This window comes from Hypanus sabinus, unplaced genomic scaffold (assembly GCF_030144855.1).
Source record: "Hypanus sabinus isolate sHypSab1 unplaced genomic scaffold, sHypSab1.hap1 scaffold_52, whole genome shotgun sequence".
NCBI classification, from domain to species: domain Eukaryota; kingdom Metazoa; phylum Chordata; class Chondrichthyes; order Myliobatiformes; family Dasyatidae; genus Hypanus; species Hypanus sabinus.
Window position 1 is genome coordinate 1,726,425 of NW_026781382.1, and position 72,089 is coordinate 1,798,513.

Here is a 72,089-nt window from a genome sequence, read left to right on the forward strand (position 1 = left end):
CAATGGCCGTGATACTTAATGTTATATTTGTAGAAATACAAGCCGAATTCTCAGAGACAGAGAATTCTCCATTTATTAAAAAAATCGTATGTCTTCTGCTTTATAAGTAAAATTGGTGACCAAGACAATGCCTGGGCAACACATTTGTTGGGAAGCACGCAATGTCGTTCTTAAAGCTTGTTTACAAAGTACGCCGATGTAAATGCCATTTATTCTTTAGACAATTTAAGGTGGCGGCTTATATGAGAGGCAGGGTTTAAGGGTTGACATGACTTTGTGGACCGAAGGGCCTGTACTGTGCTGTATTGTTCTCTGTTCTATATGGCGAGAACAGAAGGATCATTTCTTCCACAGTTTGAACGGGGCACGACTGCGCAGGCGCGTGGATATCGGCCTGGGAGACAGCGGAAGATTTTAAAAAGTGAGCGACGGAGTAGTGGGAGACAAAGTAAGAAGGCTTTGGGTCGGGAGGCTTCTGCGAGCAGAGGCGGAGGACGAGCTTGCACACAGTGAGGGAAGGCCGGGTAAGTTCTTTTAATTAATCTACAAAGTTTGCAATTAACAGGAGTAGGTAATGGAGGCAACAGTTAGGGCAGTCGAGTGCTCCATTTGCAGGATGTGGGAAGCCAGGGACAACACAATTGCCTCTGATGACTACACCTGCAAAAGGTACATCCAATTGCAGCTCATGACAAGATGAGCTAGAGAACTGGAGATGGAGTTGGATGAATTTCGAATCATTCCTGAGGCAGAGGCATAAATAGAAATGAGTTAGGGAGATAGTCACTCCTAATAGTCAGGAGGCAAACAGCTGGCTGACTGTCAAGAGAGGGAAGGGGAATAGACAGAAAGAGCAGAGCACACCTGTGGCCGTTGCAATCAAAAATAAGTAGACCGTTTTGGATACTGTTGGTGGGGATGACGTACCAGGGACAAGTTGCAATGGTCGCGACCCTGGCACCGAGACTGGACCCTCAGCTCAGAAGGGAACGATGGAACAGAGGAGAGCCGCAGTGATCGGGGATTCGATAGCTAGCGGGACATAAGAGGTTCTGTGGGAGAGATCGAGAATCCTAGATGGTCTGTTGCCTCCTGGTAACAGGGTCCGCGATATCTCGAGTCGAGTTCTCCGTATTCTCAAGAGGGACGGTCAGCAGCCAGATGTCGTGGTTCATGCAGGGACCAATGACGTGAATAGAAAAAAGGAGGAGGTCATGCAAAGACTGTTTAAGGAGTTATGTGCAAAGTGGAAGGGCAAGACCTCCAGGGTTGCAATCTCAGGACTGCTACGCGTGCCTCGTGCCAATGAGGTTAGAAATAGAAAGATAATGCAGCTTAAAACGTGGCTAAGGAGTGAGTGCAGGAGGGAGGGCTCCATGTGTCTGGACAATTGGGCCTTGTTCCAGGGAAGGTGGGACCTGTTCCGAAGGGACAGGTTGCGGCTCAACTGCAAGGGGGACTAAAGTGCTTGCGGGAAGGTTTGCTAGTGCTGCTAGATTTGCAGGAGAACCAGAGTGTTAGAGCAGATAGTGAGGTGGAGGAAGATAAAGGTCATGCGAGAACTGCAAGTGTAGTGCATTAAGTAAAGCCAGGTCTAACGTATAAAGAGGCTTTGAGAGAAGAGAAACAGAATAAAGGGTGTAAACGTAGTAATGTATAGGGGCTGAAGTGAGTGTGCTTCAATGCAAGAAACATCAGGAACAAAGGTGATAAACTGAGAGCTTGGATACTGACATGGAATTATGATGTAGTGCCCATCACAGAGACTTGGCTGGCACCAGGGCAGGAATGGATTCCCTATATTACTGGTTCAATGCTTTAAAAGGGATAGAGAAGGCGGGGAGGGGGAGGAGGGGTGGCATTACTGCTCGGGGATACTTTTACAGCGACAGAAATTGTCTGTAACGTAGCAGGATCCTGTTTTGACTCAGTATGGGTGGAAGCCAGGAACAGGAAGGGAGCAGCTACTTTATTGGGAGTGTTCTAAAGGCTCTCTGGTCGCAGCAGAGATACCGAGAAGCGGGTTTGGAGGGAGATTTTGGAAAGGTGCAAAAGTAACAGGGTTATTGTCATGGGTGACTTTAACTTCCTTAAATATTGATTTGCACCTAATTAGTTCCAATGCTTTAGACGGGCAGAGATTGTTAAGTGTGTCCAGTATGGATTCCTGTCACAGTATGTTGACAGCCCGACTGGGGGGAATGCCATACTAGGTCTAGTACCAGGTAAAGAAACCGCGTGAGGTCACTGATCTCTCAATGGGTGAGGGGTTGGGGGATAGTGACCACCGCTCCTTGGCCTTTAGAATTATTATAGAAAAAGAATAGGGTCAGATAGATGAGGATATACTTTTTTTTTAATTTGGGAAAGGTCATATCATGAGGCTACAAGGGTAGAACATGCGGGTGTGAATTGAGATGATATTTTTGCAGGGAAATGTACTATGGACATGTGGTCGATAATTAGGGATCTCTCATAAGCAATTATCGACAAAATTGCCCCGGTGAGGAAAATAAAGATATGTCTGTCGGGTGAGGGGACCATGGGTGACTAGTGAGGTGGAAAATCTAGTCAGGTAGAAGAAGGCAGCACACACGAGATTTAGTAAGCAATGACTAGATGGGTCTGTTGAGGAATATATGATAGCAAGAAAGGAGCTTACAGAGGAGAGCAGGAAGTGGGCATGAGAAGGCCTTGGCAATTGGGGTAAAGGAAAACCAATAGGCATTCTTCAACTATGTGAGGAACAAAAGGCTGACAGGAGTGGAGGTAGGACCGATTAGAGATAAAGGTGGGAAGATATGTCTGGAGGCTGTTGAAGTGAGCGAAGACCTCAATGAATACTTCTTTATGGTATTCACCAATGAGAGGTAAATTGATGACGGTGAGGGCAATAAGAGTGAGGTTGATGTTCTGGAGCACGTTGACATTAAGGGAAAGGAGGTGTTGGATTTGTTAAAATATATTAGGATGGTTAAGTCCCCGGGGCCTAATATAATATTCCCCAGACTGCTCCACCAAGGTAGGAAGAGATTGCTGAGCTTCTTGCTAGTATCTTTATGTCCTCGTTGTCCACGGGAATGGTACCGGAGGATTGGAGGGAGGCGAATGTTGTTCCCTTGTTCAAAAAAAGTTAGTAGGGATATTCCGCGTAATTATAGTCCAGTGAGCCTTAGTAAGTGGTGGTAAAGCTGTTGGAAACGATTCTTAGAGATTGGATCTATGGGCACATAGAGAATCATGGTCTGATCAGGGACAGACGGCATGGGTTTGTGAAGGGCAGAAAGCGTTTAACAAGCCTGAGAGAGTTATTTGAGGAGGTGACCAGGCACATAGCTGAGGGTAGTGCACTGGACGTGATCTACCTGGATGTTCGTAAGGCATTTGAAAAAGATCTAAACTGTAGGCTTATTCAGAAAGTCAGGAGGCATGAGAGCCTGGAAGTTTGGCCAGGTAGATTCCGAATTGGCTTGTCTGTAGAAAGCAGAGTGTCGTGGTGGAGGGAGTACTTTCGGATTGGAGAGTTGTGACTGGTGGTGTCCCACAAAGATCGGTCTGGGACCTCTTCTTTTCGTGATTTTAATTAACGACGGATGTAGAGGTACAAGCGTGGGTTGGCATTTTTCAGACGACACAAATGTTGGTGGTGTTGTGGATAGTGTAGAAGATTGTCGAAGATTGCAGGGAGACATTGATAGGATGCAGAAGTGGGCTGAGAAGTGGTAGATGGAGTTCAACCCTGAGAAGTGTGAGGCGGTACATATTGGAAGGACAAAATCCAAGGCAGAGTACAAAGTAAGTGGCACGATACCTGGTAGTGTGGAGGAGCAGAGGCATCTGGGGGTACATGTCTACAGATTCCTGAAAGTTGCCTCACAGGTAGATAGAGTAGTTAAGAAAGCTTATGGGGTGTTAGCTTTCATAAGTCGAGGGATAGAGTTTAAGAGTCGCAAGGTAACGATACAGCTCTCTAGTCAGGTCACACTTGGAGTACTGTGTCCATTTCGGGTCGCCTCACTATAGGAAGGATGTGGAAACATTGCAAAGGGTACAGAGAAGTTTTACCAGGACGCTGCCTGGTTTAGAGAGCATGCATTATGATCAGAGATTGAGGGAGCCAGGGCTTTACTCTTTGGAGAAAAGGAAGATGAGAGGAGACATGATAGAGGTATACAAGATATTAAGAGGAATAGATAGAGAGGACAGCCAGCGTCTCTTCCCCAGGGCACCACAGCGTTATACAGGGGCACATGTCCTTAAGGTAAGGGTTGGGAGGTTCAAGGGAGATATGAGAGGAAGTTGTTTTTTTTACTCAGAGAGTGGTTGGTGCGTGCAATGCAATGCCTGAGTCTGTAGTGGAGGCAGATACACGAGTGAAATTTAAGAGACTACTAGACAGGTATATGGAGGAATTGAATGTGGGGTGTTATGTGGGAGGCAGGGTTTAAGGCTAGGTTCAACATTGTGGGCCGAAGAGCCTATACTAAGTTCTATGCTCATGTAGTATCCTGATAATTCTGTCTGATCACTGCGTGTGGCTTATCTGTTAAGGCAGGAAATCAACTGAATACTTCAAAATCGCTTCAGCCATGAGCCCTACGCCTCATGATGATTGTTTTCCAATATTATAGCTACCAGAGGCAGAGATCCTAGATGAGGGAGATAAAGATGTAATTATGCAATAACCAGGAAAGCAAGTTGACACTGATAGTGATACACAGTTCTAAGCATTTATGTCGATTGAAACTCATCCAATAACAAAAAAAAAATCCCTGAAGGGTTTCGACATTTGAGACGTTTGAGATTATTAAAAAGTGTACGAAAATTAAGGAAGACCTCTTTGTTGATCCACGAATCAAACGGGTCATCAATGTCAGACGGGTTTTGCTTTCTTGAAAAACATGACTCTCCATTCACAGATTCCCCTGTGGCTGCCTGAATACTACCATCATTTCTGAACGTCTGCTTACTTCCCAGAAATTGAATTATATTTCACTTCTTTACCGAAAACGCACATGATGGCCTTACTTTGCAGATAGACAAGAAATAACATTAATTGATCAAACAGCACGCCATTCTATGATGACATCTCTTAGCGACAATGTAAACTTCTGATGCATTCCACCTCCGCATTCAGGCATCAGTACCTTTTGGAACGGATTGTGTCTATGCATCCTCATCAATTTGAAGCGTTAATTGCGGCGTATAACAGTGGAGTGAAACTGTTTTCAGAAGTGTTGCTTCATCAAGTAAGTAGGTGAAGAAACAAAATACGTTGGGTTTAATATTGGCTTATTTGCCACACCTGTGCCACACGCAGGAACCTATTGCTTATGGAGTAGCCAATCCTTTTTTTTAATACCATCAGGTTCTATGGATGGCTTCACCATTCAGAAAGTGAAATCTCTACAGTCGAACTTCTGTTTTCTGTTTTATGCTATTTGAAGTGTCCATCAGTTTGGGGCATTCCTTCAAGCGTGGTCAATGGAATTTGAATCCTTGCAGAATATCTAAGCTGGGTTAAACGGATTCGAGATAACTGGAAGACGTGGCGAGTGAAATATTAGAGGTTTTGTGGAGAGTTGGGAGGTTAAAATTACTGAAATAGTGAACAGTTCACATTTGCGTAAACAATGCACAAGCACATGAAAATGGAATTGATTTGTTTTCGCCACGTACTGAAGTCAAATGGTAAGCTTGTCTTGCGGACCGTTCATTCAGATTAAATAATGACCCAGTGCAATGAGGTGGTATCAGGTAAAACAATAACAGAACATAGGATAAAGGGTACCGGCTACAGAGAAAGTGAATTCAGTCAGAGAATGGGGAACCTTCATTATATACCCATTCATCTGCCTACGTAGACCTTATTAATGCCTCTAGAATACTTTTCCCACGCGTAACAGTGTATTACAGGTACCGGCCATCTATTGCTTAAGAAAAAACGTCCCCCGTACATCCCCTTTGAAGTTAGAACTTACCATTGTAAAAACATCTCTTTTGGTATTAAATGTTTGACCCCAAGCGATGGCTACCGGATGCACGCTGCTCCAATGCGACTCATAATTTAATAACCATCTGTGAAGTCCACACTCAGCTTCGGCCTTTCCAGAGAACACGGCCTGTCTTCGCTCTATCTCTGCCATTTAAATGCTGCATATTCTCCTGTCAGTAAGCCAATAGCGCATGAGGATGTATAGAACGATCGATTACGATAGTAGGATGGTTGAAGCACTTACTGTCTCAGTGAATGTTATAAACTTGTTTTGGCAAAATATATGTTAATTCAAACATGGAATACAGGGACGGGAAAAAAAGAAAATAAGATCGAATGTTTTCACTTCAGTCAACCGCCACGACGGTGTACACCACCTCTGATAAACAAGCACTTCAAATGAAGATAAGAACAATGTTCTCTCACCTGTGTTTGAACGGTGGGATTATCGACTTGGCAAAGTTTCAATGTTTCCCATAACTGAAAAGTTGCCCTTGTTTGCTTTGTGAAATAAGCGATGACAATTTAAACACAGCTGCTTTCCGATTGTGCCCTGTTAGCTTCTGCAAACATCAGCGATCGAACTCGGAGGTATTCATTATTCCAAAGGTCGGAGTCTCCACCCACGGCGCTCACAGTGCTCATGGCGTCGATTCTTCCAAGGTTATCCTGCGCCCTTGTCATCCGAGGCTGATCTCTGCTGGGGGGGTAGAACCATTATTCGCGTAATCAAAAAAAAAGCATCAAAAGAAACCTTGAACAAGAAGGAATCCGACTCCTAGGTGTTTCCTGTAATTCAGGCAGATGGTCCAAACAAAAAGTAGTATTTTCTGCTGTAGTATCAATAAAAGGTTTATGAACACCAGTTTTAAACAACACATGACCTTGGGACCACTGTTATAGTCGCTTTGCTGATGAGATTACAGTTTAACATTACGATTGTGCTACGAAGTAATCATTGCACAGGGCGCACTCAATATCGGAAATATTGACTTTCTCGAGAGAATAAAGTTTGCATTTATGATGGGGATATAGAGTAAGCTTTACACAGTGCACTTTTACACCTTTACACCTTTTAGAGGGTGCGTTCGGCATCCAAGATAACCAGGCGACTGACTTGCTCGCGTCTTTTAGACATGACGTTTTAATGGTTTGGAAAATAACACTGTCATTGTGAAGTTTCGGTTGGGTCGTTTATTGATGTTGAGCAATATATTTGGATAAATACATACCACAGCACAGAACGTTAGGGGAATTCAGCAGGCCAGGCGGCATCTATGGAAATGAATAAACAGTCGGCATTTCGGGCCTAACGTAACAGGAAGGAGCCTTAAACAAGTATCGGCTGAGCATATACAGGATATATTGAAGAAAAGTCATAGAGGTAGAACTTCGTATGCACGAGATTAAAAATAAGAAGACACGGATTTAAGAAGGCAGCTTGGACTTTGAAAGGAAATATGAGAGGAAAATATTTAGACAGAATGTTTTTGAAATCTGGGTCGAGATGACAGTGAGCGTCCTAAACCCAGATCTAACAATTAATTTTAAGAGAGATTTAGACAAAAAATCGCTGGGGTATCAGCAATTCTGGATTGGGTGTTCTGTACTTAATCGCATATGATTATGGATGTTAAGGTAAAAATGAACAATGAGAAATCCGGGACCATAATATGACATAAATCACCCTCTAATTAGACGGAGTGAAGCTGAAGTCAGATATATCAGTTTGATACCGGATTAAAGGAAATTGCAGAATTGTGAGAGAAGAACTGGACAAAGTGGACTGGCTGGGTATACGATCACGGACGACGACAGAACAGCAATAGCTGGAGCTTCTGGAAGCAATTTGATATTCCCAGCTTGGGTATATCCAAAGTCCAGATGACGCCACCATGGCTGACAGGCAAAATCAAAGACAGCACAAAAGGCAAACAAAATGAAGGCAAGCTAACCAATAATATAGAAATGATACCAAGGTTTTCGTTAGGTATCTAAAGCGTAAATAAGAGGCGAAAGTAGTATTTTGTCATCAAATGATGTTGGAGAAATAATAGTAAAAGGGTACAAGGAAATGGCAGGTGAACTGAATCAGTGTCTTGCGTCAGTCCTCACTGTCGGAAGCACTAGTAGTATGCCCGCAGTTCGTCAGTGTCGGGGGCGGGGGGTGGGGTAGTGAGTTTATTTGCTGTTATTAGGAAGAGCTTGGGAAACTGAAACATCTGAAGATAGATAAGTCAACTAGACCTCATGGACTACCCCTCACGGTTCTAAAATAGTTGGTTGAAGAGATTAATGATCCATCCAGCATCAATCGAGTCTGGCATGGTTCCGGGGGACCGCAAAATTGCAAGTTCCATCCCAGTCTTCAGGAAGGGAAGGAGGTAGAAGAACGGAGAAGAAATAAAAATATAGACCTGCTCACCTGACCTCGGCAGTTGGGACGATGATGGAGTCGATTGTTCAGGATGTGGCATCCTGGTACTTGGAGGTAAATGATAAAATAGGCCAAAGACATCAAGTAGAGCGAAAAGCTGCCGACAAATTTAGACTGTCAAATAACAAATGTGCAAAATCAGACAGTACAGATAAAAAGAATTATATTATAAATACATAGTAAATAAATCTTACTATATTTTCTTTCAGTTAGTCCTGACGAAGCGCCTCGGCCCGAAACGTCGACAGTGCTTCTCAATATAGATGCTGCCTGGCCTGTATTTTGAGTGAGTTGTAGTAAATAAATAGCTCTATTATGAAACGAGTTAGGACAAGTGACGGAAGTCTGTGTAGGAGAACTCCTTAGTTCAAGTGATCATACCGCCATTAGCTTCAACTTGATCGTGGATAAAGATCTGGTCCTCCGGTTGAGTTTCTAAACAGGAAAAAGGCCAAATTTCAAGAAATGAGGAAGGATCTATAAACCGTGTATTTTGAAAGTTTGTTCCCCGGCAAGCATGTCGTTGTTAAGTGGGAGGCCTTCAAAGGAGAAATTTTGAGATTGCAGAGTTCGTGTTCTTGTCAGCATTAAAGGCAATGTGAATAAGAATAAAGATATAGGGATATTTGAAACTCATACAAAGAAGAAGAGAGAGATGTATGACATCTATAAGAAACAGGGAGAAAATAAGGTGCTTGAGGAGTATAAAGCTGCAAAAGTAAAGAAATCAGGAGGGCTAAAAGAAGACATGAGGTAGATTTGGCAATCAAGGTGAAGGATAATCTACTGGTATATTAAGAGCAAAAGGATAAGAAGGGATAAAATTGACCCTCTTGAGGATCAGAGTGGTCGGCTATGTATGGGATCAAAATAAATGGGGGAGATCTTAAATGGCTTTTTGAGTCTGTATTTTCCAAGGAACCTGACAAGGAGTCAATGACGATAAGGCAAACAAGTAGTGTGGTCATGGAACCTGTACATCTTGAAGAGGAGGAGGTGATTATTATCTTGCGGCAAATCAGAGTACATAAATCCCCAGGACCTGGCAGGACATTCCCTCGGACCTCGAAGGAGACTAGTGTTGAATTTGCAGGGGCCCTAGCAGAAATATTTGAAATGTTGGTATCTACGGCTGAAGTGCCGGAGGATTGGAGGATAGCTCAAGTTGTTCCGTTGTTTAAAAAAGGCTCAGAAGGTAATCCGGGAAATTATGGGCCTGTAAGTTTGACGTCGGCAGTAGGTAGATTATTGGATGGAATACTAAGAGATGGGATCTACCAGTATTTAGATAGACAGGGACTTATTAGCGAGAGTCAACACGGCTTTGTGTGTTGTAGGTAGAGTTATTCGAGGAGGAGTGAATGAAAGGGAAGGCAATGATGTTGTCTGCCTTTGAAAAGGTCCCGCATGGGAGGTTAGTTAGGAAGATTCAGTCCTAGGTATACATGGTGAAGTAGTAAATTGGATTAGACATTGACTCAATGGGAGAAGTCAGGGAGTGGTAGTGGAGGTTTGCTACTCTGAGTGGAGGCCTGTGACTAGTGGTGTGCCACAGGGATCAGTGCTCGGTCCATTGTTATTTGTCATCTATATCAATGATCTGGAAGGTAATGTGGTACATTGGATCAGCAAATTTGCTGATGATACGAAGAATGGAGGTTTAGCGGACAGTGAGGAAGGTTTTCAAAGCTTGCAGACGGATATGGACCAGCTGAAAAAAATGGGCTGAAAAATGTCAAATGAAGTTTAATACAGACAAGTGTGAGGTATTGAACTTTGGAAGGAAAAAACAAGGAAGAATATACAAGGTAAATGATAGGGGACTGAGGAGAGCAATAGAACAGAGCAGATACAATATTCCCTAAAAATGGCGTCACAGGTAGATAGGGTAGTAAAGAGATCTTTTGTTCCTTGGTCTTTATAAATGAAAGTATTGAGTATAGTGTTGGAATGTTATGGTGACGTTGTATAAGGCGTTGGTGAGGCCGAATTTGGAGTATTGTGTGCTGTTTTGGTCACCGAATTACAGGAAGAATATTAATACGATTGAAAGAGAGCAGAACAGATTTACAAAGGATGTTGCCGGGACTTAAGAAAAACTGGGTTACAGAGAGGGGTTGAGTAGATTAGGACTTTACTTCCTGGAGCAGAAGAATGTGGGGAGATTTGATAGAGGTGTATAAAATTATGATGGGTATAGATAGAGTGAATGCAAGCAGGCTTTTTCCACTGAGGCTAGGGGAGAAAAAAAAAGCAGAAGACGTGGGTTCTGGGTGAAGGAGGAATGGTCTATAGGGAATATTGAGGGGCTGTGCTTCTTCACACAGAGAGTGGTGGGAGTGTGGAATGAGCTGCCAGATGAAATGGTAAATGCGGGCTCACTTTTAAAATTTAAGAAAAACCTGGACAGGTACATGGATGAGAGGTGTACGGAGGGATATGGTCCAGGTGCAGGTCAGTGGGACTAGGCAGAAAAAACGGTTCGGCGCAGCCAAGAAGGGCCAAAAGGCCTGTTTCTGTGCTGTAATGTTCTGTGGTTCTACGGTACTGAGCACGAGCTGTAGGGTTCCTCAGAATAAGGCCTTTATTAGTCTCTGCCTGCGGTTTCCTCTGCGATGTTTTTAGCTCACAGCTATCCAATATTTCAGATGGGAAGAGTTTATTTAAGACCAGAAGACGAAGAACCAGAATTAGGCCATCCATCGCATCCTATCTGTTCTACCATTTCATCGTGGCTCACTCAACCTGATTCTCCTGCGATCTCCCGTAAACCTTTAATGTTGCAACTAATCACGTTCCTATCATCCTCTGCGCAAATGCATCGCCGAAAAAGGGCTGTACTGAGGAGTTACGAGTTGCAAGTTGATGCCAGAGGCACACCGGCAGAAGTTCCGGAATTTGAAGAAGCCCTGGAACAACACGCATTTAGAGTTTGCCCGTGAGATAGAGATGTGTTATGAGCGTTGGTGCGCCTCAAAAGGGGTTGTTGGAGATTATGATAAACTGGTGCAGCTAATGTTGATGGAACAATTTAAAAGTTGTAACCCTGAAAATAGGAAGACGTACTTGGATGAGAAGGAGACAGAGACTCTGTCTGTGACTGCCAAATTAGCAGACGATTACGCCCTAACCCACAAGGCAAAGTTTTCCTCAAGTAAGATTTACCAGAAAGACTGGAGGGACGGTAGAGAAAGCCCGCCGGCTAAGGCAGAGAATAAGCCGGGAGCTAGTGGAAAAGGTAAGGAGGAGGAAAAGCAGGCTGGCAGGAAGGTTCCTAGCTTTACCTGTTATAATTTTGGGAAAGTTGGTCATATGGCATCTAAGTATTTTGCTCCGAAGGAGACAGGAAAAGGGAAAACGGCAGTCCCGACAGGTTGCATTGAGTCGGTCAGCAGATCGATGGGGAAGGCAAAGGTAGATAGAGACCAAGAGGGGCGTGAGAAATTTATTTCGGTAGTGACGGTGTCTGTGAAATTAGAAGAAACCCCAGTTCCTGTGAGAATCTGGAGATATACTGGGGCTGACCAGTTATTGATCCTAAGTGCTAGATTTTGGCCCTGAAACTGGAGACGTTGTGTTAAGAGGCATAGGAAAGGAGACAAAAGCTGTACCTTTGCACAAGATCATTTTAAAATGTGACCTGCTGTCTGGACCAGTCGAAATAGGGATGCGGTCGGAATTACCGAGAGACGGCGTGGACGTCCTTCTTGGTAACGATTTCGCGGGTGGTGACGTGTATTCAGCAGTGAAACTGACAAGCAAGCCTGTGAGTGCTGAGGACCCGCCCACAGAGTCTAAGATTTAGCCCGCATGCGCAATCACTCGCAGCATGTCCAGAAAGGCGGCTGAGAAAGGAGCCAGTTTAAAGGAGTCCAGTGTTGATTTGGCTGAGACATTTTTACCGACCCTGTACCAAGAGGGGTTAGGGGATGGTAAAACGGAGAATAGGGAGGTGAAAGAGAGTAAAGGAGAGGAGGTAGATCCACCCTTAGTCAAGAGGGAATTTATAAAGGCACAGAGTAAAGATGAGAAACAGATATGGCAGTTAGAAGGTCCAGGTTTGGACACGGATGATCTGTCTGACTTGACAGAACTGTTTGAAGAAGTTGAAGAATTTAAATGTGTTCCTGATAATGATATAAGGGCAGTCCTAGATGAAAAGGATGCCATTACCTTGAAGGGGTCTGCTGGGTTAACAGATGACGTTGTTTTAACCCGCAGTGTTGAGTTTACTCCGGATGGGAGTTGCCCAGAGAGTAACTGGAAGGATCAGGGGAACAGACTTTAATAAAGGGACTGGTATTGAAAGCCTGGGAGAGGTAGATGTCCCGTTTGCGTCTGCTCAGGGTGTGAAGGATATGGATGCACAGGGTACTGAAGCTAGTATTGAAACTCAGGAAAAGTCTGAGATATATGATTTAGTTGAAAAGGAATGCAGTTCTTTTGGGTCAGATGGACTTGGTTCAGGGAAGAAAGGGTTAACCTTGGTACCAGTGTAAAGTGAGTTCTCAGTTGTTTGTGTTAGAAGGTGTGTTACAAGTTATTGAGGAGATGAAAGCCGGTAATGTAAATACTATTGAAGGAGAAGGGAAAGGTGTTGTTCCTAAATTAAATATTTAAAATCTGAATTCGTTTTAGAAGGATTGACAAAAGGGAAGGGACCGTTAACTGAACAATGGCTTGTTGACAAGGTGCCTGTGAATCAATTACAGTTTGTTTTGGAATTTAAAGGTAAACAACTCGCTGATGTTATTCAAAGAGGTGATTTGGAGAGGCAAAACTTGAAATGTTGTTTTGACCAAGAGGGATCATCTGCCGCTGTTAAACTGAAAACAAATAGAATGAAAGATCCTGAAGATAAAATTAATGACTTGCTTAAAGTTAAAGAATTGTGTGGAAGTTCAGCAAATGGGCTTAGTTTGGAAAACGTTGGTGATGAGCGAGCCCCTGTGAAAGGAGTCTGTGATGGCCTATTCCACACTGGTGAGCAAGCTAACCACGTGAGAGTTAAATGGAAAAGGAACAAAGGTTGACCAAATACCGCTTTAAATAACAGGATCCGGTTTTGGGGGAATTCGACAAAGCATGTGAAAGATAAAAACATCATGGAAGATTGAATGTTAAGTTTAAAAGTAAAATAGAGATTAGTATTTGCACAAACTTTTATAATGTACCACAGTATAATCACACATGTATTGGTTCACACTTTGTAATAGACACCTAAGCTACGAGCACAACCCATTAGTATTTTTTTTTTGCTAAAATGAAATAAAAATAGGCGGTTATTAAATTGGAGTCTGTTGTTCCAGGAATTTGATAAGATACAACATATTAAAGGGAGTGACAATGTAATTGCTGATTGTTTATGTAGATGTTAATTAAACTTGTATCTGTATTATTTTAGTAGTTAAGACAACTACTGTATTTATTAAACTCTGTAATTCAGTCATGTGCTTTATTAGTTAGTTTTCCCCCGGTGAAAAATCCCAGAAGGATGGAGGTGTTACGAATGATGTATAGACCTGATGGACAATGGGGTACAGAGTTAACCATTCCCCTCCTGAGAACCACGAACTATTACTGTTGCTACGCTGACCATGAGAAAGAGAGACGGGAAAACAAGCAAGAACATCGGCGACAGATAAGAGAGAGGGGGAAATTGCTGATAAACCGTATTGTGACTCATTTTTGAATTATTTACTGTTTCGCTGCAAGGACAATAGTTTGCTCATAAACATTCCTCAGTGGACTGAAGGAGTGGCCTTAATTGAAGGACACTGTCATTCAGGAGTGATGGATAGCTGAGTAGGGATTAAAGACAGGTCTGGAGAAACACCCTTCAGAAACGCCAGTGGACATTGATTGACTGTTGGAGCCCACAAGAAAGGTGGGGGCATCGAAGACCGAATCAGGAAGTCGGTCATTAAGGCAATCAGTGTTAAATCAAGGCCGGTGGGGACGTGTGTGTGTCCACTCATGCCATATAAGAACGGTCTGGCAGAAGGACGGAGAGGTCATAACTGAATGACCACACCGATAAGACGGATTAAGAAAGCAAAGGAAGATTTGCCTGACTGTAGCTGTTACATCTTGCTCGCTCTCTCTCTCTCTCTCTCTCTCTCTGTCTCTCTCTCTCTCTCTCTTTCTCTCTCTCTCTCTCTCTCTCTCTCCAACGATTACAATACAACAACTATATCGACATCAGCCCTCATGAACTGTACTGAACTTTTAAATTTTCTGTGACAATTTATTTACCCCTGGACTTCGATAGAGTTTGTTTATTATTGATTATTATTATTCCTACACTTTTAGATTTGTTAATGCTAACTGGTTTTATTTGTATATTTGCATTATTGATAAGGTTTTGCTTATTTTTATTAATAAACACCTTTAGTATAGTACCGCCAGACTTCAACGAATTCTTCTTTCTCTGCTGGTTAGACGCCATTTTTTTTTACTATACTTATTTTGTTACGCACCCCGTAATTCTCCCCTCGAAATAAATGCTCACGAAGCATTTGCCATGCTCACGACTCGTTCAACCAACATGTGGATCCCCAATAAACATACACTGCCGAACACTATATTGGATCTGTCAACTCTTTGTCCATACTCATAATCTAAGTCCCTCGGCAACCTCTCCACTTCATCAACACTCCCTGCCGCTCCACCTGCTCCGTTCGCAAGCCTGCCCACAATGCATCAATTGCATCATCCAAGTTATTATAATACGATGTAAAAATTACCCGGTCCCTGCACAGGCTCTTGTGGAAAACCAATAAACGCCGGCAGGCAATGCAAAGCAGATCCCTTTATTCTCACTCTTTGCCTCTGAGTGGAGATATGGGAGTTTCTCCCTCAACCGTCTATCGTGGTTTACAAGAAGAAAAACAAAACAAGATTCAAGATTCAAGTACATTGATTATCAAAGAAAGTATAACTCATGGAACTTTGAGATTTGTTTGCTTCCAGACAGCCACGAGGGAAGAAAGCGGAAAGACCCAATTCAATTATAAAATGAATATAAAAGCCCAACACACAATGTGCAAGGGAATGAAAAGTAAATCGCAAACTTGCAAATTATGGAAGTGAACAACACAATTCCAAACCTAATCGGAGTCTCCAAACCCGAACCCGGGAGCAGCATAGTTATCAGTCATAGTGGACACAGACTACAGCAGCTGGGGCAGTCGTAAACTCGGCGTCATGGACAGAGTAGTAAGCATCGCGTAGGACGAGCGACACCGGCTTTCGTCTCGGATGCCTACACCCTGTCTTTGCCCAATTGCCACTAAAGTTGCAGATTTGGGATCCGAATATGTCAGGCAGAATATAAAGGAAAGACCAGCAAACATTTGTTGTGCAGTATGGTCATGAATGTCCTTGACTAAAATAAGTGTACGATGCTATCCGTACGGTAGATGTCTTTCATTTGGGATCTTCTAGTGGCAAATGAAGGTAAGAAAGTTCATCCCACTCCAAAGAATGATTGGCAGCAGCAGCTTCAAAAAATTGCCGTGCATCCCTCTGTAGGCTTGTATTGTACAGGATAAATAAATATCTAACTGGCGACAATCCTGTCTCTTTTGGAGCCGGTTGTACTCATTCGGTCAGATCGCCGACAGATGGTAAGACTGCGATCCCTCACCTCTTCCCCTCTAAACGTCAATACAGTTGACCCTCCGGGATGTGTCCTAAACCTCCTTTACTCTCTCCTTACCTGTGAATGTGTCGCCAATTACAGTTCCCATCTGCTAATTACATTTGCTTAAGATACTGCATTTATTGTCCTAATCTCAAATAATAATGATGTAGCCTGCAGAGAAGTCATCACCCTGACACAGTGGTGTCAGTAAAACAACCTCTCCCTCAAAGCTGGCTGTTCACTACAGGTGGAATCGAGATAGGCTTACCCCTATAGACATCAATAGATCTGGGGATGAGAGGGTCAACAGCTTTAAGTTTCGCGGGATACATATCTCCCGAGGATCTCACGTGCTATCTACATACTAGCTGTGTGGTGAAAAATGCACAACAGGGCCTCTTTCACATCAGGCGTATGAAGAAGTTTAGTATGGGCCCCCAAATCCAAAGAACTTTCCACAGAGGCATAATTGAGAGCATCCTGACTGGCTGCATCACTGCCCAGTATGAGAACGCTATTTCCCTCAATCGCAGGACTCTGCAGAGAGTTGTGCGGATAGCCCAGTGCATCTGCAGATGTGAACCTTCCTCTATTCAAAATATTTACAGAGACGGGTGCGTATGAAGGGCCCGAAGGATCACTGGGGACCCGAGTCACACCAACCACAAACTGTTCCAGCTGCTACCATCCAGGAAACGGTACCGCAGCATAAAAGCCAGGACCAACAGGCTCCGGGACAGCTTCTTCCACCAGGCCTTCAGACTGATTAACTCACTCTGATACAACTGTATATTTACATCATATTGAGTGTCCTGTTGTACATAATATTTATTACAAATTACACATTCCACGTTTAGACAGAGACGTAAAGATTTTTACTCCCCGTGTCTGTGAAGGATGCAAGAAATAAAGTCAATTCAATTCAATTTCATCACCCATCTCTCCCCTTCATCCAAACCTTATTTCCGTCCATCCCTTTCCCCTCCCTTCAAACCCTCCTCGGTCCTTTTCTCCTCACCTCCCCACCTTTCCTCCATCACTCCCCTCCACCCTCTCTCACTCCCACCCCACACGCCTCTCATCCTCCCCCCACTCCACGCTCCGTCGTGCCTCGCCTCCCACTGTACGCCTGAGTCCCCTTCCCCCTCCCGCCACTTCCGTCCCGCCGCTCGTCCTGAAGGTCGATCCGCCACGTTCCTGGTACGGCCCCTCCCTTTGCTATTCTCTCTTTCCGTCTACCACGCCCCCCCCCGGCCCCAACTTCTCACACCTCATCGGCCACAAGGATCAAGTCCCTGACCCATCCGTGACCACAACGGACTGGAGAACGCTTGCTGGGGAGGGAAGCGGAGACCACAGTGCTGTCTGGGGGAGGTGGTGAGATTGGGAGAAGGGAGATCCAGGCACGGCAGGAGGGTCATGGCTGAGGTCAGGATCGAACTGGCGTCTCTGAGGCTTCCTGGCCCGCCGGCACAGTGGAGGGGGGGGGGGGAATTTTCTGAGGTAGGCAGATACTATGGCAGCAGAAAGAGTGCAGGTGGAGGGGAAGGTCCGGGGTTGGTGAAGCTGCAGGGGAGGGGTTGAGTGTGATGGGGTGAATGGGAGAGAGAGAGAGAGAGAGAGAGAGAGAGAGATTGAGGGAGGGGGTAGGTGATCAGGAGGAGAGGAGGGACGGAATTGGAGAAAGGGAGGGGATTGTAGAGAAGTGAGGGGGTTTGGGTAATTATGGCGGAGTCGCTCCGTACTTCCTTTTGCACACCGTACCCCTCCCTCCCTCCTTCACCATACCTCCTTCTCCCTCCTCCCTTCCCAACATTTCCCACCCTCCCGTGCTGCCCCTCCCACTCGCCGTCCGTCCCTATCTACCTCACGGTTCACCCCTGCCCTCAAACCTCTGCCCCTCGTACATTCCCCTCAACCCCCTCGCCCCTCTTACCATCTTCTACCCCCTCCTACTCCCCCGCCTCCGTCTCCTCCTCCCTGATCCTCAACCACCTCCCTTCACTTTCTCCCTCCCTCCTTTCCCACTCCCATTCCTCCATCCCCTACCCTCACATTTTTGCCCCGCTCCCACCACCCCCTGCCCACTTACACCCCGTCACGCTCCATCTGCCAATTCCCCTTTCCTCCATTCGTCAACCTCCCCTTCCTCTCTCTCCCCCTCTAGATCTGGGGTTGAGAGGGTGAACAGGATTAAATTCCTCGGCATAAACATCACCGAGGATCTCACGTGGTCTGTACATACCAACTATGTGGTGAAAAAGGTACAAAAGCGTCTCGTTCATCTCAGACAGTTGAAGAAGTTTGGTTTGGGCCCCCAAGTCCTAAGAACTTTCTACAGGGGCACAATTGGTTGTATCACTAACCTAACTGGTTGTATCACTGCCTGGTCTGAGAACTCTACTTCCCTCAATCGCAGGACTCTGCAGAGAGTGGTGCGGACAGCCCAGCGCATCTACAGATGTGAACCTTCCACTATTCTGGACATTTACAAAGACAAGTGTGCAAAACGAGCCTGAAAAAAAACATTGGGTACCTTGTTACCCCGGCCACAAACCGTTCCATCTACCACCATCCAGGAAACGGTACCGCAGCATAAAATCCTGGACCAAGAGGCTCCGGGAAAGCTTCTGCCACCAGGCCATCAGATTGATCAATTTATACGGATACATTTGCATTTCTATGTTATATTGACTGTCCTGCTGTACATATTGTTTATTATAAATTACTATAAATTGCAAATTGCATGTTTCAATGGAGACGTAACGTAAAGCTGTTCACCCCTCATATATAGGAAGGATGAAATAAATAAAGTCAATTTAATATAATTCAATTATGTCCTGTTACTGGTGTTCCCACAACCAATGATATCAGTTTAAGGACTTGTTATATTGAAATGCCATTCACTTCTTATTTATTGCTATTGAATTATATTTGCACTTGCACCTCTTGGAGGCCATTGATCCAGTTTAAAGTTACTCTTCATGAGATTTGTTGAGTATGCCCGAAGGAAAAGGAATCTTAGGCTTCTTTGTGGTCGCATGCATGTACTCTAATATCAGATTTTACTTTGAACCCTTTGAACTTATGTTCTGTTACTGAATTATATGCGCCAGCAGCACTTGACCACAAAATATGGTTTCAAAAAGCTCTTCACTAATTTTCCCCCCATCTTTGTCTAATTTCGCCCATTATTCCACATAGGCCTTGGGAGATTACGTTTCTTGCTGCTAGCTTTTCCATTGTTGACGTTGTGGTTCGCGCTGACAGACTGTAAACGAGTCATCATCTTGATTGCAGATATATCCACTGGCTGATTGGTGGTGGTCCGGCCACTAAGTACATCGGGTCAGCTTGAGAAATCTTGTGCAAATTCTCAGAACAAGATATAAAAAGGGAACCGTTGGGATTAAAATTTAACTCCAAATCAAAAGTGAATACAGTGCCGTCTTTGATACTCTTAACAGTTTTTTTTTAAATGTCTTCATAGTCCCATTCCATAGCCTCAGTTTTGTTTCAAGGAATGGTTACACAAGAATCTTTATGCTCCTGTTAGGTTGAAAGGAAAGGTTAAAAGTTTGAGCGAGCCATGGGATATTGGGATATTGGAAACTTGGTTCGGAAAAAGAGAGATATTTACGATAAATATAGGCAGGATGGAGTAAATGAGGTGCTCGAGGAAGATAAAGAATGTAAGAAGAATTTTAAGAAAGAAATTAGAAAAAGCTATAATAAGATACGAGGTTGTTTGGCAAGGAAGGTGAAAATAAATCTGAAAGGTTTCTACAGTTATATTAATAGCAAAAGGATAGTGAGGGATAAAACTGGCCCCTTGGAGAATTAGAGTGGAAGCTATGTATGAAGCCAAAAGAGATGGGGGAGATTTTGAACAATTTATTTTCTTCTGTATTCACTAAGGAGAAGGATATTGAATTGTGTAAAGGAAGGGAAACAAGTAGGGTAGTTATAGAAATTATGACGAATAAAGAGGAGGAAGTACTGGCGCTTTTAAGAAATATCAAAGTGGATAATTCTCCGGATCCTGACAGGGTATTCCCTAGGACCTTGCGGGAAGTTAGTGTAGAAATAGCAGAGACTCTGACAGAAATATTTCAAAAGTCATTAGAAACGGTGATGGTGCCGGAGGATTGGCATATTGCTCATGTGGTTCCATTGTTTAAAAAGGGATATAAGAGTAAACCTAGCAATTATGGGCATGTCAGTTTGACGGATGTGGTGGGTAAATTATTGGAAAGTATTCTTAGAGATGGTGTATATAATTATCTGGATAGACAGGGTCTAATTAGGGACAGTCAGCATGGATTTGTGCGTTGAAGATCATGTTTGACAAATCTTATTGAATTTTTTGAAAAGCTTACCAGGAAAGTTGACGAGGGTAAAGCAGTTGATGTTGTCTATATGGACTTCAGTAAGGGCTTTGACAAGGTTCCATATGGAAGGTTAGTTAGGAAGGTTCAATCATTAGGTATTAATATTGAAGTAGTAAAATGGATTCAACTGTGGCTGGATGGTAGGTGCCAGGGAGTAGTGGTGGATAACTGTTTGTCAGGTTGGAGGCCAGTGAATAATAATGTGCCTCAGGGATCTGCACTTGGTCCAATGATTGTTTTTTTTTTCATGTACATTAGTGATCTGGATGATGGGGTGGAAAATTGGATTAGTAAGTTTGCAGATGATACTAAGGTAGGTAGAGTTGCCGATAAAGAAGTAGGTTTTCAAAGCTTGCAAAGAGGTTTAGGCCAGTTAGAAGAATGGGCTGAACGATGGGAGATGGAGTTTAATGCTGAGAAGTGTGAAGTGGTACATTTTGGTAGGAATAATCCAAATAGGACATACATGGTAAATGATAGGGCACTGAAGAATGCAGTAGAACAGTGTGATCTAGGGATAATGGTGCATTGTTCCCTGAAGGTGGAATCTCATGTGGATAGGGTGGTGAATAAAGCTTTTGGCATGCTGGCGTTTATAAATCAGAGCATTGAGTTTTGGAGTTGGGATGTAGTTGGAAGTTACAGGGAAAGGTTGAACAAGTTAGGTTTTTTCTTTCTTTCGAGCGTAGAACGTTGAGAGGGGCTGGACAGAGGTATTTAAACATGAGGGGGATAGATAGAGTTGACGTGGATAGGCGTTTTTCCATTGAGAGTAGGGTAGATTCAAACAAGAGGACATGAGTTGAGAGTTAGGGGGCAAAATTTTAAGGGTAACACAAGGGGGATTTCTTTACTCAGAGAGTGGCAGCTGTGTGGAACGAGCTTCCAGTAGAAGTGGTAAAGGCAGGTTCCATATTGTCATTTAAAGTAAATTTGGATAGGTGTTTGGACAGGAAAGGAATGGAGGGTTATGGGTTGAGTGCGGGTCAGTGGGACTAGGTGAGAGTAAACGTTCGTCACGGACTAGAAGGTCTGTGATGGCCTATTTCTGTGCTGTAATTGTTTAATGGTTATATGGCAAAAACACCGTGGAAATAGAGGTGTTTCCCTGTCTTTGGGAATGATAAGATTTGAAAGATTCATTCAGTAAGAGACACCGCATTCCAGTCGTTTGATTCTGATTGATCAAGTAACCAGCTCATTTAAGCTCAAAAATAACAATCTTAATCATTTTAAAACGTCTCTTCTGCAATTTAATATTTGAACTTTATACATTTCAACAGATAAAGATTCGTGGCGGAAACATTAACTCCATTGTCTTGATTCTCCCTACCCCCACCACAGCAGCTCACGAGGGTTAAAAAAAATGCAGCTTAGGACTTAGATGGTAAACAATCTAATTTCTGTTAAACATTAATCAGGGTGTGTTACAAGTAGATTGCGTCCCAGCAGTATTGTAGATCAACTTTTTTAAAAGTTTGAACAGCAATTGAGAGAAACTAATTCAAGACATCAAAAGAGCGAAATGTTCAAGCTAATGTGATATGCGATACTTGCAGACAGAAACATGAAAGTACATATTTCAGATTGAAGAAATATTCATCGATTTAACTTCCATCTACCGATAGAAAAGTATTTTGGCCATCATTGTGTAATTTGGTCGTAATACAATCACCGTAATATTTCCTTATCTCATAACAAGCAGTTTCCAGTAAATATTACGCAACCAATTCAATCTCACTCTGCGTAACAACACAGCGTTATTGAACGCTGGGGACGCTGACGTTCCGAAAGCAGACACAGAAAAAAAATAATAACTATTGGTTTACCGACTCCAGATGATTTGTCTTATACTGAAAATCTTACTGAAACGATTTTATCACCAACGATGCAGTGTTGGATTAACCATAAGACCACAAGATATAAGAGAACTGTTCAGCCCCTCGGCCCATCGAGCCTTTCCACAATTTCATCATGGCTAATCCAAAATCTCTCTCCAGCCCAATCTCCTACCTTCTCCCTGTAATCCCGTCCAATCAATAATCGGCCACCCGCTGCCTTATATATAGCTCGTGAAAACCAATTTCACAGAATGACCACCCTCTTGGGGGGGGGGGTGAGGTGGTTTACAGCAATTACTCCTCATCTTCATCCGAAATGTACGTCCCTTTATTTTGAGGCTGTGCAGCAGCCATAAGCTGTTCTAAAGAGCCATCTTGACGATTGGACTCAAATTGCCCTTCTTGTTACCCAGTACGAAACCATATGTTCTCCATCAACCTGCAAGTTTAAATCCACCGTGGCAATCATAGTATTGCTCTTTTGACATGTCCTTTCTATATCATGTAGTAATTTGTAGCCCAAGTCTTTGCTACTGTTCACAGCCCCGATCAAGGTCTATTGATCCATGCAGTATATTTTCAGCACTCACAAGGACTGTGCACTGCTTGATCCTATATTACCTCTTTCGACGGACTTGACATTATCATTATCAAAGAACGACCCCATCAATTTTGTTTAACTACTTGCCCTTTCGATACACTGTGTATCATTGGATGTTAAGCTTCTTTTTTTAGCAGCGTGCTAAGGTTCGGAAGAAGATAAACAGAACTAGCATACACACAGATGCGCATACAATGAAGAGTAAAGCTGCAAGTATCACTGGGGGACGCATGTGTCTTTGGCCATAAAGTCCAGTAATCCCAGAAAGATGGTTTCATTAGACGCACAAAATGATGACATCATATAAAATGGCAGCGGAACAAAGAGTCAGTGGAATTTCAAGTTCCTGTGGGGTTTTTGCAAAGTTAGCAGACGATAAGAAGTGGAGGGGTAAGACGTTTTCACGCTGCAGAGAGTTTATATTAGGAGCTGGCAGGTTAGGAGAATGGACATAGAAGTGGCTGATGAAATACAATATCGGGAAGTGTATGGTTATGCACTATCGTGAAGGAAATGCTAGGGCTGATGATTATTTCTAAATGGGGAGAAAATACAATGAAAAGATAACAGTGTTTCAACGGGATTTGCTTGTGTAGGATTCTCTAAAGGTTAGTTTGCAGCTTGACTCTCTGGTGCGGAGCAAATACGGTGATAGCATCCATTTCCAGAGAACAAGAATATAGAAGCAAGGAGGTAGTGTTGAGATTTTAAAAGCACTGGTGAGGCCTCACGGATTATATAGAGCAGATTTGAGCCCCTTACTTTGAAAAGATGTGTTGAAAGTAGTGATAGTAAAAGGTGATTCACAGAAATGATTCCAGGTTTCTACGGCTTGTCATGTGAAGAGCGTTTAATGACTCTGCGCGTACTTTTACTGGAATTCAAAAGAATGGGGTGTGACCTCATTCGAATAGTGAACGGCTTGATCGAGTGGACGTAGAGAGGGCATTCCCTACGGCGGGAGAGTCCAGGACCAGTGCACGCAGCCTCGGAATAGAAGGAAGTCATTTTAGAAGGGAGATGAGCAGGAATTTCTTGAGACAAAGAGTGGCGAAATTGTGGAATTCCTTGCCACAGGAAGCTGTGGAAGTCACGTCTGTATGAACATTTAGTCAAAAGTTTTATATACTTTCTGAATAAGGCATGAAGGGATATGAGATAATGCTAGGAGAATGCATGAGAGGAAAAATGGATCCGCCATGATGAAATGTGCGAGCAGCCTTTGATTCCCGTGACCTACTTTTGCTCTGATGTCTTATGCCCTGATCAGGATCTTCATCATTAACTGAGAATGATGCGCTGCAGGACCACAAGACCGCAAGGCGATAGGAGGCGGGAGCAGAGTTAGGCCATTCAAGTTTGCTCCACAATTCCGTCAAGGCTGATCGCCGATCCCACTGAACTTATTAGACCTGCTTCCTCGCCATTTGCTTTGATGCCTTGTCGATTTGGTAACAATCAGGTAGCGCCTTAAATGCGCACACGGTCGAGCTGACACAGCAATCCATAGCAGAGCATTCCACAGATTTACTGCTCTCTGGCTAAAGCAATTTCCCATTACTGCTGTTCCAAAGGGCGGCCTCTCAGTTTTGATCCTCTAAACATCCATCTAGTCACTTCAGGTGAATTTTAATGAGATCCCACCCATTCCTTTAATTTCCAGTGTGTGCAGGCCGAAAGCTGGCAAACATTCTTCATATTTTTAAACTCTTCAGTCCTGGAACCATCCTTGTGAACCTCCTCTGGACTCTGTCCAATGACAGCATATTACATCTGCTATATTCGGTCCTAAACTGTTGACAATATTCCAAGTGCAATCAGGGCTATAAATGTTCTGGATTATCCCTGATCACATAGAAATATTTGCCAACACTGAATTTCACCTCTTTACCGAGGAGTCAAACTGTGAATTAACCATCAGAGAGTCTTGCACGAGGCTTCCTAAATCTCCCTGAACATCTGATGTTTGAGTCTTCTTGGCATTTAGATAATAGGCTGCACTAATGTTTCTATGACCAAAATGCATTGTCATACATTTCCTAGCACTGCATTCCACCTTCTACTTTTTGTCCTTTTTTTTCAGTTTGCCTAAGTCCTCCTGTAATTGTATTGTTTCCTCAGCATCAGCTCCACCCCCGTCGTATGTTCCGGAAGTGTTGTCACGAAACCTCCACTTCCATCATCTAAATCTGTGACAAACAATGTAAACGGTAGCAGTCTCAATGCAGGCACCTGAGGAGCACTAGTAGTTACAACGGCCAATCAGAAAAAGACCTCCCCCCCCCCATTTATTCGCTGCCTCCTGCCTGTCAGCGATTCTGCAATCCGTGGCACTGCCTTTCTTGTAGTGCCATAAGATTTTACCTTATGAAGCTGCCTCATGTGTGGCACGTTAACAGATGCCTTCTGAAGCTCCAAGTATATGACATCTACTACCTCTCCTTTATCAACCCTGAGTGACACATCCTCGAAGAACTCTAATAGGTTTATCAAACAACATTCCCCTTCGGAGAATCCAAGCTGGATTTGACTTATTGCACCTTTAGTCTCTAGGTATCTCGAAACTTCCTTCTTCGTAATAGACCTCAGCACTTCCTCACCCACTGAGGTTAGACGAATTATGGCCTATAATTACTATTTTGCCTTCATCCCTTCCTAAAGAGTGGTAAGACTATGACAGCATCATCTGATTCTTGAAGCATCGTGACCAATGCATCCTTTACCTCTTCAGCAAATTCGCTTTGGACGCTGATATATACTCCATCTGTTCCAGCTGACGTACCCACCTTAAGATCTTTGAGTTTGCCTCGCACATTTTACTTTGTCACAGCGATCTCACTGACTCCTGCTCCCGGACCACTCACAGGCCTGAGGCAGACTGCTAGTGTCTCTTATAGGGAACAGGGACACAAAATACCCATTAGGTTTATCTGCTATTTCAGTGTTCCCTCTACTACACCATCAACATCATTTTCCAGTGGAGCAATAATACTCAATTCCTTGTTACTCTTTTTATAACTGAAAGATAAAACTTTTGATATTCTACATTATATGATTGAGTTGTCTGCCCTCATATTTCATGTGTTCCCTTCTAAACTCTCTTCAGTTGGCTTCAGTGTTGGATTTTAAAAGCTTACCGTTCGTCCAAATTCACGTTCGCTTTTATTACCTTATATACACTTTCCTGGGCTGTTATGCGGTCCTTAACTTCCATCGTCAGCCATGGTTGCTTACCCTTGCCATTTGACAGCTTCTTCCTCTGTGGGACATATCTAACCTGCGTTTTTTGAAATCTTCGCAGAATCTTCAGCCATCTTAGCTCTACCTTCTTCCCGCCATTACCCTTCCCCAATCTACCTGGGCAAGCTCCGCTCTCATGCCTTAGTCATTCTATTCATGCCATTGCGATTCTGATACATGTGAGTTATGCTTCTGCGTCTGAAATTGCATGATGAATCCAGTCATATTGTGATGACTGCCCCCTAAGGTTTCCTTTCCCTCAGACTCCCTGATAAGATCGGGGTTACTAAACAACCGCGAATCTAAGATAGCCTTTCCCGGAGTAAGCTCAAGCACAGGTTGCTCTGAGAAAACATCTCGCATGCATTCAAAAAACGTCCTCGCTTGAGACCGGCACCAAACTCACTTTCACAATCCACTTGCATATGAAGTCCTCCATTACAGTTGGCATGACCCTCACTACATCCCTTTGCCAACTCCCTCTGCACTCTCAATCCAGCAGCCTGGCTACTACTTGGCGGCCTTTATATGTTGTTTTTACCCTTGCAACCTATCAACACCACCCACAAATCTTCAACATGCCATCTCTTTATAAAGATATAATTCCATATCTTATCAACAGACCCACGGCGCCGCCATGCGCCCCTTTCGATAAAAGTAAGTAGATCCTGTAATGTTAAGCTGCCAACTATGGGCTTCTTTCAGCCACTGCTCTGTGTTGCCCGCAGTGTCATATTGACCAATCTCTAATTGCGTCACGAGTTGGCCCACCTTCGTGCGAATGCAACGTCCATTAACATACGACTTCTTCAATCCTGCATTCTTTGCCCTTTTGATTATCTGGTACGCTTCTAACTCCTACATAACGTCCACAAGCCTGCTTGTCCAGGTAGACCCATTGTTTCAGCTTGTCCCTGTCCCACATCTACATACCTCGATACTGCTTTATCTCGCCTCGTTTAGTCCTGTCCTACCTACATCGGTGACATCTCACACGGTCTGGTTCTTTTCAAAGATTTCAGTTTCCCTGGCTCGCTTCTATTTTTTGTACAATCCGTATACACCTCCACGCCACTTCCACCCACCAGATTCCCGCCCCCCTCAAGATGGCCTCAAAACTCTCCGTTTCTTTCTAGACACCAGACCCAACCAGTTCGACTCGGCCGCCAGTCTCCTCCGCCTAGGAGTAAGTAATGTCCCCTTTGGCTCTTCCCATTTCCATCAAACTAAAGCTGCAGACTCGAGCACTCACATAGGTGTCAGCTGTGCCTGCCTCTTTATCGGCTACGTGGAACAATCTATGTTCCAAGTTTACACCAGAGACGTTCTCGAATAGTTCCCACCCTACATCAAACGTCTGCATTCGTGTTGCGTTCTGTACCCATGCAGAAATCGTCCACTTCATCCACTTTGCCTCCAAATGCCACCCATCCCTCAAATTTTCCTTTTCCGATACGTCCCTCACCATTCTCGATCTCTCTGTCTCTGCCTCTGGAGTCAGCTTATCTAATAAAGTCTATTACACACACAAGGACTCTCATACCTATTTGGACTATACCTTCTCCCTGTTAGTAGTTATAACAAGAAGAGGGCTTCCCTTCCTTCAGCATAAATGCTGCCATCCACCGCATATGTTCCATTTCACGCATATTTGTCTTCAACCCATCTCCCCGCATCCTACCAGAGATATGATTCCTCATGTCTTCACCCACCAGCCTCCTCGCTCAGCACATTTTTCTTAGAAAGTCCAACGGGATCCTACAACAAATCACATTTTTCTCTCTCCCTGTCCCACTTTCTGTTCTCCTGAGGTCAGGTACCTCTCCCCACGTGACTCCCTTGCCAATTCGTCCTTCCGCACTGATTTCCCTTCTGGTATTTATCCTTGCAAGCGAAACAAGTGCTATAGCTGCCCCTACACCTCCTCCCTCACTACCATTCGGCCACAATCAGTCCTTTACATGTGAGTCTGCTGGGATCATATACTCTGTCTGGTGTTCCTGGTGTAGCCTCCGTTATATCTGTGACGCCCGACGTAGACTAGATCTTCACCGATCACCAATGCTAGGCCCGCCACAAAAAGTGGGAACTCCCAGTAACCACGTATTTTTAATTCTACTTCCCAATCTCATTTTGATATGTCTATATATGTCCTCTCTCTCTGTCTTGATGAGGTCGCACTCCGGTTGGAGGAACGACACCATCCATGCCGTCTGTGTAGCCTGGAAACAAAGGGCATGAACAAAGAGGTTTCGAACCCGGTAATGCCCCATCCCTATCGTTCAGCATTCTCATTCCCATTCTCTTTTCTTCGCCTTATCTTCTTATCGACCCTTTTCCTCCCTCCGGTCCTCTTCCACCCCCCCCCCACCCATTTACTTTCTGCCATGCCCCTTTTCCCTATTCAGTCTGACTCCCCCTTCTCCAGCCCTGCATTTCTTTCACCAGTCAACTTCCCAGCTGTATACTTCGTCCCTCCGCTTCGGGTTTCACCTATCCTGTTCTGTTTCTCTCTCTCTCCTTCCCCTATCCGAGAACAGAGTTGGAAACGGGATTAAATGTTATAGACAAACAAGATAAAATCTGCAGATGTTGGATATTTCTCCTCGTCATGCTGAAGGGTCTCGGCCCGAAAAGTCAACTGTACACTTTTCCAAAGATGCTAAAGATGCTGCCTGCTCTGCCGAGATCCGCCAGCATTTTGAGTCCGGCGGTCGTGCAGCACACGGATCCCTTTTCTGCAGAAATCGGCGTCTTGGATCTCCGGAAGTGGTCCACACCAGGGGCGATTGTTAAGTTGTCATGAGGTAGAAGGAGATGAATTATTAAATTCAAACTTTCTGCAGTTTCACTCAGAGTTTTGAACTGCAGGCGCATGTAGCGAGAACTGTATAACGCATATCCTTCTACCTTAGGACACGAACGTGTCAATCACCCCGCTGTGGTCACTTTCTGGAGGTCGAAGATCCGTAAGCTCCACGACCGCTGGACTGAGTGTATCAATGTAGGAGGGGGCTATGTTTAAAAATTGAATGACGCTCTCCTTATATGCACGTGCAGTTCAACTCTTTGAGTGATTATGCAGAAAGTTTGAAGGTAATAACTCATCTCCTTCTGCCTTAGGCCACGAAGTTATCAATCACCCCTGCTGTGGACCACTCCCACAAAGAAGGTCTGCTCCACAATCGCAGGACTAAGTGTGTCAATGTAGGAGGGGACTATGTTGAAAGATGAATGTGCTAGGTTTTCTAAAATTGACTCCTTCAACCTAAGGCCACGAACTTATCAATCACCCCTGGTATGTTTGATAAATAACCTCAGAATTGCATATCTGTGCAACATCAGTCCCCGTTTATGAATTACCTCTGGTTACAACAGTCATAAATTGAGATCCAGCTCTTCAATCACTTCAGAATAAATTAAAGCTGAGGATAAAACTGTGCAGTCGGGAGATACGAGAAGAAATTGATTAATTTAATTGTTGTAAAGTGCGGCAGTGCTTCCTTCGTGATTATGTTGTCTCCAAATTCAAGCAAGCTGTGCAGTGTGTGTAAGAACATGCTTTTTACATAGTTCCCGTTCCATGTTCGCCAGGCATCTTTTGACACTTTCCGTGAGCCATTCAAAGATGCACAGAGTAACGCAGAAGGGTCTGCAGCCAGTTGCGTCTTTCGGCAATCTGTGTTATTCTGGCGAACGTTGTGACCATTCTACGTTTACATCAGAATATGTGGCGCCACTTACAATCTCTCATACCCTCGTTTGTGGTGGTTATTGGTTGGGGCATCGGTCATTTCGAATCCACTGTTCTAAATTGCTCAGATGATAGGAAAAACAATCGGCAACGATATGGCTTAAGAAACTCCAAAAGTTCAAATAAGTATTTCATTGAAACTTATGTTATATTACTGCAAAGCCACAATGAGCCATGCAACTAAATTACCCCTAACTGGTTTTAATGCCAACTGGTGCGAACTGGTGTCTATGTATATTGTATACAAATTCAAATTCTGAGTATTCGCAGACATACACAAAACATAATAAAAACAAATAGTGAATGGCAGAAAGCTTTAGAACCCCAAAACTCCATTCTCCTGCAACCCTACACCCTCCACCCCTCCCCCCACTTACTCCAGCAAAAACATCGACTTCCGAGCATCCACCGTGCAAGCAAAAGGTAATCTATTATCGCTTCCTTTAAGAATCAGAAACCGGTTTAATATCATCGCTATTTGCCCTCCAATTTGTTATCTTAGCAGCAACGCTACAATGGAATACATCATAACACAGCAATAAGCTGTAAATCTATTACAGTATATATATATTCAATAATTAAGTGCAAAGTCAGAAATAATAAAAATGTGAAGTTGTGTTGATGGTTCAATGTCTATTTAAGAATCGTGTGGCAGAGGGGAAGCTGCTGATCCTGAATCACCGAATGCTTGTCACCAATCTTCTGTACTTGTACAGTAACAATGAGAATGGGGCGTGTCCGGCGTCTTTTCTTTTTAGTGCCACGTCAGTCGAAGTACAAGTCAGATTAAAGCATCGCTGTGTGAGATTTACCTTTTTCTATCGTTTTCTTAGCCAACGTACGGTCGCTAGAGAACAGGACAGACTATCTAAGGACAGGATACTCTTTGTTTCACTAAGGCATGGTTCATCTCGGACAGATTGGACATGACGCTTCAGCCATGGAGTTTTACAATTCACCGGAAGGACAGGACTACCAGTTCAGCAAAGGCAAACTGGAGCAGTCTGTGCTTCATGGCAAACACATTATGATGCCTGAACGTAATGCTGTCGTGTTACATTCGTTTCCACAGCCTGGAACATCAACTAGTTAAGGTCGACCATGCTTCTTACCGAGTTCCTCTCCACGGTTTACATACTACTGCAGGCAGACGTCAAGTATGAATTTTACGTGTTCTCTGCTGTGATTAGCATACAAGTAACAGCCAGCCGAGACGCATTTCCCACCCTGGCGTGGTCTACATTCGGGCTTGTTAGAAGAAATATCTGCCCAATTACCCAAAAATCTGCCCAGGGGAATGGCGTACCAATCGGGAGTCGGAGCGCCGGCGGCGCACAGGTACGACAGCGAAGATCAAAAGGGGAATCCTTCGCGTGAACTCGGCTCTAACCGGAGCACTAATCGGGTGTTCGGGAGCATGGGAGATTCAGGCATAAAAGGGAGACACTGCCCAGCCAAGCAGTCATCGACAGAGTAGCCTGGGTCAGAGTGTTAGGGCTTTGGGTCGTTCGGGCTTCGGTGAGGTAAGTGGCTAATGGACATCGTTCTTCTTATTTTTCCTTGGACTTGTTGAGGAATAGAGAGCATGACTGTAGGGCTAGTACTTTGCTCTAGTTCTCAGATGTGGGAACCTTCCAGTTTTCCAGATGGCCATATCTGCGCCAGGTGCACAGAGATGCAGCTCCTGAGAGACCGTCTAAGGGATCTTGGGCTACGGCTTGATGACATACACCTTATTAGGTAAAGTGAGCAGCAGATAGATAGTAGTTACTGGGAGTTAGATAAGTGGGTGACTGTCAGGGAAGGGAAGGAGAGGATTCAGATAGTAGAGAACACCTCTGTAGCCGTCCCCCTTAGTATTGGTTATCTCGTTTTGGATGCTATTGAGGAGGGTGCTTTGACAGATGACTACCGTGGCAATCGGGTCAGTGGTACTGAGCCTGGTTCCGTGATGCAGAAGGGAGAGAAGAAGATGCAGAATGTGGTAATCACAGGAGATTCCATAGTGAGGGGAACAGAGAGGAGGTTCTGTCAGACTGATAGAGATACCCGCATTGTGTGTGACGTCCCAGGTGCCATCCGATGTCTTGGATCAGGTGCAGAGTATTCTGAAGGGATATGGTGAACAGCCAGATGTCTTGGCACACGTTGTTACCAATGTCATAGGTAGTAAAAGGGAGGAGGTCCGCGCAGAATGTTAGTTAGGAAGGTTCAATCGTTAGGTATGAATATTGAAGTAGTAAAATGGATTCAACAGTGGCTGTATGGGAGATTCCAGAGAGTAGTGGTGGATAATTGTTTGTCAGGTTGAAGGCCGGTGACAAGTGGTGTGCCAAAGGGAGCTGTATTGGGTCCAATGTTGTTTGTCATATACATTAATGATCTGGATGATGGGGTGGTAAATTGGATTAGTATGTATGCAGATTATACTAAGGTAGGTGGCGCTGTGGATAATAAAGTAGGTTTTCAAAGCTTGTAGAGAGATTTAGGCCAGTTAGAAGAGTGGGCTGAGCAATGTCAGATGGAGTTTAATACTAATAATTGTGAGGTGGTCCATTTTGGTAGGAATAATCCAGTTAGGACCTACATCGTAAATGGTAGGTCGTTGAAGAATGCAGTAGGACTAGGTGATCTAGGAATAATGGTGCATAGTTCCCTGAAGGTGGAATCTCATGTGGATAAGGTGGTGAAGAAAGCTTTTGGTATGCTGGCCTTTATAGATAAGGGCATTGAGTACAGGAGTTGTGATGTAATGTTAAAATTGTACAAGGCATTGGTAAGGCCGAATTTGGAATATTGTGCACAGTTCTGGTCATCGAATTATAGGAAGGATATCCACAAAATAGAGAGAGTACAGAAAAGGTTTACTAGAATGTTACCTGGATTTCAGCATCTTAGTTACAGGGAAAGGCTGAACAAGTCAGGTCTTTAATCTTTGTAGCGAAGAAGTTTGGTGGGGGGACTTGACAGAGGTATTTAAAATAATGAAGGGGGTAAATCGACTTAACGTGGATCGGCTTTCTTCTATTGAGAGTAGGGGAGATTCAAACAAGGGGACATGATTTGAGAGATAAGGGGTAAAAGTTTAAGGGTAGCAGGAGGGGAAATTTCTTTACTCAGAGAGTGGTGGCTGTGTGGAATGAGCTTCCAGTAGAAGTGATAAAGGTAGGTTAGATATTGAGATTTAAAGTAAAATTGGATAGGCATATGGAGAGGAAAGGAATGGAGAGTTTTGGGCTGAGTGCGGGCCACTGGGATTAGATGAGTGTAAGCGTCCTCACGGATTAGAAGGGCCGAGGTGGCCTGTTTCCGTGCTGTAATTGTTATATGGTTATATTTTATATAAAGAGAGAATTTAGAAAGTTGAGTGGGAAACTGAAAAGGAGTAATCTCGGGATTGCTGCCTGTGCCACGTGCTAACCAGAGAAAGTATAGCATCATCAGGCGTAGTAATGTGTGACTAAGAAGCTAGAGTAGGGGACAGGGCTTCGGTTTCCTGGATCACTGGAGCCTCTTCTAGAGGAGGTACGACCTGTATGAAAAGGGCAGGTTACCCCTGAACACAAAGGGGTCCAATATCCTAGCGGGCATATTCAATAAAACTGTTAGGGAGGTCTTAAACTAATTTGCAGTGGGATGGGAACTGGAGCGATAGGGCTGAGGAAGGGTAAATCGTGCATCAGACATGATAGAAAGGTCAGGCTGGAAGTGCGGATAATCACAGCCAGTGGCATGACTTACAGGGCAATAGAGACCTGGTGCTGTTAAAGCAGAAAAACAAGTACTGGACTGAGTGTGTTGCATTTGATTGGACGTAGCATACGAAATGAAATGGACGATCTTGAAATTCAGCTACTGATTGGCAAGTGTGACGTTGTGGCCATCTCTCAAACTTGGCTAATGGGTGTCTGCCATTGGGAGCTGATGGCCCAAGGAGATATGCTGTATCGGAAAGATAGGTTAGTAGGCAAAGCGGATGGTGTGACCCTGTTTAGAAGAAATAATATTAAATCATTAGATAGGGATGACATAGGATCAGAAGGTGTAGAGTCTCTATGGGTTGAGTTAAGAAATGGCAGGGGTAGAGGGACACTAATGGCAGTTGTATACAGGCCTCCAAACAGCAGCCAGGATGTGGGTTACAAATTACAGCAGGGGGTAGAAAAGGCGTGTCAGAAGGGCAATGTCAGGGTAATAGTTGGGGATTTTAACATGAAAGTGGATTGGGAAATCCAGTGCTGGACCTCAAGAGAGAGAACTTGTAGTATGTCTAAGGGATGGCTTTTTAGTACAGCTTGTGTTTGAACCCACTGAGGGATCGGCTGTGCCGGATTGGGTGTTGTGCAATGATCCGGAATTGAAGCTGACTGGAAAGGGGCACTGGCAGGAAGGAGAGCAGAGCAGCAATGGCTTGAGTTTCTGCAAAAAAAAAAAAATAAAGAGGGAAGTGCAAAACAAAAATATTCCAAATATGAAGAAATTTCCGAATGGAAGAAAGACACTTCTGTAACTGACAAGTGAAGTCAGAGGCAAAGTAAAAGCAAAATAGAGGGTATACAAGAAAGCCAAATCTAGTGAGAAGATAGAGGATTGGGAAGCTTTTACAAACTTGCGGAAGGAAACTAAAAAAGTCATTAGGAAGGAAAAGTTGAATTATGAAAGGAAGTTGTCAACTAATATCAAAGCAGATACTAAAAGCTTTTCTTTAAGTATGTAAAGGGTAAAAGAGAGGCGAGGGTAGGTATAGGACCAATAGAAAATGACGCTGAAGGTACTGTAATGAGAGATGCAGAGATGGTAGAAGAACTGAATGCGTATTTTGCATTAGTCTTCGCAGTGGAAGACATCTTCAGTATACCGGACATTCAAGAGAGTCAGGGAAGTGAAGTAGGTGAAGTGAAAATTCGAACTGGGGAGGTGCTCATGAAGTTTAATGCTCTGAGGATGGATACATTTCCTGGGCCCGATGGACTACACCCTCAGGTTTTAAAGGATGCAGCTAGAGAGATTGTGGCGGCATTACCAATGATCTTTCCAGAATGAATAGATTCCAGCATGATACCGGATGACTGGAAATTTGCAAATGTTACTCCGCTATTGAAGAAGGGTGGGATGCAGTTGAATGGAAACTATAGACATGTTGGCCTGACATCAGTGGTCGGGAAGTTGATGGAATCAACTGTAAGAGATGAGGTTATGGGGTATCTGGAGGCATATGATAGGACAGGTCAAAGCCAGCATGGTTTCCTACAAAGAAAATGCTACCTGACAAACCTACTGCAGTTTCTCAGGAAATTACAAACAGGGTAGACAAAGGAGATGCAGGACATGTGGTGTCCTTGGATTTTCAAAAGCTGGTTGACAAGGTGCGGCACGAGGCTGATTAGCAAGATAAGAGCGCATGGAATTACATGGAGGCTACTAGCATACGTGGAGCATTGGCTCTTCGGCAGAAAACAGACAACGGAAATAAAGAGAAACTCTTCTGGAAGGCTGCCGGTTACCAGTGGAGTTCCACAGTGGTCGCTGTTGGGAGCGCTGCTTTTTACAATGTGTGTCAATGAAGTGGAATGTGGGATTAAATAATTTGTGAGTAAATTTACCGAATATTCAAAGATAGGTGGAGGAGACTACTGAGGAAACAGAGACCCCGCTGAAGGACTTAGATAGTTTAGGGGAATGAGCAAAGTAGTAGCAAATGAAATACAATTGTATGATCATCCACTTTGGTGAAAGAAATAAATGGGCAGAAAATGATTTAGATAAGGAAAAAATTCAAAATGCAGAGATGCAAAGGGATGTAGGAGTTCTAAAGGTTAACTCCCAGATGAGTCAGTGACGAAGAAGGCGAATTCAATTATGGCATTCATTTCCAGGGGTATAGAATATAAGAGCAGGGATGTAATATTGAGGCTCTATAAAGCACTCGTGAGACCACACTTGGAGTATTCTGCGCGGTTTTGGGCTCCTTATATTAGAAAGGATATATTGATATTGGTGAGGGTTCGGAGAAGATTCAAGATTTTTTTTTTTTTCCCGAATTAAAGGATTAACGTAGGTTAACCCTTGAGGGTAACATACCTCAAGTTTTAATTCCGTCGGGTGCCCCTCACTTAACAGTGACTCACTGATCTTCTCCACGACGTATTTAATTGCCGATTCCAGTTATTAAAGTGGCTTAGCGTAGCGTTGTGCATCTAGAGATTTGTGATTCTATCCAATGTTTGTACAATTTTAGCAGAGATATTGCTTTAATGTTTTCTGTCAGTCGGCCATAAAAGCATTACAGTCCCACCGCTCTCCCTATCTCATTTTCATTTTTAAAATCTTTTTATTGATACATAATCTTCTGCAGCTATAAAATGATACTTCAACAAGTTGATATATATATAATTAATAAAGCTGAAGAAAAAGAAAAGCTTATCAGAAAAGAATAACGAGAATAATGTATGGTAAAGAAATATATATATATATATATATATATATATATATATATATATATATATATATATGTGTGTGTGTGTGTGTGTGTGTGTGTGTGTATAAATATATATTATAAAGAAAAAGGAAAAAAAGAGAATCCCAATTAACTAAAAAATCCACTAACTACAAGTGAAGGAAAAAGAAAAAAAAAGAAGAAAAAAAAAGACTATTTGGAATCAGCTCCCAGAGCAAGACACCTTACGATCATCGACATAAATAAAGAAGAAAATTCATCATCTGCCAATTCACATTTATATAAAATAAAATTGGAAGGAAACCATGTAAATGAATTCAATTTAAATGATAATATTTGGCAAGAGTCCCATCTTCTCTCAAAATCGAATCGAGGATCCAATGTTCTATTTCTCTTTTTTTTTTCAAAACTAAGACATAATATTACTTGAGAAAACCATTGAATTCATGTGGCAACAGAGGCATCTTTTTATTTCAATAAAAAGCCCTTCTTGCCAACAATGTAACAAATGTAATTTTGGACTGAAGATGAAATACCCTGAATACGATTATTCCAAATAGAACAGTCAACATATTAGATTTTCAATTAATTTTCAGATCTTTAGAAAGTGTAGACAATAAAGGCTTCTAAAATGATTCTAATAAAGAACATGACCAGAACATATGTGACAAAGTGGCTACTTAGGTTTCCACCTATCGCAATAATTGTCTATGCTAGGAAATATTTTGGATAGTCTCTCCTTTGTTAAATAATATCTGTGAACAATTTTAAATAGAATTAAACAGTGATTGGTACGTACCGAAGAAGAGTTGAGCATTTTCAGAGCTCGCAACCAATCTTCATTAACAAAGTTCATATTAAGTTCTCTCTCTCAATCTTGTTTAATCTTTAGTGAGATTTTATCTTTTTGTATTAAAAATAAATTATAAATTCTACCGTTGAAACCTCTTCCTGAAGGATTCATATTCAAAATAGTATCCAACAAATCAGATCCTTGAATATATATGGAAACTTTGATGAGTATTTTTGTAAAAAAAAAGTTTAACCTAAAGATATTTCAGAAAGTGTGCATGAGAGAGAATATTTGCTAATTAACTCTTCAAATGCCATCAATCGACCATCACAAAATAAATCTGCAAAAAACTGAGATTTAAATTTGGAATTTTAGAGAGCTTTAAAGGTAATGGAGCTCCTAATACTGAGGTTCAATTAAATGGTTTGATAGCTTTTAATTCCAAATCAATCCAAGCTGGTTTTTGGCTCTTATCGAACCAATATACCCAAAAACATAATTGCCGAATATTAACAGCCCAATAATACAATCTTAAATTTGGAAGTGCAAGTCCACCATCTTTTTTAGATTTTTGAAAATGATTCTTATTAATTCTTGGAATTTTATTGTTCCAAATAAAAGATAAAATAATAGAGTCAATTTCATCTTTCTTTTTTACTTAAAACGATAGGTATATTTTGAAAAATGTACAAAAGTCTAAGTGAAATCATAATTTTCACGGCATGGATACGACTTATTAAAAAAAGTGCAAGTGGGTATCATCTGGAAAATAATTCCTTGATATTGTCTATTAAAGTAACCACATTACCTTTATAAATTTCTTTACATTTTAATAATTATAATATCCAAATAATTAAAATAATTAACAATTCTAAATTGAATATCGCTGTATATAAAACCAGGAACATTTAATGGAAACAATTCACTTTTATTTAAGTTATGTTTATATCCTGAAATATTTCCAAGATCATTAAATATTTCCAAAACATTAGGAACAGATTATTCAGTGTTCGAAATATAAACCAAAGGATCATCTGCGTAAAGAGCGATTTTATGCATGCTCCCATTTATAGAGATACCATGAATAGTTTTTTTTTAGCTTCACGGAGTATTATAGCCAAAGTCTCCAGTACAAGATTAAATAATAAATGGCTTAATGGATATCCCTGTCTAGTACCTCGTGAAAGTGAAAAAAGAAACCTATTACTAGTGATAACAGTAGCAGTAAGATTTTTATAGATCATTTGAATCCACCTTTTGAAATTAGTACCAAAGCCAAATTTTTATAATACCTTTAACAGATATGACCATTCAACTCTACCAAATATCTTTTCTGCATCAAGAGAAGTAAAACATTGGGGTATCTTAGATAGTGCTGAATATATAATGTTCACCAATCTCCGAACTTTGATAAAACCTGGATGATCCATAGAGATGATTTTAGTTAAAACATTTTCCAAACGCTTAGCCATTATCTTATAAAGAATTTAATAACGAAATAGGTGTATATGATGAACATTCAGCAGGATCTTTATCTTTCTTAATAATTAAGGAAACGGAAGCTTCATAATAGGAGGTAAATTACCCTTCTCAAAAGATACATGAAATATTTCCAAAAGAAATGGAGAAGGTAATTTTTCATTTTTTTTTTCTAAAATCCTACTGAATAACCATCAAGCCCAGGAGCTTTACCTGATTGCATTGACAACATAGCTTTCTGAATTTCATGCTCAGCAACTGGAGCATCAAGCACCCGTTGATCTTCAACAGGTTATGTAAAAAAAAAATCCTTCATTCTGCAGGAAACTGCATGGAATTGAGTTTTATAAAGATCAGAATAAAAATACTGAAAAAATATTATTAATGTCTTCATAAGTACTTACTATATCTTCATTACGAATATTCAAAATATGTCTTTTAGCTCCTGCTGCCTTTAATTGGGAAGCGAAGAGCCTAGTATTTTTATTCCCACAAATAGAAAACTGACTTTACAATTTAAGCAAATATCCTTCAATAGGATAAGTTAATAAATTATACTGTGACTGTAATTCCACTCTTCTTTTAAACAAATCAACATTTGGAGAGGTTGCATTGATGTTCTCTAATTCTTTAATTTGTTTAGAAATTTTATCCAATTCTATTCTTGTCTGTTTCTTCAGCTTAGCTATACACGAAATAATCTGACCAGGTAAATAAACTTCTAATGTATCCCAAAATACTAACTTTGAGACTTTTCCTGTATTGTTAAAGAGGAAAAAAATCTCTTTTATCTGAGTTTCAATAAACAGAACAGCTTCTGAGCTTTGTAACAAATGTTCTGGAAAGCGCCAAAGTGGTCTTGTAGAATCAACGTCTTTCAGTTCAAATATTGGAGTTAAAGGAGCCTGATCAGAAATAACAATCATACTCACATTTCTGAAAATTATATAGAAGTCGAGGGTCCACAATACAACAATCGATTCTCGAATTTGTTTTTAAGAAAACATGTGAGAAAAAAGAATACTTTCTATCACTAGGATGCATATGTCCAACTTTCAATTAATCCATAATCAATTAAAAAAGAATCAACAAGTGATGCAGAAAGGTTAGGGATTTGATATTTGAATGACGACTTATCTATTAAAGGGTTTAAACAAGTATTAAGATCACCACCCATTAATAACATATATTCATTTAGATTGGGTGATAGGTCAAAAACAACTTTAAAGAATGAGGGATCATCAACATTTGGTCAATGTATACTAAACAAAACTATTATCCTGTTGTAAATTGTTCCTTTAACAATCAAAAATCTAGCGTTAAAATCAATTATAATATCCTCCTGCTTAAAATGAATATTGGAATCGGGAAAACGGAAACATCTCTAATTTTACTCTGAGAATTTGCATGAAACTGAGGATCCTTCCAAAAATTAAAGAAAAATCGGTTTTTATCACATAACCTGATATGCGTCTCTTGTGCAAAAATTGTATTAGGTTGGAATCGGTTAATAATTTTAAATGTTTTCCTTTGCTTAATAGAATGATTCCGTCCACGGTCATTCCAACTTAAAACATTTAACTGTTTAAATTTGATCATGAGACTTTACATTTAAAAAGAAGTAGTTCGACTCATCTCAGGATAAGGTAGTCGAGAATGGCGGAGAAAAACAACAATAATAATAATTTGTGTACGCTCCGAAATTCCATAATGGGGATGAAAAAAATATGAAAAGAAAAAAGGAAATAACCCACTACCTACAACGCCCGGAAATAAGTCGATATCGATCGAAGCAAGCTCCAAACAATGCGTGAAAAGCAATTATAAACTCCACCTGCCTGAATAAAAGGTAAAAATGGAAAAAGTATTTTCTGTCTCCCTCTTGTGGATATACATCTTATTACAGCTGGCATACAGCTCATAACAGTTGAATTGAAAAGAACAGTTATTAGAAATAACCTTCAGTTTTGAAAATAACCCTGATAATATTAGATAAGGGGAAAAACACGTGCAAAATAATTCTTGAAGTATTTGCTCAGAAGAAAGCAATCGTCATCTTTAAATTATCCAATCTATCCTTAAAACATAAAGAACCCCGGGGAGTTCTTGTTATGAGTTCTTATCAAAAGCAGACAAATCAAAAAAAGCAATTAGGTCATTTAAATGCTGCAAACAGGAAAAAAAAATCTAGATGATTCAATGTTATCTACAGTCTTTCAACAGTTACTTCGCTATGTCTTCTGAGGTTAAAACTATCCAAGCCAGTCTATTTCAGAGATAAAAGCACATTTTAAGTTAAAGACTTTCTATACCCATCAGATCTTCCGAAATCATCACTACTTACGTCGCGAGATCGTCAAACAGTTGTAAATCATTCAAACTTCAGGCTTCAGACTCGTCAGGGAGAGAATTAATAAACTGCAATGCTTCAGCTGAGTCATCAAAAATACGAGTCCCGGAATTTTTGACGAAAAGCCTTAACTTAGATGGATGCAACTGCCTTTGATATGCCGTGCGCATTACAGCAACGAATCCAGAACGTTTTTGAACAATTTCACGTGGGAAATCTTCGAAGAAGCGAATCTCAGAGTTTTGAAATTGAAACAGCCTTTGTTTTCTTGCAAGCTTAATAATGCGGACTTTGTCTCTAAAACGAAAAGAAACGCATAACAACATGCCTGTCTTTACCTTGATCCGTGGACTGACTCTATGAGCCATTTCAATCTCCGGCGATTGTAGGCAAGACTCCGGAATTAAAGATTGAAACTTTTCAGCAAAATAATCCAGTCTATCGACGGATTCTGATTTCTCTTTTATTCCAACAATTCAATTATTGTCCCAACGAAAGCGAGCCTCCAAATCCACGATCCGTTGTTGAGCCTTTTCCAAACGAGAAGAAATATCAGCCGCATTTCGACTAACCTCTTTAAGATCAAAGCTCAAAGAATCATTGTTTTCCTCCAAGGGGCGAAATCTTCCTTTTAGTTGAGTTAATTCAGCAACGATATAGCTGATTTGAGACTGTAATCTATTTACCCAGTGTGGCTTCTCTGAAGTCTCTTCAGCTTTTTTAAGCTTACTGTTGTCTGCTTCAGGATTTCTTCTGGTGTTTCTTATATTAGACATAATTATGATTGTCGCTCTTCGGGATCCGACTGAATAAAGTTAAAATTTCCAAGTTTAAGTCGGGAAAGGGAAAGATTAAAGGCGGACAGTAAGAAACTGTCTTACATGTCCACAGGCAAAGACGGAACCTCCCTATCTCACTTTAAGTCCTGGCCTGCCCATCACCCTCCTCTTGTGCTGGTGCTCCTCCCTTTTTTGTTTCTTCCATGGCCTTCTGTTCTGTCCTATAGGATCCCCCTTACGCAGCTCTGTGTCTCTTTCAACAATCAACTTGCCAGCTCTTTACTATAACCATCTACCCCCCCCCCCCCAGGTTCACCTTTCGAAGTGTGTTTCCTCCTCCACTCCCTGCACCTTTTAACCATATTTTTTCTTCTGCAGTCCTGCTGAAGAGTCTCGGCACGAAACGTCGACCGTTTCCTCTTTTCCGTAGATGCTACCTGGCCTGTTGAGTTCCTCTGGCATTTTGTGTATGTTGATTGGATTCCCAGCAGCTGCGGATTTTCTCCTGATTGTTAGTACTTCCTGCACATAGCTTTGATACAAAGTTTGTCATCAGAATTGGCGATATGAGATTCAAATACACTTCTTATCAAATAACATGTAAATTATACGCCTTATGGTTTGTTTACTTACAGACGGTCACAAAGCAAGAAACCCGAAGAAGTCAATTATGAAAGAATCACACATAAAAGAATGGGAAAAGCCGCATACGAGATGCAAAGGAAACATTCCATTCCATATTGATTCATGAGATTGCCTCCACGTAGCAGCCGGTGTTGGTCCACGTTGACTGATGATAATCATCTCAGTTGATCATGTTTCAGTACGAAAACGCCGCAGAATTCGCAGAGCCGACAGCCGTCGGACAGAGGGATGAACATTTCGGGAGTGCGAGCGAAATCTGCCTGAACCTCGCCTCTGATCCCGGAACTCGGGCTGCCGGGGTCGGCGTTTAAAATTATCCAAGCACCAGATAGTGCCTAAATCTGAGACCCTGATACCACATTAGAAAATACAATTTACACTAAAATGGGTAAAGCAAGCAGAAAGATGTTAGAAACTTCTCGGATCTTTGCAATCTTTGGATAGGTTTCTCTATTTATAGAATCCTCATTTAATTATTAGTTGCTAGATTGATGCACATACTCCACCATTCTACCAACGCCACTATGCAATTAATTCAAATAGCAAATCTGCAAGCTATTTGTGAACTTCATTTAAGTTTTCCGTTCTCTACCGAGTCAAAGGTCGTGGCATTTTCGCCAGGCAGCGATGGACTAAACGGTCCATATCATCAAATTCTGTTTCATATCTAGTATAAAGTTTTATAGAGTTCAGTCTGTTATCAGGGTTAAACGGTTTGATTCAGTGACAGACCGTGCGATATCTTGTCCAATATGTTTAATGCGGTGCCACCTGTTGAAAAATAGAGCTAATTAGACGTCAAAAGGTAACAGCTAGTGATGTGGTTTAGATATAGATAAGCAATATGTAGTTCAATGTCCATTATATGATTATATCAAGTCCAGAGTATTACGCTATTTTAATCATTGTTTGAAACAATTAACACCTTTCTTTTTAACTGTAATCAATGTAGTGATTTTGTTTAATTTTGATTTGGCGAATAAATTATAATTAATATATTTAACAAACATGAACTCACTTGATTTCCTTCTGCTGAGCGGATCTCTTATAATGATACTGCAGTTTTTCATCAGTGAATTGATTGGCCTGATTCCAGTCCTGACTGGAATTGCTCAGGTTCAGCTGCATCAGTGAAGGATTTGTGGTGAGAGCAAAGAAGACACTCTCCAGACAATTGTCGGTCAGATTGTTAGATTTCAGCCTGTATTGAAAGCAAACGGGAAGTCAATAATTAAAAAGTGAAATTACACACACACTCACACGCACGCACACAAACGCACAGATGTACCCATAAATCATATGCAAACGCATTCATGCGCAGAGTTTCGTTCTACTCATGTAAATGCGGGTGACACCAGAATTTTTTGAGATATGGGCTCCCATATGGATACGGATTATTCAAATCTACTGTTTATCAGCTTCATTTTTGTCTGAATATGGACAAGCACAGGAGCAACTAGCAAACTTGGGGTCATCTCCTCAATGCAAGCAGCACCTAACTAGGGAAAGAAAAGTTTGATATTTCAGGCGGAGACAAATTGATCCGTGTTGAAAACTGAGAAGGAAGGCATTAACTCATTTAAACACTTCTGTCTGGTTTTATCTGCACATCGTCCATCCCTTAATACAATCGATTAATCACATTTTTCTCAGATTACTTACAGCACTTTTCAGACTCTTGTGGCTCCGCAGCCGTTTTCAAATCTGCGTCCACCTTAGCCAACCCCTCAACTCCACTTGCGTCATCTGCACCTTTTCATTTAACAGGAGTTTTCAACAGTCTCCCAACTCTGAACATCTTCCTCTTTTAATTAGAACTATCTGCGCTTTATAGATAATGATGCATAAGCCCAGCTATAATAGTTCAGCCCGGTAATGCCGCTATCTCCATTATTTCCTATCGATCATCCGTCAGCACACTTAATCTTCATGCACGGTCTCTATCAACATCTTTCCCTGCATAGATGCTGCCTGGCCATCTGATTTTTGGAAGCTTGATTGTGCACAGTAGCTTCTGCAATCGCTTGTGTGCTGATGTATCGGTTAGACTCTTTTATAGGGGCTGATACGCAAAAGAGAAACAGAATTGAATGACAGCTATTCGTCTTGACGCTTGACATCATAAACAATTACTCACGCCAGCGTTCTTATTTTACTCTTCTTCAGAACATCGAAGAGGCGCTTCACTCCAGAATCTCGTAGGTTATTCTGGTTCAATCTGAGTATTCAATATAAACACGAATAATTAATTGATCCGGGCACAGAAAGCTCAGAACTATATTCCATTAAGTCATTCTGCTTATTTCCCACGTGAAGTAGTAAAGCTAGTTCAAAATCAATTGTACAACTATATCTAACAAGTCAATTTTCCCTTTGAGTCTAATTGCTGAAATTGAAAATCACTGCTGTCCATGAAGAGCTTAGGCAGGGTACAAACGTCTAAATTGTTGACACAGATATACGTGAATGACTGCACTCCATTCAGGTTAACATACTCCTGAATCTCAGCAAATGATGGCGTCAGCAATAGACCACCATTTAGTGGCCGACTTCCCATTTCAAGAAGAGAAGTACGTTCTCTATCAAGCACGCCTTCCGGCAAGAACTAACTCACACTACAAATCCACTCCGCATTACTTCAAGTAGCATGAATTAATCAAGTGGATTTTCAACCTTGGTATTGTGAGAGTCCGTGTAGTAATCCATTGCAAGACAAAATATTTGCCTTTAACATAAAACTCATTTGAAATGATCGCTCAGAGGATGCAAGTGTCATTAAAATGAAACATGAAAGGGTGTTTTTGGGCCATGGACATATAGTTTTTAAGGGGAAAATACTTCAATGTAAAATAAAACTTTCGAGACCTTATCAAATTCGACCACCCGATAAACATAAGTCAATGAGGAAGAAATGCTTGTTCATTTAGCTCCAGTGTGATTCCTACACAAAACAGCATGGCCCCTTTATGCTGATATGTTATACTTTTTTAAAATCTTTGCCGTATTTGATACATTACCTGAGAATTACACATCTGGGCAGCACTTGCTCCAGTTTCCGAATTTCCTCTGGTTGTGCAAAACACGAACTGAGGTCCAGTTCTTGAATCACTTCAGGTGAGATTAAAGTTCTGGATAAAACAATATAGTCCGGAGATTTGAGACGAAGTTGATTTAATTTAATGGTTGTAATGGGTGTCAGCACTTCCTTCGTTATTTCATTGTCTCCAAATTCAAATAGGCAGTGCACTATGCATAGAAACATTCGTTGAGTCTGCTTTCTGTCCATGTCCTTCACACGTCTGCTGACACTTTGTGTGAGCCATTCGGTGATACAGGAAGTAACTTCAGTAGGGAATGCATGCAGCTCCAATTCCAGGCGATCAGTTGACTTCCGAGAAGAGAGACCGACAAGAAAAATAGAAAATATACCGAATCTCCCTGTAATTTCTGAAAACATTTCATCGAGCATCCGTTTCAGTCGAGATATTGGAGTATTTAGAACATTGGTAAGTGCAGCAAGGAAGTCTCGGAAAACAGAGTGCCTGAATTCGTAAATAACACTGCCCCTCTGTTTGTCTGGATCCTGGTACAGGAACGCAGAGATAAACGCGGGAGGACAGGAATCCAGATCTTTTAATGCGTCGCCTTCGAACGAAAGTGTGTTTTGTCTAATTCCCTTGTCTGCCAGTTCGCCAACTACACTTAAATACTTCCGATTTGTGTTACCATCATAACCACAGTTTGCGAGGAGATGTGCAACGTAGTCAGAGAGCACCTGGGTATGGCTTACAATGGGGATTGTTGTCTGTCCTTTTCCTTGTGCCTGGAAAGACTCCAGTGACGAGGCGAGTGTGACACAAAACAGAGGGTCACTGCACATGTTCCGCAATAAGTCATTCTGCTCAATGAAGTCGACAATTTCATTTGCATTCTTCCCATTGCCGAGATAACGGCGAAAATATTCTTTTGCTTTCTCAAAAGTGAATCCCATAACTTGGAAAGTCGAATCTGCTGCAACGTGATGGAGAAGTTCCAGATTCCAATCTCGGGTTGTGATCAGCATTGAGCAACCTCTCAGAAATTCGCCCTGTAAGAGGCAGCGTACGATATCGCATACTAAATATTCAGACTCTGTGTCCGTACATCTGTATCGTGGATCGTTCTTTCTACCAGTATCAGAGAGAGTGGACAGTCGATACAATTGGTCCAGATCATCAAATATAAACAATAACCTTTTGGGGTCATTCCATAGATGATCCAAGTAATTTTCCAAGTACGGATATGAGTCAACTATCAATCTACTGAAAGTTATGCAACTTTTTATTTCTTTTAATTTCTGGATTTTCAAACGAAGGACAAAACTGAACTCTTCATGTTTCATTCCGGTCGCCCAGTCATAGATTAACTTCTGAATCAGGGTCGTTTTCCCAGTTCCTGCAGCTCCATAGACGACGGAGATCATTGACTGATCAGAATCGCTGTTGCTTCGTTTGAGTAATTCATGGTGCTCAGCTTCGCGAATATGCGTATTAGATTCTCCTGTTAAGTCTCCTTGTTCACCTTGCATCTCGGTAATCGTTGGCTCAATGTAGATGTCAGAAATTAAAAGTGGCTTGGGTAAGTACAGTTTCCTGGTCTGATTTCGGAGGTTATATCTGTGTCGACGTTTCACATCTGGAATTACGAATAAACATAAACAGTGATTCTATGCTCTGTTCCTGGTATAAATAAAGGCTATTTACAGACTGATAAAAATAATAACTGTCCCTGAGATTGGATATGCCTTATCACTATCAATTAAATGTGTTTAGAATACTTTTTCATACCATATCTATCCAAATTAAAATTAAAATCAAAATTGATTAATAATTTGCACAGAATCTTTGAATTAATCAATGTAATCATGTTTTCCGTCAGGAGCTGATATAGTCAAAGGTTTCAAAGTTTTCAAAGGTCATTTAAAGTCAGAGTAATATATACGTTATACATCCTGATATTCTTTTTCTTCGCTAACAGTGATAGAAAACAGAGGAGACCCCAAAGAATGAATGATAGTTAAATATTAGAAACCCGAAGGCCCCGAGCTGCCTCCTCCCACGCAAAAAACAGCATCAAAACAATGATCCCCCTCCTCCACCAGAAAAAAAATAAATCCCCCCGCAGTGCACTGAAGGTGCAGCAAAGCATCAATAAAGACACAGACTGACAGTACCCCAAAATACTACTCGTTCACTCGATAACTCGTCATAAGACAGGTTTTCTCTCTCTCTCTCTCTCTCTCAGTAATAACGGGAAAAGAGGTTCCCCCCGTTTCACAGCGAGAGGTGGGGGGACATAACAAACAGCTCGCTGATTGACGATGTTTTAAGTCATTGATAGAAGAAGCAGACAGAATTTTCTCTGAGTCGTTACACGGTCACAATCCAGCAAGAGCTCCAATTAGTGAGCTAGTGCAGAAAATCTAATCACAATAGTTGTACTTCTCTAAATCATCGCCGAATTCGTCCCAATATTTCATACATTTCTCACTTTCATAATCAGTTCTGGTATTAGTACTTCGATAAATCCTGTTTCGAACTGTCTGACCTTTTTCTCAATATCCACTGACGTGATTATATGATCATTATATTCGATGCATACTTACATTAATTACACACATAAAATTCACTGTTTGAATTCTAATTCGTTTTGTATGTTCGAACTCGTTTTTGATTCTGTTGGCAAATCCATTTTTGAAGTTGAACACCACAGATCTGTATTGTTACAGGTATAATTTTCCTTCAGAACCTTACCTATCTCGACATCCTGTGTCAACAACTTCATCAGATATTGCGGGTTTATTTGCAATTCCGCAAGTACATTCCAAAATATTCTACAGCTCCCAGTATCTCCACCAAGTACTGATTCCAAAATGTATTGCGAGGCATCGCTTCTTTGATTTTTTCTGATCAACGCTCTGATTTCCTGAAAAGGGAAAGATGATGCTTTAAGAAACTTCCCGTCCTCAACTTTTTCTGCAGCAATATTAGCAATATAACACGTGTAAATGTTGGTATCTGCCTGTTAAAAGGGGATCGTTTCTAATTTACCTTACAAATTCAAGCCATAATACTATAGGGCACAATTTTCAGCTAATTTTAAACGACGCCAACTACTTTTAATAATTAACTGGAAGGGAAAGGCTCGGTTTATATAGAAGAAGCATTCTTGGTAATTAGACACACATTTCATGTTATTTATATAAGTATGATATAATGGTGAGTTGGGAGCAAAGCTTTTCGGATTTGGAACAAAGTCATGCAACAAATGCAGATGATATGGTCGTGAGCAATTCAGTATCACATATTCACAAAGCCGATGGAAGTAATAACGTTCGCTGATATCAAAATCGAGGACCCTTGGCAACAGGCCCGTAACTACGAATCTATGCAAGTCCATTGTTGTTGTCAAAGGCCCACAGACGGCATCTCCACATCCAAATCTAATTCTGAATCCAAGTGCTCTGGGAGCAGAGGAAAACGGCCTATCCGAGGTTTAGCTGTTTGTTTGTGTGCCTGGATGTGAGAGTGGAGGGGGCTTGATTTACAGTTGTTAATTTATTGTGTATTGTTTTCTGTTTAGTTCTGCTCTGATATGTCCTGCCAGGCAACGCGACAATGCAATGCTGGCATTTAATTCTCCGTAACGTAAAGATCATACACGAAGCACATCTGACCCTCAGCACACCAGCCTCCTTACATACACTCTCTCTCTCTCTCTCTCTCTCTCTCTCTCTCTCTCTCTCTCTCTCTCTCTCTCTCTCTCTCTCTCTCTCTCTCTCTCTCTCTCTCTCTCTCTCTCTCTCTCTCTCTCTCTCTCTCTCTCACCCTCCCTCCCTCCCTCCCTCCCTCCCTCCCTCTATGATTTATGGAGGGATGGATCCCCTTGTGACTCCCTTGCCATCTCGTTCTCCCCAGTAAACTCCCTCCCAGCCCTTACCCTTGCACACGTGACAAGAGGAACACTTGCCCCGCCACAACGCTCCGCACTAGCATTCAGACCTCAAACAGTTTTTCTAGGTGAGCGATCGATCATTTAGTTCATCTGCTATAACCAGTCCTGCCCGTGTACCCTCCTGCATATGGATGAGACCCAATGTGGACTGGGATACCCCTTCGTCGGGCACCTTCGTCCGTCTCGAAAAGCAAAAAGTCCCGGTGGTCACCGATTTCAATTCTACTCCCCACTCCTATTCAAACATATCAGCCAGTGGCCTTCTGTATTGCAACGATAAGGCCACATTCAGACCAAGGCCGCACTCAGAATTGTATTCGATCTGGTTAGCCTCCAACCTAATGGCATGAAGATAGATTTCTGCGGTAATTCCGTTCTCTCCTTCACCATGCCCCTTTCCTGTTTCATCTCTCGCCTTATCTTCTTACCTGTCCATCACCTCTGTCTGGTGCTTCTCAGCTTTTCATTTCTTCCAGGTTCCTCTGTTCTCACCAATCAGATCCCACTTGCTGCCTCTTGATGAGTTGCTCCATGTGTGTACTTCGAATAATTTCCAGCATCGGCCAATTTTCTCAGCTTCACGCGTTTGAATATGGGGTGACAGCTACGGGCTGCCCCCAGCATATCCTCGGGTGTGGTGGATGTTAACACGATCATCGCATTTCACTGAATGCTTAGATGTTCACGCGATAAATAATATAGACCCAGTCATGATGTCCATTACAAGAATTGTCGAGCCATCTCTTTCATAGAAATATGGCTCATTCCGGGACACACTGGACCCGGAACTCCAGCCAGAGATGGTCTCAATTTCAGGGAAAAACAAATCTGGCATGCAATTTCGAGGAAGGCAAGTGGAATAAGTGTATACTTCATGCTAAACTCATAATTTTGCCCAAAGGTAACGATGTTGAGGTACGCTCGTTCTCTCAACCAGAAGCATCAACTAATTAATGCAACCATTTTGCTTACAGCGCCAGGTATTCGACATATTCCTGACTGCAGTGTACAGAACGCGGCAGACAGATTGCAAGCCTCACCTGGTGTGTACTGCGATCACGATTTGAAACAGCCCACTCTGATCCGTTTCATATCCTTGCCGTGGAATACAAACAGGATTGCTCGAAGAAGCCATCAGGGTGATACCTGCAGCACCAGGGGACCCAACACCTGACCACCGCTACACGACCATCACGAGCGCCTATCGTTCTGATCATCTGGCTGTCCACATTTTAACAGGTAGAGTCAAAAGTGCAAGGCACCAACAATGCCCACTTCAAGTTTCAACTTCAAACCGAGGACCACCATTTTATGTTATACCAGTAATACGAAAATATCGTTAATTGGGCAAAATGTATCTAGACTTCACTAAACGTGATACATCTGCTTTGATACAACACGCCAAAAGACATAATCCATACCTCATGGTTTATTCCTGACGTCCGCCATTTACTGATGAGCGACTCAATAATGTGCTCTACGACATCTTCAATTGTCGACTCCAATTGTTCCTGGTAGCTTTCCGTAACTCCGCGCAGCTGGATATCGGTGTATCGCGCAAATACTTCTGTAATTTTATGTGGATCCTCTTCTGTCAATGTGCCAAAAAGACATATTAATACAATGTCTGTCAGTTAGCAACTGATCTTACTCTGAACTAATTGCCATTGTAAATTGAGGCTTGTCAACTTTTAGCTTCCTCACTCCGTTTCAAACAATCTGCTTTCCTAACAGAGCGGAAACCCTGCTTCCTTTCCCTATATTAATCCATTCGTTGTTTCTTTATCTACTGACTATTTCCTCTATTTTATCAGCAGGACGTTAGCTTTTTATTACTGGATATTTTCTGTAACGTGTAGCCTGATCTGAGTTCTAATCTTAACCTTTTTTTTAGTATTTTTCCATGAAGTACAATACACATTTGATTCTCCATTGTTTCTCTGGTGCAATTTTTATGCTTTCAGCATTTCTCCATCTGGGGGATGAAACTCTCCCTTTGATAGCAGATATTTTGTTCATGTTTCCCACTGTTCAATACTATTTGGCGCAAAAATGGTTTGGGGGCAGCAATCCACATTCTGGATCGGCTTACCACTCATAATTAGAAGCAATATAAGAAAGCGGGAAGCCGATGTGAAAGGTGCAAAAATTACATTTTATCCCTTGGCACACAGGCATAATCTTCAACCTTTTTTCTGCAGTACAGCCAAACTTAGGATATGTTTGTCATTACCGCTGAGAAGCTTCTCGGGCATGAGAATTACATTTCCCAAGCCATTGACTGTTCCCTGCTTTTTCTACTTCAATTCCTGTTCTTCCTGGTGCAGGTCACGAAATACTGAGATGACTAATCATACACACGTATGCACACAGCACGCAGTATGTACACATCGATATACATGCGCACTCATTAGCTGTATTTGTACAATATGTACATATCGATATATACACATACAGAGAAAATGGAGTTTCCGCAGTGCACAGAACTATGCGGTAAATACATATCGGTATATATTCACATAACACACACACGTACTCTGTTTCTACTGTCGGGAATCAAAATTTCGAAGCCACCAAGGCACATAATCCATTTCCTGCTTGATTAGCAAAAAGAACGATCTACTGTTTAAGACAAGATCAAGCGTATACATGTGTGTGAAAATTTTAAAAGAAATCTCGCAATCTTGGAATCACAAGCACGTTTTAAGTGCATTAGAAAGTGTTTGACAAGAGCAGGCTATTCCGCGCGACAAAGCTTGCCCAACTTGTATTCACATAACTTTGGGCACCTCTAGGAAAAAGAGACTGCAGATGAAGAAATATGAAGCAAAATGCAAACCCCAGAAGTTGCATCTGTGGAGTGAGTAACCTGATTTCGGGTTGAGACACTGCTGAAGGCGACGATCTGTCTGTTCCATGGAGATCCACGAGTAGTTTACTTCCAGCTGTTCAAAAAATCAACCGCCTACGCAAGCTGGAATTGCCAGACAGATATAGTACGGCATTAAAGTAAACTCACCCGCTGTCGTTTCTCTCTGCGATGAGCTTGGCCTTTCCACTGGCACGCCAGTTGCCAGATTTTTCCCCGATCCTTCCATTTTTGCGGCCTTAGTTCTGTTACCAGCGTGATGTTCATCCTCGGCACGTCTTGTTTCTGCTTTGTCAGTCTCCTTTTTCACAGTGGTCCCTGCAGAGAAAATGTTAAATCAGCAACGGGTAACATCTGGGGGATCCATTCCAATTATCGGGAGCAGGAAATGACATATGGGCTTGCAGTGATGATTTAATATCTACAGTGTTCTGTTTCTACTGGAGTGTTGAACAACCATCTGATCTAGAGACAGCCAACAACTACTGGAAGAAAACAGAAGCAGAGTTTCACACAGGAGATCTTTCCATGTGATTTCCGTTGTATTGATATTAGCAAGTTTATTTTGCTGATATATGATCTCTGTACACAGGCTGTGAACTCATGTTAGACTTTGATGTTTTGTACCAATTTAATAATTCATATATATAGCGCATAACTTAAGAACGCGAAAAAAGATTAGCAGGAGTTGGTAGTCAGTCATTTCGTGCATTTCCCGCTCAACTTAAACTATGTACAATCGTGTTAGTTATTTCAGCCCCGGGGATAAAAGTCTCTGGTTATTGACACGATTAATGCCCCTCATCATCATCGTATACATATCTATCAAGTCACGTCTCATCCTCCGTCAATCCAAGGAGAAAAGGCCAAATTCATTCAATCTATTCTCATAAGGCACGTTCTCCAAACAAGACAACATCCTTGCAAATCTCCTCTGCACTAACTCTATAGTATCCATATCCCTCTTTTAGTGGGGTGACCTGATCTAAACACAGAACTCCAAGTGGGGTCTAACCAACGTCCTGTATAGCTGCAACATTGCCTCATGGCTCTTGAACTCAATCCCACCATTCAGGAATGCCAACACAAATACCCATTCTTAACAAAACTGTCTACCTGCGCAGTAGCTTTGAATGTCCCGTGGGCACGGATGCTAAAATCTCTCAGATCCTGTACACTGCCCTCTACAAGGGGAAAAGGCCGAGTTCACTCAACATATTCGCATAAGGCATGCTCCCCAATCCAGGCACCTTCCTTGTAAATCTCCTCTGCACCTTTTCTAAAGTTTCCACGTCCTTCCTGTCGTTCGGAGTCCAGAATTCAGCACTGTACTGCAAGTCGCGTCTGACCAGGGGTCTATAGAGCTGTAAAATCACCTCTCGGCTCTTCAATCCCAGGATTGATGAAGACTAATACGCCGTAAGCCTTCCTAACCACAGATTATAACTTGTGTAGCAGCTTTAAGTTTCCTATGGATTTGGTCCCCAAGATCCCCTGTTCCTCCACACTGTCAAGAAACTTACCATAAATCTCAGATTCTGCTATCAAATTTGACCTATCAAAATGAAACGCCTCCCACTTATTTGGGTTGAACTGCATTTGCCACTTCCCAGCCCAGTTCTGCATCCTATCAATAACCCGTTGTAACCTCTGACAGCCCTCCACACTATGACCACCGATGTCTGTGTCATCAGCAAATTTACAAAGCCAGCACTCCACTTCCTCAAACAGGTCATTCAATAATCACGAATAGTAGGGGTCCCAAAACAGATCCGTGAGGCACACCATTGGCCAGCGACCCCCAAGCAGAGTATGACCCATCTACAACCACTCTTTGCCTTCTGTGGGTAAACCAGTTCTGTATCCACAAAGCAATGTTCCTTAAGATCACATGCCTCCTTACTTTCTCCATAAGCCTTGCGTGGGGAACCTTATCAAATGTCTTGCCGAAATCCATACACTCTACATCTACTTCAATTCCTTCATCAATGTGTTCAGTAACATCCTCAAAAATTTCAATCTGGCTGGTAAATCATGGCCTGCCTTTGACAATGTCATGCTCAGTATTCCTTAAGATAATGTGCATCACAAACTGTTCATAAATCCTGCCTCTCAGGATCTTATCCATCAACTTGCACTCCTCTGATGTAAGACTCGCGGCCCTGTAATTTCCCGGGCTCTTCCTACCCACTTTCCTGAATAAGGGAACACATCCGCAACCCTCCAGTCTTCCGAACCTTCTTCCGTCCTCATTGCCGATGAAAATGAAACGCCTCCCACTTATCTGGGTTGAACTCCATTTGCCACTTCCCAGCCCAGTTTTGCATCCTATCCATTACACGGTGTAACCTCTGACAGCCCTCCACACTATGTACAACACCACCGATGTTTGTGTCGTCAGCAAATTTACAAAGCCAACACTCCACTTCTTCAACCAGGTCATTCAAAAATCAAGAAGAGTAGGAGTCCCAGAACAGATTCGTGAGGCACACGACTAGCCAGCAACCTCCATGCAGAATATGACCCATCTGCAACCACTCTGCCTTCTGTGGGTAAACGAATTCTGGATCCACAAAGTAATGTCCCCTAAGATTCCATGCCTCCTTACTGTCTCCATAAGCCTTGCGTGGGTGCAGATCCTCCTGGCTCTCCCAATTTCATTCTTAAGTTCCTTCCTTCTAGCCTACTAATCTTCTAGATTCTGATCATTACCTAGTTTTTTGAACCTTTCGTAAGCTCTTCTTTTCTTCTTTACTAGACTTACAACAGCCTTTGTACATCACAGATCTTGTTCCCTAACAACCTTTCCGTGTCAACACTGCAAAAGTACCTCTTCAGAAATCCACGCAAATATCTCCTGAACATTTGTCACATTTCTTTGGTACGTTTCCCTGAGAACATCTGTTTCCAATTTATGTCTCCAAGTTCCTGCCTGATTTACTCATATTTCCCCTTTCTGAATTGAACGTCTCCCTAACTTGTCTATCACTCTTCAGTGATAACATAAAGGAGATAGAATGGCGATCTTTATCTCCAAAATGTTCTCCCATTGTGAGACTTGAAACCTGACCAGTTTCATTTCCAAAATCCAGATCAAATGCAGCCTCTCGTCCTGTAGGCTTATCTACATATTGTATCAAGAAACATTCCTGAACACGCCTAACAAACTCCACCCCATCTCAACCCCTCACTACAGAGAGTTGTCAACGAATATTTGAGAAATTAATATCTCCCACTACAACACCCCTGCTATTATCACTCCTTTCCAGAATCTGTCTCCCTACCGGTTCCTCGATATCGCTATTACTATTAGTTGGTCTATACAAAACACCTAGTGGAGTTATTGACCCCTTCCTGTTCCTAACTTCCAACCACATAGGCTCCATAGACAACACCTCCATGACTTTCTCCTTTTCTGAGTCATTTCATTGTTAATGACAGCTTCAAATATTTTCTGAACTAAAAATGTAAAATTAACTGGCCTATCGTTATCTGCTTTTGAGAAGTGGTGCGGCCGTCGCTGTCTGCTAATCAGCCGGGACTTGCCCAGAACCTAGGAATTTCGGTAGAATATCACCAAACATCTACTATTGCAAAATGTGAACGGTAGGTACCACATGTGGAGGGAGAGTCAACATCGAATGTTGAGATTCTGCATGAACGCCGCAGGTGTTCTGCTTGTCCCACTGAGATCCTCTGGCAGTTTATTTTTTTTCTCCATGCTCACAGAAAGTTTTAAAACAATAAAGATGTAATGTCTGCAGAAGCAATTTCAATTATCAACAGCAGGGAATGGAAGTTCGCCAGGCGGCAATGATGACAATATCAACATAATATATTATTGGCAGGCGTGCTGAATAACAACCTGATCCAAAGGGAAAAGACATTTTTCTGGAAGCTAAGAGCACCACAAATTCAACCTGAGATCTTTTTCGTGAATCCTGCTGTTAGATTGTTTCATATCTGGGACGCTAATGAGCGTAAACTCTTTCAGCTGAAATTCGGCTGCGTATATACATGTACCTGTGTATAAGGCGATATACTCACTCGAATGTCTATCTATCTTCTCTCTCTCTCTCTCTCTCTCTCTCTCTCTCTCTTCTCTCTCTCTCTCTCTCTCTCTCTCTCTCTCTCTCTCTCTCTCTCTCTCTCCTCTCTCTCTCTCTCTCTCTCTCTCTCTCTCTCTCCTCTCTCTCTCTCTCTCTCTCTCTCTCTCTCTCTCTCTCTCTCTCTCTCTCTCTCTCTCTCTCTCTCTCTCTCTATCACACACACACGCACACACACACACAGACGTCAGTCACTTTAGGAGCTTTGGCAATGGCATCAACCTTGCGCATTTGATTATGGAACAATAACATGTCCACAGCGTTTCCCCTGTTTTGGGCTTCGGCGACAGAATTTAAGTAGGTAAATTCATTCTTTAACCTATCCCTCTTTCTACTTTTATTTCTATTCTTAAACCCCTTTAGAAAGAATAGCGGGTAATTGTCCAGAGCCAGTTAAATGTGTGATTTCCGGGAGACGACCAGCCTCCGCGATGGCAGGAGCAAGTTGCGACCCATTGGGTATGGGTAGACCCATTGGGTATGGGTAGACCCATTGTCTCAGCTTTCTCCTGCCCCAACGAACTCACTTCTGCATGCCTTGTCATTGTTTTATCCCGCTTTGTTCAATTTCTTCCCACCTGTGATTGTGATACCTCTCACGCTTCGAATTTTTTCCAGTTATTTTAAGTTCCCTGGCCGCCACCACTTTATTTTCACAATGGACGTCCAGTCCCTGTATACCTCCATTCCCCACCAAGAAGGTCTCAAAGCTCTTCGCTTCTTTTTGGATTCCAGACCTAACCAATTCCTCTCTACCACCACTCTCCTCCGTCTAGCAGAACTACAAAGTGGTTCTTATACTCAATAATTTCTCCTTTGGCTCCTCCCACTTCCTCCAAACCAAAGGTGTAGCCTTGGGCACCCGCATGGGTCCCAGTTATGCCTGCCTTTCTGTTGGCTTTGAGGAACAGTTCATGTTCCAAGTCTATACGGGTATTCGTCCCCCTCTTTTCCTTCGCTACATCGACGACTGCATTGGCGCTGCCTCCTGCACGCATGCTGAGAATGACTTCATTAACTTTGCCTCCAACTTTCACCCTGCCCTCAAATTTACCTGGCCCATTTCCGGCACTTCCCTCCCCTTTCTTGATCTTCCTGCCTCCATCTCTGGAGACGGCTTATCTACTGATATTTACTATAAATCTACAGACTCTCACAGCTACCTGGACTATTCCTCTTCCCACCCTGTCTCTTGCAAAAATGCTGTCCCCTTCTCACACTTCCTCCGTTTCCGCCGCATCTACTCTCAGGATGAGGCTTTTCATTCCATGATGAAGGACATGTCTTCCTTTTTTTAAACAAAGGGGTTTCCCTTCTTCCACCATCAACTCTGCTCTCAAACGCATCTCTCCCATTTCCCGCACATATGCCTTCACCCCATCCGCCCGCCACCCCACTCCGGATAGGGTTCCCCTTGTCTTCACCTACCACCCCACCAGCCTCCAGGTCCTCCCTGACTTCTGCCACCTCCAACGAGATACCCCTACCAAACAAATTTTTCCCTCCTGCCCTCTTTCTGCTTACCGCAGGGATCGCTCACGACGCGACTCCCTTGTCCACTCGTCGCCCCCCACCCCCATCCCTTCCCACCGATCTCCCTCCTGGCAATTATCCTTGTCAGCGGAAGAAGTGCTACATTTGCCCTCAACTGCATTAAGGACCCCAAACAGTCCTACCTGGTGAGGCGGCACTTCACCTTTAGGTCGGCCGGTGTGGTATACTGCGTCCGGTGCTCCCAGTGTGGCCTTTTATATATTGCTGAGACCCGACGCAGAGTGGGAGACCGTTTCGCAGAATACCTACTCTCTGTCCGCCAGAGAAAGCAGGATCTCCCAGTGGCCACACATTTTAATTCCATGTCCCATTCCCATTCAGTTATGTTTAACCACAGCCTCCACAACTGTCAATGTCCCTCTCCTCTCTCTCTCACTCTCTCTCTCTCTCTCTCTCTCTCTCTCTCTCTCTCTCTCTCTCTCTCTCTCTCTCTCTCTCTCTCTCTCTCTCTCTCTCTCTCTCTCTCTCTCTCTCTCTCTCTCTCTCTCTCTCTCTCTCTCTCTCTCTCCTCATCACTCTGCTTGATCTCCATCTCCCTCTGGTGCTCCCCTACCCCCGCTTTCTTTCTCCCTAGGCCTCCCGTCCCATGATCCTTTCCCTTCTACAGCTCTGTATCCCTTTTGCCAATCACCTTTCCAGCTCTTAGCATCACCCCTCCATCTCCGGTCTTCTCCTATCATTTCGCATTTCCCCCTCCCTCTCCTACTTTCAAATATCTTAGTATCTTCCCTTTCAGTTAGTCCTGACGAAGGGTCTCGGACCGAAACTTCGACAGCGCTTCTCCCTATAGATGCTGCCTGACCTGATCTGTTCCACCAGCAATTTGTGTGTGTTGTTTGTATTTTGCAACATCTGCAGATTTCCTTGTGCCGACTCATTTAAGCTTACTTTGTGGAGTATTCCAATGCTTCCCAAGTTTCCACTTACCTGTTTTGCATTGATCCGCTCTGTTTGTTTCCTGGATAATCCTGTCTGCCTGGTTTACCCATTTTTCTTCGGTCCTTGTAGTCCTCATAACCCTCAGATAGATTAGGCACACAGTGAGGACTGGAGACTCCTCAGATTCAGTACATCTTTGAATAAGAGTGAACTGTGCTACATTTTTTTAGATACTAATACGTAGAAGATTACAACGCAGTAGCCGGAACTTTGACCAAAGAGGATATGCAGAACTAATTAACCATTAAATAACTAATTTAATTTCGATTCCATCTCTAGAATGTCCACACAACAACCTTATCTGCAGCGGCATATAATGTTCAAAGAGGCAATTAAGAACCCTACAACATTCGCCTTCTCCGCACTTCGCACAATGCTGCATAAAATACTGGCGTATATGTGCCAATCTCGTTGTGCTTGATGTAGCATAGTGCAACATCTCTCGTTTGGCCGAATGGCACACATACTAACATTTCTCCACCCATCTCTGCAACTTGCAGTATAAAGCTTCACAGACTTGTCGGTCCTGCAATCCCAAGCTCACTAGTTGGTGTTTGCAACTTTTCACATATTGGTAACCTGTGCATTGGTCAGTTTCTGCAGCAAATGGCTGTCAGTTTCTATATGTTTTTTTTTTTCATCCCTATAATCAACCAATTCAGCTTCACATCAGAAGTTACCTTTCCTCCCATATCAATACACTGAGAACTGTGGGATGAACTCTGAGCACGGTAATGGATGGGGTGTCACGGCACACTGGGTAGCAGACAGCTTTACAGTACAGGTGACACGGGTTCAAATCCTGAGGCCGACTGTAAGGAGTTTGTACTTCCCCTGACGGCGTGTTTAATTTTTTCTGGATGCTTCAGTTTCATCCCTCAGTCCACAGTCTAAATAAATAATAATAAAGAAATATTCACATGGCCGGTATTTTACACTAGCCTATAAAGGTCTTCCTTCCATTTTAGATTTGGATATACCTTATGGATTTTGAGGTGCTGATCATGAAACTCATCATGTAATTTCCCTCCCACACACCATTGCCTTTGAAATCACCAAAATTGATTATTTGAATTCAATAATTAAAGTCACTTCAACTATTCCCACCAAGTAAACTTCTGCGCGCAATGCGAACACCCCATTGCCCTTACTGAACCTGCCCCTGCCTGTCCTTGGAGACGCACCAACATTTTATTTCTTCTTATGCACATAATATAGACCAGACAGCCATTGGACATAGATGCAGAATTAGGCCATTTTCCCATAATGTTTGCTCCGCCATTTAATCATACCTCCCCTCCTCAACCTTGTTCCCCGGACTTTTCCCTGCACCCTTTGCTTCCGCGACCGATGCAGCATCCACCAATCATTGCCTTTCGTACACCTATCGTCCTGAAATCCAAGTTTGAATGTAGTAACAAATTCCACAGATTTACGACTCTCTGGCGAAAGAAAGTTTTTCGCATCTCTGTTATGAATGGAAGCCCCTCTATACTAAGTCTGAGCCCTCTTGTCCTGGACTTGCCAAACATGGGAAACACCTTTTCCACATTTGCGTTGTCTATTTCTTTCAACATTCGAAAGGCTTCAATGAGATAACCCCTCATCCTTCTGAATTCCAGCGAATACCGACCCAGAGTCATCAGACGTTGCTGGTATGATGACCCTTACATTCCCGCTATATTGTGGACTTACTCTGGACCATGTCCAATACCAGCACATCTTTTCGTAGATGAAGAGCCAAAAACTGTTCACAATACTCAACGTAAGGCCTCAGCGGTGCCTTATAAATCAACAGCATCACATCTCAGCTCTTGTATTCTAGATATCTTGAAATGAATGTGAATAATGCATTTAACTTCCGGACCAGCGACTCGACCTGCAAGATAACATTTACGGTGTTCTGCCTAAGGACTCCTAACTTCCCTTGCAGCTCAGATTTATTTTTGGATTTTCTCCTCGTTAAAAAAAAAAAAAAATAGGTTGCACACGGAGAGGTTGAGGGCGTGACGAGGAGAAAGGGGGAGGGTGGGACGGGGAGATTCCCGTCCTGTAGGATCAAACCAATACTCGACTCCCCACCCGAACACTGGTGAGAAGGGCGGCAGCAACAGATAGCGGACTGGAATAGAGATGGAGGAATGCCATTATGGGAAGAGATTGGACAGCCAGGCTCTGGAGAGTGTAATTTGACAGAGGCACACGAATACAAGAATGCAAGAGCAGGAATGTGTTGGAGGCAATGGTGAGGCCTCACATTGAATATTGTGAACGGTTTTGGTCCTTTCATCTTAGAAAATATGTGCTGGCATTGGAGAGGGTCCAGAGGAGGTTCAAAAGGATGTTTCCAGGAATGATTGGGTTATCATACCAGGAACGTTTGCTGACTCTGGGTCTGTACACGCTGGAATTCAGAAGGATGAGGGGGGATCTAATCGAGAGCTTTCGAATGTCGAAAGGCCTAGACAGAGTAAATGTGAAAAGGATGTTTCCCATGGTGGAAGAGTCTTGGACAAGAGGGCACAGACTCAGGATAGAGGGGTGTCCATTTAAAACAGAGATGTGCAGAAATTTCTTCTACCAGAGGGTGGTGAATTTGAGGAACTAGTTGTAGAAGTCCAAGTAATTAGGTGTAATTAAGGCAGAGATCAATATAGGTTCTGGATTGGACATAGCATCAAAGGTTAGGGTGAGAAGGCCAGGGAGTGGTGTTGAGGAGCAGATTTTTTAAAAATCTCATGTATGATTGAATGGCGGAGCTAACTCGATGGGCCAAATGGCCGAATACTGTTCCTATACTATACAGAGAGTGCAGAAATTTACCGGGATGTTGCCTGGATTGGAGGACGTGCATTATGAGAATAGGTCGAGTAAACTCGGCCTTTTCTCCTTGGAGTGACGGAGTGTGAGAGGTGACCTGATAGAGGTGTATAAGATGATGAGTGGCACTGTTCATGTGGATGGTCACAGGCTTTTTCCGAGGGCTGAAACGGTTAATATTAGAGGGCACAATTTTAATGTGGTTACAAGTAGGTACACAGAAGATGTCAGGGGTTATTTATCTTCTACGCAGATAGTGGCGACTGCGTCGAAGTGGCTATCCGCGACGGTGGTGGAGGCAGATACGAGGGTCTTTTGAAAGACTCCTGTACAGGTACATGGTGCTCAGAAAAACAGAGGGATATGGGTAACCCTAGGTAATTTCTAAAGTAAGGAAATGCTCGGCACAGCATTGTGTGCCGAATGGCATGTATTGTGCTGTAGCTTTTCTGTGCTTCAATGTATCTAAGCCTGCTCTAAAATCTGCAGACAGATCACCGCAAGCTCCACCTTGAGAGCACCGTTCACGCCAGAAACCGGTAAAGGTCACGTGATTGCGCAAGTTCGTGAAATATGCTGAACGCGCAGACGGGGGTGACAAATTCTGTGCGCAGTTTAAATTCCTTTGTGCGCTGGCATGGGGAAGGGGACATCACCCGTACACTACCCTCAGCTCCTCCGTCCTTCTATCCTCACCGGGATGGGGATAGGGGACAGCTCCCGTACACCTCCCTCAGCCCCTCCGTCCCTAACTCCTCATTGGCATGGGGATAGGGGACAGCTCCCATACCCAACCCTCAACACCGCTCTCCTTCTCTCATCACCGGCATGGCGATACGTGACTGGTCCTTTAGCCCTCCTTCGGTCCCTCACTTGCATGGGGATTGGGGAAGCTCCCATACCCCTCCTTATCTCTCTACTCACCGTCCTCGGGATATTGGACATTTACTTGTCGTCGCAGTTCTTCATTATCCTCCGGAGGTTGAGGCTGTAGTTGGGCTTGTCCGAGATCCTCGTCCGTCAGTACCGTTAGACCGCCATATCCTGGGAGGGGGTGAAACGGGGAAGGAGAGGGGTATGGTGGGACAGAAAGAGAGAGGGTGACGGTGGGGCGGGAAGAATGAAAGAGTGTAGAAGAGAGACCGAGAGGAGAAGTGAGAGGGATAGAGGTTCGAGGAGGAGAGACATAGTGAAAGAGGTCAGACACAGATCCTGCTATCTAACGGCGGGGGGTGAGAGGCACGGTGAGGGAATCTGCACTGAGGCTTCACCCTGAACAGCAGAACCACCCCCAAATCGTGAGCAGGCCTCGCATCTCCCTGAACAACGTCCTGTCCCAGACAGGTCAGTGATCATATCTGTGGACCGGCGCTGTCAGCGGGTGTCGGCGCAGTTTGTAGGGCACTTCAATTCCCGTCCTGTAGGGTCAGACCAATGCTCGTCTCCCCACCCGAACACTGGTGAGAAGGGTGGCAGCAACAGAGAGCAGTCTGGAATAGAGATGGAGGTCTGCCATTATGGGGAGGGATTGGACGGCCGGGCACTGGAGTGTGTAATTCGTCAGAGACACACGAATACAGTGAATGCAAGAGCAGGGATGTGTTGCTGAAGCTTTAAGAGGCACTGGTGAGGCCTCACGTTGAGTATTGTAATCAGTTTTGGGCACTTCATCTTCAAAAAGATGTGATGGCATTGGAGAGGGTCCAGAGGAGGTTCAAAGGATGATTCCAGGAATGATTGGGTTATCATACGAGGAGCGTTTGCTGGCTGTACTCGCTGGAATTTAGAAGATGGGTGAGATCTCATCGAAAGATTTCGATAGTTGAAAGGCCTAGACAGAGCAGATTGTGAAGGATGTTTCCCATGGTGGGGGATTCCAGGACAAGAGGGCGCAGCCTCATGAGAGAGGGGTGTCCATTTAAAACAGAGATGTGCGGAAATGTATTCAGCTTGAGGTTGGTGAATTTGCGGAGCTTGTAGTGAAAGGCCAAGTCATGAGGTTTATTTAAGGCGGAGATCAACATGGCGGAGCAGAATTGATGGGCCAAATGGCCCAATCCTGTACCTATACTATAGGGAGTGTGCAGAGGAGATGTACGAGGATGTTGTCTGGATTGGAGGGCCTGCATTATGAGAATGGCCTGAGAGAACTTGGCCTTTTCTCTTTGGAGAGACGGAGGATAAGTGGTGACTAATAGAGGTGTATAAGACTGTGAGAGTGGTTGTTTGTATAGATAGTCAAAGGCTTTATCCCAGGGCTGAAATGGCCAACACTAGAGTGCACAGTTTTAAGATGTTTGGTTACGAGGATATTTCAGGACTAAGTTTTTTTTTTACGCAGAGAGTGGTGAGTGCAGAGACATTCTGGCTCTGGTGAGTTCAATCGATCGGACGCTGAGTAAAGAATCAAAACTCAATCTTGGAAGCAGAGTATGTTTTAGGTATCTTAATATAATCACCAGCAACATTTTCATTTTTGCGTAAGACATGACTGGTGAAATTGGTGCAGAGCACAACTCACTCACCACATTTTGTTTCGTTCTTCACGCCAAACAATCCTGTTATATTTATTTATGTATTTGTTTGTTTGTTTGTTTGTTTTTTTTTTATTTATTGCCCAGTGATATTTCTGATTGACTTTTATCAGTGATGTAGTGTCACCGACCTCTTCGTCAGATTCAGCTCCTGTCGTGCTCCCACCAGAGCCTCCGGGGAGGATAGAAAAGCTGAAATGGACTATAATACTTTATCTGGAGTGGGTTTGTTTGCGGCAATTATAGTAGAATCAACAAGTAATAGAACATTAAACACACCCCTAAGGGCGGAAACGCGCATGCTTCTTTTGAAACTAGACTTGGTCGGCGGTATCCAACTGATGAGTACCTGCATTTGAATGTTGTTCTTCGTTAGTTCGAAGCGGCACATTTTCGTCATCCACACCATGCCGATAACGTCGCCAACATTCAGAACACCAACTGATCCATGCACATGCAGCAAGTACAATTGCCAAGGAAATCGGGATCCCGATGTATTGCAACAGCAATTCTGCGAATGACATGGACATGTGTGATATAGAAACATAGAAAACCTACAGCACAATACAGACCCTTCGGCCCACAATGCTGTGCCGAAAATGCACTTACTTTACAAATTACCTAGGCTTACCCATAGCCCTCTATCTTTCTAAGCTCCATGTACCTGTCCAGGAGTCTCTTATCCACCTCCACCACCGTCGCCGGCAGCCCTTTCCACGCACTCACCACTGTCTGCAGAAATAAACTTACCCCTGAAATCACCTCGGTACCAAACATCTTAAAACTGTCCCCTCCTGTGTTACAGATTTCAGCTCTGGGAAAATCCTCTGACTATCCACACGATCAATGCCTCTCATCATCTTATACATTTCTATCAGGTCACCTCTCATCCTCCGTCGCTCCAAGGAGAATCGGCCAAGTCAACTCAACATTTTCTCATAAGGCATGTTCCCAAATCCAGGCAACATCCATCCCTCATTCCAGTATTTCGTGAACATTTATCCGTAATACGTGGAAGAAGTATTTAAAGTAGACAAGGCAAGAAGTAACCAAAGGGTTTCGAAATGCAGTTCTGATGCCCAGAGGATCAGAGGGGAAAGGGCCGAGTTCACTCAATATATTATCATAAGGCATTCTTCCTAATCCTTGTAAATCTCCTATGCACCCTTTCTATGGCTTCCACACCCTTCCTGTAGTGAGGTGACCAGAACTGAGCACAGTACTCCAAGTGGGGTCTGACCAGGGTCCTATAGAGCTGAGACATTTCCTCTCGGCTCCTAAACTCAATCCCACGTTTGATGAAGGCCAATACACCGTATGACTTCGTAACTACAAAGTCAACCTGCGTAGCAGCTTTGAGCTTCCTATGGACTCGGACCCCAAGATCCTTCTGATCCTCCACACTGCCAAGAGTCTTACCATTCATGCTATATTCTGCCATTATATTTGATCGACCAAAATGAACCACCTCACACTTATTTGGGTTGAATTCCACCTGCCACTTCTCAGCCCAGACTTGCATCTTATCGATGTCCCGCTGTAACCTCTAACAGCACTCCATACTATCCCAAAGCCCCAATTTTTTTTGTCATCACGCCCCCAGTCTTTGTGTCATCATACCAATGGACAAACAATTGGCGCACAAATACAAAGTAGAGTGTGAACTAGAATCCGCCAGAAGACGATTACTGTTTATCACTTATCTATATAGTACAGATTCTGATGCTCCGACATAATTGAATAATATTGAGCAGCAGAATCGGGTGATTTCCTCTCACGGGCTTGCCTGTCATATCTTACTTCCGAAAGTAGTTGGCGCCTAGTTTGTTCAAATTTGAGCACAACACACTCACCCACTGCAGTTCTCTTCGCACCAGAGGCGTCTGCTTCTCTGTCCAGTAGCATTAATGTTCGACCTTTATCCGTTTTATTGTCTTCACTGACCTCTTTTCTAAAAGAGGTGCTGTGAACAAGATCGGATTTCGTCCCATAGCCTGGGCTGAAATTGTCACTGATAGAGTTTCTCCTTCTGTTTCTGTTGTGTTTCTCTTTTTTGTCTCGAACATGAAACATTGCAGGGGCTTCCGTCATGGCCCAACCAGACCCTTCATGGAGGAGATAGAAAGCTGGGATTAACTGCAATATTTTGACTGGAATGGGACAGTTAGCGGTAACTGCGTTAGAATTACATATTGCATAAAGATGCTGCACAACAGTGATGAGAATTTAAAAAACACACACACAACATCCTGTGTTGTTTAGTTTGAAGCAAAATGAAAATCAGGATGTAAGAAAGGAAAACAACAATTGGCGTCGCAACCTCTGAACAATAAGTATACACAGACGATGTAATCATGATTAAAGTGCTAGTCTTTGGCTGGAGAGTCTTCGGCGAGGAGACTACGCCAGGCACAATTGCAGAGGGTGAAGACACGACCGCTAAGCTGATTCAGTGTGCTACCTGCATGATGTGGGAGGTCAGGGACACTGATGGTGCCTCCGGCTGCTACAGCTGTGGAAAGTGTGTCCAGATTCAGCTTCTGAAGGAGCATGTTGCAGCACTGAAGAAAAAACTGGATGACCTCAGGTTTATCCGCGAAAACGAGAGTTTTCTGGAAAGGACCTACAGTGAGGTCGTTACACCGTGGATACCGGAAGAGAGAAAGGGGGCGACGATGAGGCAGGAAAGGATGCTTGAAGTACAGGAGACCCTATGGGATGTACCTCTCGTAAACAGGTTCACTTTCTTGGAAGCTGTCAGGACAGAAGACACTGCCTGTCTGAGAGGCGGACAGGTGCCTGAGCCGAAAATTGGTGCAGAAGCAGAGCCGAGGAGTCAGACATCAGGAAGGGCCATGGTAGTAGGGGACTCCATAGTAAGAGGTACTGAAAGGGGTTTCTGCGGCAACAGGCGAGATTTAAGGATGGTGTTTTGCCTCCCTGGTGCTAGTATCCAGGACATCACGGACCGATTGCAGGGAATCTTCAAAGGTGAAGGTGAACAGCCGGAAGTGGTAGTGCATATCGGCACAAATGACATCGGGAAGAAGAGGAAGGACATTCTGCAGCGGGACTTCAGAGAACTCGGAAGAAGACTGAAAAGCAGGAATTCCAGGGTGGTTATCTATGGTTTGCTTCCAGTTCCTCGTGCTGGAGAGGGCAGGAACAGGGAGATAATGGATCTGAATGTGTGGCTGAGGAACTGGTACAGGAAGCAAGGATTTACATTCTTGGACCACTGTTTTGGGGTAAGGATGAATTGTACAAAAGGGACCGGTTGCACCTTAATAGGCGGGGGGACCAGCATTCTGGCAGACAGGTTTGCCACTGCAACATGGATGTGTTTAAACTAAGTAGTGTGGGGGGTGGGGGGATGAACTGGGAATATAAGGATGGAGTTAAAGTGAAAGTGAAAATAAGAAAAGTTGAAAAGGAGTAGAAAGCTCAAGAAGAGATCATACAGTATGGCCAAGTGAAATAGGAATTGATATGAAAGGAGAGGGGAGTAACGGATTAAAAGTATTATATATGAATGCACGAAGTATAAGGAATAAAGCAGATAAGCTTGATGCTCAGTTGGAAATTGGCAAGTACGATGTTATAGGAATAACTAAGACATGGCTTCAAGCGCACAGGACGTGGGAAATGAATATTCAAGGATATACATTTTGTCGAAAGGACAGACTAACTGGCAGAGGGGGTGGGGTGGCTCTGTTGGTGAAGAATGATATTCAGTCCCTTGCGAGGGGGGACATAGAATCAGGAGATGTAGAGTCAGTATGGATAGGACTGAGAAATTCTAAGGGTAGAAAGACCCTAATGGGAGTTATCTACAGGCCCCCAAACAGCAGTCTGGATGCAGGGTGTAAGTTGAATGAAGAGTTAAAATTGGCATGTCACAAAGGTAATGATACAGTTGTCATGGGGGATTTCAACATGCAGGTAGACTGGGAGTATCAGAATGGTACTGGACCCCAAGAAAGGGAGTTTGTGGAGTGCTTCCGAGATGGATTCTTAGAGCAGCTTGTACTGGAGCCTTCCAGAGAGAAGGCAATTCTAGATTTAGTGTTGTGCACTGAACTGGATTTGATCAGGGACCTCGAGGTAAATGAACCATTAGGAGGTAGTGACCATAATATGGTATGTTTTAACCTACAATTTGAGAAGGAGAAGGGAAAATCGGATGTGTCAATATTTCAGTTGAACAAAGGGAACTATGGAGCTACGAGGGAGGAGCTGGCCAAAGTTCAATGGAGCAATACCCCAGCAGTGAAGACAGTGGAACAAAAATGACAGGTATTTCTGGGAATAATGCAGAAGGTGCAGGATCGATTCATTCCAAAGAGGAAAAAAGATCCTCAGGAGAGTAAGGGGCGGCCGTGGCTGACGAGGGAAGTAAAGGGCAGCATAAAACTAAAAGAGAAGTATAACATAGCAAAGATGAACGGGAAACCGGAGGACTAGGAAGCTTTTAAAGAGCAACAGAAGATAACAAAAAGGGCAAGAAATACGCCAAGAAAAAATGAGTTACGCAGGTCAACTAGCAAAGAATATAAAGGAGGATAGTAAAACCTTCTTTAGGTATGTGAATAGCAAAAAAATAGTTAAGATCAAAATTGGGCCATTGAAGAAAAAAACGGGTGAATTTATTATGGGGAACAAGGGAATGGCAGATGAGTTGAACAACTACTTTGGATCTGTCTTCACTAGGAAAGACACAAACATTCTCCCAGATGTAATAATGGCCAAAAGAACTAGGGTACAGGATGAACTGAAGGAAATTATACTAGGCAAGAAACGGTGTTGGATAGACTGTTGAGACTGAAGGCTGATAAGTCCCCGGGACCTGATGGTCTGCATCCCAGGGTACTTAAAGAGGTGGCTCTAGAGATCGTGGACGCATTGGTAATCATTTTCCAATGTTCTATAGATGCAGGAACAGTTACTGCTGATTGGAGTGTGGCTCATGTTGTCCCACTTTTCAAGAAAGGAGGGAAAGAGAAAATAGGGAATTATAGACCGGTGAGCCTGACGTCAGTGGTGGGAAAGATGCTGGAGTCAATTATAAAAGAGGAAATTACAACACATTTGGATAGCAGTAGAAGTATCAGTCCGAGAGCATGGATTTATGAACGGAAAATCATGCTTGACTAATCTTCTGGAGTTTTTTGAGGATGTAACTATGAAAATGGACAAGGGAGAGCCAGTGGATGTAGTGTACCTGTTCCAGAAAGCTTTTGATAAAGTCCCACATAGGAGATTAGTGGGCAAAATTAGGGCACATGGTATTGGGGGCAGAGTACTGACATGGATTGAAAATTGACTGGCTGACAGGAAACAAAGAGTAGTGATTAACGGGTCCCTTTCGGAATGGCAGGCTGTGACCAGTGGGGTACCGTGAGGTTCAGTGCTGGGACCGCAGCTGGTTACAATATACATTAATGATTTCGATGAAGGGATTAAAAGTAACATCAGCAAATTTGCTGATGACACAAAGCTAAGTGGGAGTGTGACATGTCACGAGGATGTTCTGAGAATGCAGGGTGACTTGAACAGTTTGGGTGAGTGGGCAGATGCAGTTTAATGTGGATAAATGTGAGGTTATCCACTTTGTTGGCAAGAACAGGAAGGCAGATTACTATCTAAATGGAGTCAAGTTAGGAAACGGGGAAGTACAACGAGATCCAGGTGTTCTTGTACATCAGTCAATGAAAGCAAGCATGCAGGTACAGCAGGCAGTGAAGAAAGCTAATGACATGCTGGCCTTTATAACAAGAGGAATTGAGTATAAGAGTAAAGATGCCCTTCTGCAGCTGTGCAGGGTCCTGGTGAGACCACACCTGGAGTATTGTGTGCAGTTTTGGTCTCCAAATTTGAGGAAGGACATTCTTGCTATTGAGGGAGTGCAGCGTTGGTTCACAAGGTTAATTCCCGTAATGGCGGGACTGTCATATGTTGAAAGATTGGAGCAAGTGGGATTGTATACACTGGAATTTAGAAGGATGAGAGGGGATCTGATTGAAACATATAAGATTATTAAGGGATTGGACACGCTGGAAGAAGGAAGCATGTTCCCGCTGATGGGTGAGTCCAGAACTAGAGGCCGCAGTTTAAGAATAAGGGGCAGGCCATTTAGAACAGAGATACGGTAAAACTCTTTCACCCAGTGAGTAGTGGACCTGTGGAGTGCTCTGCCCCAGAAGGCAGTGGATGCCAAGTCACTGGATGCATTCAAGGGAGAGTTAGATAGAGCTCTTATAGAAAGTGGGGTCAAGGGATATGGGGAGAGGGCAGGAACTGGGTACTGATTTTATATGATCAGCCATGATCACAGTGAATGGCGGTGCTGGCTGGAAGGGCCGAATGTCCTACTCCTGCACCTACTGAATTCGGACCCCAATATCGCTCTGATACTCCACACTGTAAGAGTCACCATTAATACTATATCCTGCCATCACACTTAACCGACCAAAATGAACCGCTTCACCTTATCTGGGATGAACTCCATCTGTCACTTCTCAGCCCAGTTATGCATCCTGTCAATGTCCCGCTGTAACCTCTGACAACCCTCCACACTATTCACAAAACCCTGTAACCTGTTACTTGTTACCTATTTCACCATGTGTTTTGTTTTGGTAATTGGTTTTAAGGATGACTCACATTCTCTTAGAGGCCATGTGAAATCGCAGCTGAAATCTGGTAGAAATTAGGGCAACTTTATTTTGGATATGAGATACTAGCATTTCAGAGGGAATGGGGCATTTAGGGCGCAATTCTTGCAGTTCTATCGTTTTTTTTTTTGTTGTCTGTTTTAAAAATTCCAAGAGACTAATCAGGAAAAAGCGCACTTGTTCCTCTCAGCATTACAGAATGGCAAGTGGTGAATGCTGATTTGTGGTGGGAGGTCGTGTTATACATTCCTGTGGATGGCGTTAGAATTTCCATACTGGACCAACACGTCTCAGATTGCTGACTGTTTACAAGACTCCTGACTACATCACAGAAGGAATGCCACTGATATCCATCCCTGTGACGACAACAAAAAGATTGTTGGGGGAAATCATCTGGCCTCTCGTGTTTTGGCAATCTGTTCTGGGGGAGCTGGGAAGGGGTAGTCTATTCCAGCCAAGCTCGGCCCAGAGTACGGTAACAGCCTTAAGGGACTTGAGCCTTAATAGCTAGTGGAGGAAGTGCTCTCAGGGCGGGTGTTTCCCTTTGTGACATGTTCTTAGTTGGAAGGCCCTGATTCTTAAAGTGGTTTTCCCACCTGGCAGAGTATCTGCACAGGTGGTATTCTGAGTCAGGTACAAGATGCAAGGTGGATGGCCAATGTAAGTAGGAACAGTATTCTGGGACGGCTGTGTCTATGCCAAATGGTACTGTGGGGCGGGGCATTTGTGGGAGTTGAATGGCAGTTACTGGATATGTAGTTCCTAGGCCTACCCACTGATTCCACAGGGTGGTGCTGTTGATAAGCATATGTGTGCCACACCAGTGCCCTGAATGAGCATCTTACCTATGATGGTCGGATACAGGGCTGTTACATAGGAATGATATTTAGAGTGATCGCCTTTCTCGGCATGGTACGGCCAGACCGCCCCAGAAACTGATGCTTTGCATTACCTGCTCACAAAGGAAGGTGGCGTTTATAGTGTTATTGGTTAAAAATGCTGCACCTACATTCCTGATGGGTTGGTGCACATCAGCTGGTCGATCATATCTCAGGGGCAGTGCGGAAGATCAAATGGTGGACTAGTTCACTGGCTATCCCACTCCAGGGGTCAGGGAGTTTGGTGGGTTCAGGGTGGGGCTGGTGGCCTTTCCGGCTGCAGTGTGGTTGGTAGACTACTGTGGTAAACTGGAGGGT

The 72,089-nt window shown here is 43.0% G+C and overlaps 1 protein-coding gene across 1 annotated transcript; it reads right to left on the minus strand.

Moving 5' to 3' along the window:
* Positions 1 to 6,520: 6,520 nt before the first annotated feature.
* Positions 6,521 to 52,592, minus strand: LOC132389265 (NACHT, LRR and PYD domains-containing protein 13-like). Its single transcript, XM_059961760.1, has 7 exons — positions 52,420 to 52,592; positions 50,822 to 50,991; positions 48,200 to 48,371; positions 45,425 to 47,081; positions 44,545 to 44,625; positions 43,426 to 43,608; positions 6,521 to 6,695 (listed from the first exon to the last, which is right to left on the minus strand). The coding sequence occupies exons 1-7, from the start codon at positions 52,496 to 52,498 to the stop codon at positions 6,521 to 6,523; spliced, it is 2,517 nt and encodes an 838-aa protein (XP_059817743.1). The 5' UTR covers positions 52,499 to 52,592.
* Between the last annotated feature and the right edge of the window lie 19,497 nt (positions 52,593 to 72,089).

Coding starts and splice junctions, on each gene's coding strand:
- LOC132389265 (XM_059961760.1), bottom strand. CDS start 52,498: ATGGAAGGATCGGGGAAAAATCTGGCAACTGGCGTGCCAGTGGAAAGG. Junction 47,082..48,199: donor GACACAGGATGTCGAGATAG/GTAAGGTTCTGA, acceptor TCGTAATTCCAG/ATGTGAAACGTCGACACAGA. Junction 6,696..43,425: donor GCTCAGCAGAAGGAAATCAA/GTGAGTTCATGT, acceptor CTACCCCCCCAG/CAGAGATCAGCCTCGGATGA.